The 72,089-nt window shown below is 32.6% G+C and overlaps 1 protein-coding gene across 3 annotated transcripts; it reads right to left on the reverse strand.

Annotated features, from left to right (window-relative positions):
* Positions 1 to 12,133: 12,133 nt before the first annotated feature.
* On the reverse strand, positions 12,134 to 37,061 carry LOC146993927 (uncharacterized). Of its 3 annotated transcripts, none has more exons than XM_085826633.1 (5): positions 36,740 to 37,061; positions 33,503 to 33,681; positions 24,692 to 24,846; positions 16,409 to 17,056; positions 12,134 to 12,629 (listed from the first exon to the last, which is right to left on the reverse strand). In XM_085826633.1, the coding sequence occupies exons 1-3, from the start codon at positions 36,771 to 36,773 to the stop codon at positions 24,736 to 24,738; spliced, it is 324 nt and encodes a 107-aa protein (XP_085682759.1). In that variant the 5' UTR covers positions 36,774 to 37,061; the 3' UTR covers positions 12,134 to 12,629; positions 16,409 to 17,056; positions 24,692 to 24,735. The 3 variants fall into 3 exon arrangements, with proteins under 3 accessions (XP_085682759.1, XP_085682758.1, XP_085682760.1); XM_085826632.1 differs by having other exon boundaries at positions 36,740 to 37,053; XM_085826634.1 differs by lacking the exon at positions 12,134 to 12,629 and adding an exon at positions 15,493 to 16,046.
* Positions 37,062 to 72,089: the final 35,028 nt, after the last annotated feature.

Below are 72,089 nucleotides of genomic sequence, written 5' to 3' on the forward strand. Positions count from 1 at the left end.
CAAGTTGTAAAAGCTGACAGTTATAAATTGTTATATTCATGACGATCTTCAGAAGGCATCAAATTACTTCAAAAGTTCCGCTGCTATAAATTTTCAGACTGCAATTTTGTTCCTTTAAATTTTCGAAAATACCTATTTTTTAAGTATTTTTCGGTACTTATATTAATATTGATACAAATAATATTGATACAATATAGAAAGCAATTAATATTGATACAATATAGAAAGCACCAAACGTAGCTATGATGTATTTTAATTTGTCCTTAGTATTTTCTCACATATAAGTATTCACACTTTGTCTACTTGTTTCTCTTTCCGAATGTATTCAGTTCCTTTTCGCTTTCGTTTTCTGCTTCTTCTTTTTTTAAAAAAAATTTATTTATTTATTTATTTAATGTTACCATATCCTGAGTTTTACTCTAGCTATTAGCTAGAGTAACTACTAGGTAGCATTCATTATAGTACATTCATTATATTCATATAGCTACTAGCTAGCATTCATTATAGTACAAAAACTAATATAGCTTGTCAATATCAACACATTTTTATCTTCAATAAAATCCACTAATTCGATTGATGCTGTAAAAATTACAATTTAATACTTCAGCCAATTATTCTGATTCTAGTGATTTAAATTCGATTTTAGGCAACATATGCATTCTTTCAGAAAACGCGATATATTGGAGCACCGCTGTTACAAGTAAATACTGTACATTCAACCATTTCATAATATGTAAATGTAGCATAACTTCTTTTCGAGTGCTTGCATTGAGAGTCTCCTTCAAGTAAACCTTAATGGAACTTTAATTTTGAAAATTTAGAAATATTATAAAAGCCTCAGAATCATTTCCATTGCAAATATTTATGAATTATGAAGAAAAATATATAAGAAAAACATCAATGAGAAACTATTATCGAATATACATTTCATGACAGTAGTAAAACATTTTTTCAGTACCAACGGTGTTAAAAAGCTCAATATTGTGATAAGTATACTAATCTATAACACTCATTTGATATTTTTGCCATTAGGAACTATAATGTAATTCTAACCGTTAAAGTAACATTGTATTTGTATTAACTACAACTGTAATTGTAATTTCAATTAAATTTATCAGTACTCCTTGTTTCCTGCACCTTGAGGGAGACGCATTATTATTTTTTTTTTCCTATTATATAAAATACTGTCCTCAGAAAAAAATGTCTCTAGACATGATTCTGTCTCCAAAATTAATGGATGAGGTGAACAGAAATAATCTTGGAACAGCCTTTGGGCAAGTGCTGCGAGTATGCGAAATATAAGACTGTAATTAAACTTCGACCATCCTGGAGACTACACTTTCTTAGAATATTGCCATTCGACAAATTATAAGACCTTCCATTTATCTTTAAAGTTTAAGCTATCTGTTATTGACTGAGAAAAGCTGGTAATTCATTGTAGTTACTTTGTAGTTAAAACTACAACTAATGCAGTTATAATTGTAATTGTCCCGCCCAGATGGTATAGTGGTTAGGGAAGCCTGACTGCGATACCGAAGGGCCTGGGTTCGAATCCCGGAGAAGGCATGGCTTTAACTGTTCATCCTTTCATAGGAGGCGATGGTGGCCCACATATTAGATGCCTCCATAATAAAGTGACTGCAACTTCTGGCCTTGTATAGACTAATGGACTGTGTTGCACTGTAACTGTTCCCAATCTGCCATTGGGGGAAAATAATAATAATAATAATAATTGTAATACAATGATTGTTCGAATTACAATATAACTTCAAAAGCAATTAGATTTTTCGCTCAGCAGAGTAATAAGTCGTCTTTTGAATACTACAAGTTCAAATCGGATGCCCATTTTGGCAAACAATCTAAATGTTTAGATAGCTCCGTGGATTTCCTTATGTGTAACATGAATACAAATCATTTTATTTTAGAAAGTTCTCTATGAGTACATCATTCTTCTTAAACGTTTCATTGCATTCAATTAAATAAAGATCTTTTCCTGCTTTTATTAACGGGTGATGTGAACATGAGCCAGTTTCCCTTAGAAAGTCCTCCACAGAAGCATCTTTGCAGTCTTTACCGTAAACCAAATAATATGACAATCACAGGTGCATAAGAAAATTGTACTTTTATTTGTTCTTACGTGAAACAATGATGGAAAATAGTTCATGTAAGTACTTTCACTTGTAACTGAATAATGCATTTTAACTATTTATAGAAAATGTGTGTTATGTTGAATAAAAGACCAATTCGTAATTTTTTTTTTTCCAATGGCAGGGACTAGCCGTTTATAGACATTGATCACTACTAAGGCCGGTCATGTTATTAAGGAGGGAACTAATACATGGGCCAGCGTTGCCACCTATGAAGAGGACAAACAAATTACATTCATGCCCTATCCGGGATTCGAACCCAGGCTCTTCGGTACGGCAACCAGAGTCACGAACCGCTTTACTGTCTGGGCGGTAATTCATAATAAATGGATTTAGTAAAATGCCTAATACACACAGCAATTAAGCATACTGATTACTGATCAGAATCCTTTTTTACCAGCTAAAGCAATAGGCTGGACAAGCGTCCCGTAACAAATCTTTTGCGAAAACATCCCTTTGCACTGGCATAAACTCTTTGCTTGCTTTCCCTTAATCTTGTAATTTAAGTTCACATGTATATCGAAGATCATAAACATACATATTTGCTTACTAACGTTATGTGCATTTCGGTCTATATAAAATATTTCCTTTAAATAGACTCCTATTTATGCTGGTACCGCAAACTACAAGATATGTAAGATGATTCAGAAGACATGACAGAAAATATTAGTATTTTTCTTTTCTTATAGGTGATTATCCCGTTGTATTATTTAAAAACTCATTATCAAAAATGCAGAAACATTTCGAATATAATATTATTGACTGTAATTTTCAAATATTATCACGATTTCCTTAGCATATGTCACTGAAATTATAAGGGGCAGTTGTTTTTCTGATTAAATAGTTACAATCATCTGCTGCGCGATTTTATTTAAGAGGTCATTACAATTGCATTGTAATTTTTATTAGATTATATAATTACAGTTATACCGTTTATTCAATTAATTTCACAATTAAAATGCAATTATAATTAAAATGCATTTGAGTAAATTGTATATATAATTAAAAATTGTTACATTGTAATTACAAGATAATTGCATAATATTATTCCAATTACTATGTGTTTTCAATTGCATTCTGCAATTACATGTGCAATTAAGATCATGATTTTCCTGGGCTACGTAACTGCTTTAATCAGAAACAATTGCTATCTTAATTACATTATTATAATTACTTACTGGAGTTACATTGACAGGGTAATTGTAATTAGATTATATGTTTGCAGTTGCATTGAATATGAAATTGGATTTCACAAATATAGAGTAATTGTAATTTAAATGAAATTACGTCAATTGTAATTAAAAAAACAGCCACTTTTTAACTATAACTACTTAGTAATTGCATAATTTTATTACAATTGCATACTACACTTAGAATTACAATTATGATCATAATTTCACTCTGTTAAGTAATTCTAATTATCAGGGACAATTACTTTCCTAATTACGTAGTTATAATTACCTACTGCAATTGCAGTTAAAATTACGTTGTAATTAGCTAATATTACCGTAGTTGATTAGATGCAATAAAATTTGTAACTGTAATTAGATTATATAATTATAATGTTTGTGATTATCATTGCATTGTAATTGTAAGACTTAAGAATTAAAATGCAATTACATACATTATTGTTGCATTTAAAAAGTACTTACTTTCTAATTGTAATTGCGAAGCTAATTACAATTGCAATATAATTGAAATCACGTATTTCAAAATATTGTTGCAGTTTCTTGCAATTTTAATTTTAATTCCAATTACATTTTGCCAAACTGCATCTAAAATTTGGAGAATAATTAGGCTGGAAAATGAAAATTCTCTTTACAAACATAAACATTTAAGTTTACTATAGCTGGTATAAGCACAGAACAGCTGGAAGTTTTGAACGAGTTATTTATTCCGAGCTGTTATTCAAAACCTAACGATAAATCCCATTTGCCCCTAGCGAATAGATAGTTTCCTCTCCTCAATTACCTCCTGCAGAGAAAAATTATCACCTGTCAGTTTACATTAAGAGCAGAGAGGGGAGGGCACTCTGAGACAGGCCGTATATATGCTGCTTTCCCATTTCGGGCCAAAATTTAAGTTTATGTATATATGCTGCCTTGCCGCCATGAGGACCAAAATATTTGGACGCATATATGCTGCCTTGCCGCTATGAGAGCCATTATTTTCGAACGCATATATACGGCCTTGCCGCCTGGAGGGTTAACTGTATATCATGCGTAACTATTTGAAACCTACCAGGCCGTTCTGAAAACAAGTTTGAAAAAGTACTCACCACTTGCTGGATGGCTTGACTTCCATGGTCATTCAAATGGCTAAGGTCAACTTGCGGTTGTTCCACTGGTTCCACCACCCTCCGATCCATCTCCAGCACGATAGAACTTTCCTGAAAATTCAGTTTGGCCTTTGCGGCTTTTAAAAACTCCATACCTAAAATAAGTGGACTTTGCAAATTTTTTACTACAAAAATTAATACTTTAAGGCTTTCGTTTTGAACTTGAATTTTTAAAGATAGTTTTCCAATACAATGACAAGTTTGTCCTTGCGCTGCTATGATTTCTGTGTTTTTATTTTTAAATAATCGAAACGTATTAAAGTTCTTCTTAAAAAAAATATCACTCATAAAATTACCTTCTGCTCCTGTATCGATGAGGGCTTCTACTGGTACATCGCCAACCAGGACTTGTATAATTGGTAACTGTGAGTTCTTTACGATGACCGTATTTAAGTGTCTTCTTGAGGGTTTTTTCAAAACTTCCGGGGTCTGGACCCTCGCTTTCACAGGCCCCTCTACTCGTTTAAAGCTTTTCTTTCAACTTCTGCCTTCTGGGTACGTGGACGGTTGTTTTCAAATTTCCTTTTTGGGCCTTGACTTTCGAGCTTCAATGAGTTAGCTTGATAGCTCTTTCCCCCATAAGAGCGGTTTGCATTTCTGGTCTGCTCATTTGAAAATTGCCTTCGGATACTTTGAGAATATAATGCCCCTCTAGCTTTTTCCACTATTCTGTGATTTTGGAACTTGACCGCTAATTCGAAGAGCTCCTGCAATGTGCTTGGGCTTCTAATTTCGAAGTAGTCTTGAACAGCAGGTAACAATCTTGGTAAGATTATTTCAATAATCTCCGCGTCGGGTTTCTTCCCATACAGCATATCCGTCAGCTTAATTTTTCGCAGAATAAAGTCCGTCAACTCTTCTATATTCGGTTGATAAAAACTATACAGTTCAGCTTCTAGCCTTGCTCGATTTTTCACTATGGGGAAGGCCTTTAATAACGATTTTTTTAAATTTTCAAATGTATATGTCTAGCCTCCGAATTCCCCTAATAAATATTTGCCTATAATCTTCCACCATAGCACGGCCTGTCCTCTAGTGCAGATGTGGCGATGGCAACTTTTTGTCTTTCAGGCACAGGGTAGAACTGGAAGCGATTGTCGAGGCATTCTAGAAATATCGCCACCGAATTTTTTCCGTCGAAATTGACGTTTGGCTTGATTGACGCTGTCATCGTCTGGACCAGGTATCCAAATCCTTCCAATTGGCTTGCCATTTCTTGTTGTTGTCCAGCAACTTCCATCCAATTTTCGGCCATTTCAGTTCGACAAGTGTTGGGGCGCTAATGTTATGTTGCGCGCTTCCAACCTGCACGCAACAATAGTGGTGATTGCTAAGAACCGGAAAGTAGACAAAGTCTTGAGAAGGGTTTAAATCCCTTTTTATTCAACTTTAGAAATTACAAATGCGTGCTCTTGACGCTCACAAATTAGGCCGACCTGGTGATAAAATAAAAATAAGAAACTAAAAAAAGAATAATAACAAGTGACTAACTACGAGGCTCTCTAAACGTAACTAACCTCACCGCGTTCTAAGATACCGCTGATAATTCAGCAAACATCTTAATATTACGTTGAAAAATTAACAATCTGCCGAGGCCAGCACACAGGCCGAAACGCGTGGTTCTTCAATTTCTAACTAGCCACCTCCACGCTCGTGAAGCAAGAAAGCACACCTTCGAACTCGTTTACCTTCTATTTAACTCAGATTACTTCCGCTGACAATTTGAATCCTTTGCGCGTTTTATTAAAATTTACATATTCTGGCATTGGCAATTCCAGGGAAAAGTAAGGCTTGACAGGAAAGATAGCTTAAACTTGAAATAAATGTTAGTTAAAATAAATATAAACCCTACACCCTTAATGCAAATAATTATTATCCTAATAAAAAATTCACCAACTTTCCGTTGAAGAAAAAAAAATATGCAAAACTTTTCAGTATCTTACAAACAGTGAAACAAGCAAAAATTAACATGAAAACAACTCACAAAACATAAAATTCCGTGCAGAATTTTACTCTACAGAACAACTTAATCAAAAAAATCAATAAAAATGTATTATATATATATATATATATACATGACAATGAAATATGCCAATTTCTTAAAACAGTGACTTGTATTATTTAACGTATAGTTTAGTCACATGAATTGTTTTTCCTATAAATATAATTTTATACATAATTAGTCAGATAATTGTCACATCTCAACACAAGTTAATACCTGAAGCTCGCAGGAAGATTTTGATAAAATAACTATACATATGAAAAAAATGGCTAGATAAAAAGTACTTTTTAAACTAAAAAATTGATTCAGAAATAATTTGGATGCACACAAAATATTCAACATTTTGATACACATGAATAATACATTGATGTTGTACATAATAAAATCCTTTGTTAAATTTTACTATCTTTTCAAAGATTGACTTTTTTTTTTTTTTTTTTTTTTGCTGTGCTTCCTGAATAAAATATAAGAAATGCATGAATCTGAATTCTGATACCTGATAAAAATCAGAATTTGCTAGGCATTAATTTGGTTCATTAAAGCAGAATAACTGTTGCTATATTTTAAAGATAGAAGCATGAAATTTTCCACAGCCCTCAGAAATGAGTTTGGATACTAAAGCCAAGACTTTTCCATAATGTAATAAAGTGAGGCATAACTTAAATATCATTCAAATTTTTTTAGAGTCTTAAGAAGTTGTTAACTCATACTTTTTGACTTGATAACAAAGTTAATAAGTTATTCATACTTTTTGGACTTCAGAAAGCTTTTTGCAGTGTGAAGAGAAAAAAAAAAAAATTGATTTCAAATTACATTTACCATGAACAAGATTAGAAATGTCTTTCATTTATACACATTTAAATAATAATAATAAAAAAAAATGATGATTGTTCAATATTTTAAATTTAAAACACAGCTTAATGCACACATAAAATAAATAAATAATAAGGGATGAAATAAATAGAAAATAAAACAATATTAATGTTTTTAGAAAAAGCCAATAAAAATTAAAATTTGAAAAAAAATCAGACCTAACTTGGTCACACAAATTTTAGTCTGATTGCAAATATATGAAAAATAACAGAACTGAAAATCATACAGTAATTTCTTTGACATATATATGTCACTATATATTTAGTACAAAAAACCATTCTGTATTGTAATTACAGTTTTTACTGATCAGTTAAAACTAAAAATTTGTACAGTACAAAGTCCATAATCCGGACCTCAAAGCCACAAACTTTACGCATGCGCGTAGAGAATGCGCATACATTAAGCTTGCATGCATTGAAAGAGATGTTTAATAAAGTAAACAAATAAATATTAAGCATCTTTTTTTTTTTTTTTTTTTGTTTTTTTTTTGTAAAATTTGATACCCTTTAGATCATAATTGCTCTTTATTTCATAAATTACAGTTTCATATTTTTAATTGTATAATTTCTGCATGCCATCTTACCAGATTTAAATTGATGATCTACAATCCGGAATCTAAGTCCCGACAAGTCCGGATTACTGACTTTGTACTGTACTAACAAATAAATATAAGGGAGGAGGATGGATGTGATGTTTGCTATTAGTAATCAAACTGATTCATTTAATTACAAATCTCATTGATAAATTTAGGTAAGCAGCAATAGCAACAAAAACTCCCAAAATTGATGCCATTCTTAGGAAGTAAAGAACAAAAACGAAAAGATGCTTCTTTTCCTTTTTGTTGTCTTTTTGCTATCTTTTTGTCCTTCTTTGTTGATCAAGCAATGCGATGATCCGAAGTTCCGACGAGTCCGGATTACGGACTTTGTACTGCATTACTTCCCTATCAACACTTTAAAATCTCCACAGAAATCTGTATTTACATTTCTTTTTTCAGTAAGTCATTTCCTTTTAAAAAAATATTTTTGTCATGCATACATGACTTGCTAATATTAAAATATTTAAAGCAATCGAGAATCTGGTGTAACGTCGTCAGCTATTTTCCCACGGACTCCCACGAAGTCTGGGAAAAGGAGACTTCAAATGGGCGCCAGATGACCACCCTGATGACACGAATTCTTGAGGTCGAACGTGACCCCCAACAAAGTGCGGAAAGCATATTGTTTTTACGAAAGGAGAAAACTTTCATACAAGTTCTCACGGGTTGTGGAGTGTCCATTGTGTGTATGCGACAGACTGTAGCCAACTGCCTGTTTCTCGAAATAATTCAGATAGACCTCCCAAAAAGACTTTCTGAATTTTCCCACGGAAAATTTCAGTTTCTCAGGCTGTCAAGACAGTATCTGAGAACAAATCAGCGCCTTTTAACCAATGGAGAGATGCTCCGAAAAAAATGTTTAGCGAACCACTGCAGCAGACGCACAAGACACGCCCAGAAAACCTGGACATAAAAACAGTGAGTGAAAATAATTAGATAGATTAGTCTGAAGAATACGCAGTCGTTGCGTAGAGAAGAGAGAGCCTTTCTCTTGTATTTTACGGCTCGTCCCGAGTCGCTAGTAAGCTTTAGAGAGCCCTTTCTCTCTTGTGTATTTTACGGCTCGTCCGAGTCGCTACTAAGCTCTGTCAAGAGCGGAAAAAGAAACTCTCAAAGAAGCGTAGCCGGACTTTTTCTCCGCTACCTTCGTTTGGACTTTGTTTGAACTCAAGTGATTATCGTTTCCTATGTAAACGGACTATTTTGCTAAGCAAACTACTTTGTTATGATAAGCAGTTGAACTTACCTTAAAATTCAACTTGTGTAATTTAGCACGTATCCTTCAGTTAAATAAATATTTTATTTACGCTACCCAAAATAAAAATCTGACTGTTCTCAAATCGCTACACTGGCTATACACTCTATACACTAGGGTATACACTAGGGTAAGAGCAGATTAGTAGAATTGGAAATAGTTGTGCCTCAGTTTTACTATGCAATTGGAATTTTTGTTATATTACATACCAAAAACTTTTCAATTGGCTAAACAGAGTATTTTCCCCCTTAAATTAAGTTTTGATAATTGCTTATAGCAGTTATCAGTGGTAATGTTTGAGTATACACCAGAAGGTTTAACAAACTGGCCATTCTCTACTTTACCTGATATGCAACAGTTCCTCCCCGTCCTTAGTAAGCCTATAAAAAGTCAGACCTAGATAATCATTTTTGACCAACCTAATATTTAATGCTTTTCCCCCTAATATATAATTTTTTTAATTGTTGACACTGTATTATTACTCTACTTAAATTTTTAGTACACATGCTGTGGTAAATAAACTATGTCAATGTATGGATTTATGAACTAAAAATTTAAAAGCATATACCATATATTCGAGAGTATAATGCAAACCTATAATTTCAAATTACTTTTTTTTTTTTAATGTTTAGGTATATTCTCCATATAAAGTGCACCTTTTCTTATGAAGAAACCTGAAATATTCATATGTGATGCTCTTATTTTTTGAAGTCACTCATTCAAACAATAATATACTGAATTGATACGTGATGTGATAAGGGGAACAATAATATGTGTGTGGAAGAATAATGCTTGAAGGAGTAAATAATTCTGCAAGCAGGATGGCTTGTATTCAGTGTAGGTGAGCACAAGAGTTTTATTCTAATTTTTTTAAAAAAGGGGGCACAAATTGGAGTAAGAAAGCATTTCCAACCAGAACCTGTTCACATAATTAAGAAGTCAGATTTTTTTTTTTTTCTTTCTCCAGTCATTTGAAGCCATGCTTTTGAAATGAACATCAAAGGCTTTAGTAAATCACATTTGCTTCAGTTGAAATAGAGTTGATTTAGTGTTCTCTTTAGCAGTAAATATGGCTCCTGCCAAATGAAAAAAAAAAAAAAAAAAAAAAAAACCAGTGTTCATTTTTCAAATGCAGAGTCATTCAATTTGAGAAGAGAAAATGGAAATTGTGCTGGAGAAAGAATGTTTGGTGTTGGTGAAAGCTTCATATGCAAGTGGAAGAAAAATGAAATCCCAATAATTAAATAATTAATATACCAAAGAATAAATGTGCTTTGAGTAAAGGAATAATGAAATGGACTATCCTTGCAGAAAGTGTTGTGAACTGGGTCCTAGAAAATCAAAAGAATGGATTAATTATAATAAGAAACAGTGTACATTTACTTGCCTTAAAAAGAGGGGGGGAAATATGCAAATGAAAGAAAAAAACTTTAAAGCAACTTATAGTTGGTATAGTAGATTTATGGTGTAGTATGGTTCATGGTATAGTAGATTTATGGTACTTATAGTTGGTATAGTAGACTTATTAGTTGGTATAGTAGATTTATGGCAAGGAATAATTTACTTCTAAGAGAAAAAAACAAAAGCTTTGCAAAGGCTTCCGAAAGATTTGGATAACAAATTGATTAGTTTCCAGAAGTATGTTATTGACCTACGAAGGCAAAAAAAGTATTTACTGTCACATAATTAGAAATATGGATGAAACTCCAGTAATGTTTGATATGATAAGAAATAAAATAATTGATATGAAAGGATTCATATGAAAATATGTGAAAAGAAAATGGAAACTGTTTGGTGTTGGTGAAAGCTCCATACGCGAGTGGAAGAAAAATGAAATTACAATAATTAATATGCCAAAGAATAAATGTGCTTTGCATAAAGAAGTAATGAAATGGCCTATTTTAGAAGTCAGAATATCCATTATTTGGTCACGAAAAATCTTATTTCATTGTAGGGCTTCCGTGCTTAGTGGACTGTACAAAATTAAAACCCATGGTTACTTTTTAAAAATTGGCAATGCTTAAATGTAGGTTAGTTTAGTTTAGGTTAGGTTAAGTGCAAGGGCCACCTATAATTTACCCCAAGTAGGTAGGTACAGGCCGCTTTCATTAGCTGTCCAGATTAGCAACACCTTCCTGGGGCCGATGGTATTGTTCTGGTGCCAAGGTGCCACTGTTACCTGATGCAACTATCATTGCAAGATCTACCATTGCTGGAGGAGTCACCGGTTCTCCCATCTTATGCCCAGACCTACTCTGGCTGGTGGAGAACTTAATTGCATGTTCATTATGCCTAGCCATTCATTGCTTATAGATACAATCCATGTACTTAGTTCTTTTACACACTTTGATTATTATTGAGCACTTTGATTTTTTATAGCAATGTAATTTACACATACTGATTCGTTGACTTGCTGGTGTGCTTAGGTGCCTCATACTATTCATATAGCGATGATTGTGTATGATTTGAAATGCTTTCATTGTTTGCTATGACCACTTTCAGCTAGAAATTCAAACAATAATAATTGGTGGCTTTTCTTTGTATATTGATTTGGTGAGATCACTGTGTGTTGCATAGTTCTAGACTCCTTGATGCCAGAATATCTATTATTTGGGTTATGCACTTCTTAATATGGCTATTATTGACTGCACATCTGAGGTACTGATTCACATCTTGTTCCAATCTTTGTCTTCTCAGGTGCAGATTTATTGTCATTGTGTATCTTTTCAATGTTTATTATTATAGAATTAAAAATTGCTTTTGCATCTTCTTATTAAATTTTATATAAATATGAAATAATGTGTGTTGATAGGGTGCAAGATTTCAGAGTGGTAGGGTGCTAGATTCACTTATAAGTACAACAGTTTATTATTAAATAGTTTTTTTAAAAACCAAATATATTAGTACTAACAAATACTGGTTATTTCTTTCACAAATATTTTGTTTTTTATTATATAAAATTGATACATAATAATGAAAATATAATATATTTAAAACATACCAAATAATAACAGTTTTTGCATTTGATATTATTTTCCAGGATCCAGATAATCCAGTTATAAAATCAGTCAGGACTAGATTACCTAAATATTCTTCTAAATTAATTTGTTTTTGTATTTCTCGTTATTTTGTTCTAATTATTTTGTTTTTGTATTTCTCAATACACCAATCAACTAGGGAACCTCTTTCCATAATCGTAAAGCACAAGAAAGAAGCACTTGAGTCCTCAGGTTATGCTTATTAAATTCAGGTAGCATTACTGGTCTCACTCGAAAATTTAAACGCAAGTTCATAACATAGTCAATCATCATCAGTTCATATATGTAGCGAATATGCATAGCAGTACCTTGCGCCTGCTGTTGGGGGTGAATTTGTTCCAGGAATGTCATTGAAACTATGGAAACTAAAAAATCCACCTGTAAAAAGATAATTATTAATTTTTTTAATTTTGAATGTTACTTTTATATAATAGCAGCTATAGAAAAAGTCACAGCCTTCACAATCAATCACCGAAGCTGACTGCCATTTAAAATCCAATCAGATTTCAACACCTTGTGCAAGCAAATTTAACTATTGCTGTCAACAGTTATTTTAATTTATATTTTTAATTATTTACATTTAATGGATAGGAGTTCTGCCTCAAAATATATACAGCAACACAGAATAGAACAGTTAAAATTAGTAACCAGGAACCACAGAACAAATTTTCATCATAAATAGCTTTATCCCACAATTTTTAACAATGCATCTCCAAATATTTTCATCACTGCTATAAATGAATTTTGTTACCATTTTTGCACACTCTGTTATGAGGTAAAATACATTTTCTTGAACAAATCCTATATATAGCTCAGCATTGCCTTCAGTTGTACCAAAATTCATGTGGTACCAGTACAGAGGAAATTAAACTATTTTGAAGCTACATTCTTCTGTAATATTTTTGCTATTTTTGCCTGACCTTGCCCTCCTTTTTTACACCAGGCACAATTTGTGCTCTGATTTCATTCATAATAAGTTGCTATAATATTAAAGTACCATTTAAATTATTACAAAATCAGAAAATAATGAACACTGTTTAATACTTTCAGGGGCATTAACGTGATGTAGTTATTTCTGTTAACAAATATTCACTTACAAGGAAAGTGCACAACCTTTGCCCTGGTCATTTTACCTGAATTCTGCATAATTAGAGATAGAAAGAGATCTTCTCTCCCCTTAAAAACTGCAAAAGCATATCATTTATCACTTTGCTTCTGATTTATTATTGTCGTGGTTATTAAATATTACCCAGGAATAAGTCTTCTCCCATTCTTTGTCATACTGACAAATTCCTCACATTCAGATGCTGGAGGAATAATATGACAATTGTATCATTTAGGTTTTTTTTTTAAAAACATTCATTTGATATTTATTCATCTTAACAGTTTTATATCTGAAAAAAAAAAAAAAAAAAAAAAAAAAAAAAGGTGAAAAATAGGGTTAGAAACTAACACAATAAATAAAAAATACCCAAAGTGTTGTGATGTCACCTAGAATAATGCCCAACCTTTGTAAATACAGATTAATATTGCCAAAGCAATAATTACTCCTGTTTGAAATTACACAGGGTGTCACTTGGACATCGCACTTTTGAACCTTGCTTTTGACTTAAGTAAAAATTACCTGACAGGACTTTCTAACTTATGTTTGGTGGTTATTACCAGATTTAAAAAAAAATAATAATTTTGGAATTTTTGTTGTGAAAAGCAATTTAAAATGGGGTATTTCTAAAGTTTTACTCAAGTTAGCCATTCATAAACAATAAAAGTATTTTCTATCTATCTATATATATATATATATATAAAGTTTACTCTTTTTATGAAATAAATAGTAAATAGACTGTTAACAAAAATGTAGAATAGAAACATCTGTCAACCCTATGGTTATTGCATTTTTGCATTTTTAGTTACACACTAATTTAAATATTTGGCTCTTTAATTTGCATATGACCCTGACCTTTCTAGAAACATGATCTCAAACTTTAAAACTAAATATCTCTGTTGATTTTCATTACATAGGTGTCAAATATCTTATATTTTACTTTTTAGAATGCATATAAACTTTTACTAATTATAACTGTAGAAATAAGAATGGGACCGTGTAAAAGTTAGATTTCATAACTTTTAAATTTTTTTTAAATGATAAAAAGCATGTATATATGTTTTCTTTAAAACCCTTTTGTAATTGGAAATATATGAACATGACCAACAACTGTGGAAATTAAGGCCATATAAAGACCTTTATGGATATACAGTGGATGGACAAAAATATGGAAACACCTTGTGAAATGCATGTTTGAAAAGAAAGATTGATTTTAATGAAATATGTAGGTGGTGCTGGCGTTTTTGACTACTGATGCCACCTATACAACTTCGTAAATGTGCTAAACAGTTCAGTTGTTGTCGGAGAACTGTTATGTGAAGTTGTCATTGCATTATGTCAGAGTTAACAGACTTCGAACGTGGGCAAATTGTTGGAGCACGTATGGTAGGTGCTTCCGTAAGAAAGGTAGCCGAGGTGTTTAGTGTTTCAAGAAGTACTGTATCGAAGATTTATTCCGCATAATTGAAAAGCGGAAAAACATCATCTGCTAAATCAGAGCGCGGACGAAAGCGTGTCCTGAGTGATCGTGACAGACGATCATTAAGGGCAATTGTGGCGAAAAATAAGAAGACCACAGCTGCAAAAGTTACTGCTGAAATGAATGTTGTGTTACCGAACCCTGTGAGTACCAAAACAATTAGAAGGAAGCTTCATAAACAGGGAATTGCTGGCCGTGCTGCAATTGAGAAGCCACTCATCAGTGATGCTAATGCCCGCAACAGGATAAGGTGGTGTTTAAGTCATAAAGCCTGGACTATAGTGCAGTGGAAGCGAGTAATATGGTCTGATGAGTCTTCTTTCACATTCTTTCCCACTTCTGGCCGAGTTTACGTCTGGAGAACGCCATTTCAAGCCTATAATACAGACTGCTTGTTGCCAAGAGTGAAACATGGCAGGGGTTCTGTTATGGTTTGAGCAGCCATATCGTGGTTCTCTGCTAGCCCCATGATAACTGTGTCAGGGCACATGACTGCCAAGACTTATGTGAACATTTTGGCCGATCAAGTTCATCTCATGGTACAAACTTTGTTCCTCGATGGTGATGGTGTCTTCCAAGACGACAAAGCGCCTGTTCACACAGCTCACATTGTCCAGGACTGGTTTTCTGAGCACGAGGATGAGTTGTCCCATTTCCCCTGGCCACCACAGTCACCAGACCTGAATATTATCGAACCTTTGTGGTCTACATTGGAACGGAAAGTGCGTTCTCGTTATCCACCTCCAACATCGTTATCTGAACTTGCCAACGTTTTGCAGGAAGAATGGTATAATATTCCCTTGGCAAACATACAGGAACCGTATTTATCCATTCTGAGAAGACTGCATGCTGTTTTGGATGCCAACGGGTTTCCTACACCATATTAAGCAAAGAAACATGTTTTTTAAAAGGTGTTTCCATATTTTTGTCCAACCCCTTTATATTATAATGATAGAAAGTCAGCGATAAAATTATAAGCACCAGTAGACGCACTATGCATAAATAATTTAGCATGAAAGTTTTTGAAGATAATAAGCGCCATTTGCTGAAGACTATTTAGCATAAACAACGACAATACATTCTTTATAAAATAACAAGATTATGTTTTAATTTTTAATAAGGAATTTTTAATAACAACATAAATCCAGTCTTAGAGCTATCTATCTTCTACTGAGTACACAGCAGCCATGATTACAGTCATCTATGGAACCATCTGAAAACAATCTAATTAATTACTTTCCATATATATTGCTCAGAAAAATAAATTTAGATAGCAGACAACAGCATATTTACAATATAAAAACCTTCAAAGTAAATAATAAGTTTTAATAAAAAATGCACTTTTTTGTGAAATTATTTATCCTATACATCTATTTAGTAAACCCATTCTCAAAATTTCTTGTCATCTATATTAGCTGTCATTTGTTTCAAATTTCTAAATTAAGTACCCATCATTTACTTAAATTAAAACTCTAAAATAGCAATTAATTAGATACTTTAGCTACTAGAATTCCAGAGAGTGTTTATGACATCCAAATAAATACAAAAATCACTTTACAGAAAGACTTTGCTTACCTCGCGAAATATGGCATTTAAAGTTTCAAATGCATCAATCATTAGCAAGTAGTCAACCTCATATAACAGTCTGACAATTAATCCTTCACCTTGAAGTATATTTGACAGTCTTTGAGCTTCTTTAAAGTCCATTTCAGTATGAAGAATAAAAACAGAAATAGTATCTACTGGAGGTGCAGAAGGACCAGGTGCTCTATCTATTGAAAGGGTTGAAATCTGCTTTTCAAACACAAGACACTGTTTCATTCTCATAATTAATTGAAATGCACGAAGCGTTTTGTTTTTCAGCATTAGAAACAGTTCTATTTTTAGATGTATTTGGAATACATGAAATTTGTTTTTCTAAATGAGAGACGTTATTATCTTTGGAGCTCCCTTGTATACTACTACTTTCATATACAATTTCAGATGCAACAATATTCTTTTTCATACTTTTATGCACATTGCTTTCAGGTGTTTCATCTTTATGCTGCAAATCACACTGCACAGATACACAGAGACCAGTTTTCATCAGTCTTACAGACCAGTTTTCATCAGGATTAATTTCATTATCAATCACTAATTGGCAACAATCAGAAAACACAGCATTTGTTTCTAAATAAGAACTGTCATTTTCAGGAAATCGAAGTGCTATCTTTCTCAGAATACCTATAAAAAACTATTATTTACAAATGCATGTAACAAAGCAAAAAGTTTTTTTAAAAGAAAACTCAGATAAGATAAATTTAATTATTAGTAATACAGTTTTCTTTTATTAATTGAATACCTGAATCATCTTTCTTAACCTGAAATTATGGCAGACAAAATAATACCTGAAGAACAGCGAAAAAAAAAAGAAGGAAGCAATTAATTTTTAGTTAGTGAATTGAGATATAACTCCAGTAACCTGACAGCAAAGGAAACTAGAACAAATGTAGTTTGTTTTATTATGGCACAAAAACGGGTAATTTTATTATCATAAATTAGTTTGACTTTGAGAGGGAAAAAATATGGCAATAGAAGAATAGCATTTGCATTAAGGAAAAATCTAATTCATGATTAAGCACATCAAAACTTTAAAAATTATAAAAAATTTTGGCCTATTTATTCACTAAATTTTCATTGTAGCATTTTGTTTAAAAAATAAATAGCTCAAAAGAATGAAGTATTATTTGGGGTGGGGAATTAAGAGGCAAACAGCAGGCAGTCATTCATTATATTATAATAGTGAAACTACATATCGAAACTCAGACAGGAAACAATGACATAGCAATAACCTGAGTAAACAAAAACAGAGTTTGATTGCTATAGCTTTTATTTTAACATAAATGCTTTCAATAATTCAATATTATCACCTTCTTCAATTGCAACTGAATGAAAGATAAATACTACAAACATAGATATAGGTGGACAAACATAAACATAGGTGGATTTTAGTACCTCAGCTGTCGAACCTCACAGGTGGACTTACTCTGCCCTAATTTTCATGCAGAAATCTTGAGCAATGGATCTGAGGGTCTCCTATCTCTTTTCCCCTCTCAGTAGCCTCTCAAAAGGGCTTTTAGCTCAATAGTATTTTAGTGCTCCTATGCAGAAAAGACACTACAGATGTACAAACATCCATACATTGTAAGGATTCAAATTTGACCTATTATAGTCAACTCATCTTCCGCAAATCAAAATTTCAAGAATTTAATACAGTACAAAGTCTAAAATTTGAACATTCAGTATACAAGATGATCTAATTTTTAGACACTGAGAGGAGGGGATTCTCATTAAAAGTCTTGGATTGGAGAATATAATACTTAATAAAAAGTAATTTTTCCACTGACTAACTGAGATTTGTGGAGGTTATGAGCAGGCTCTTGAGTCACTGTACGGGTCTAGCATTTTTCTACCTGATGTAAACAGTAAATGAAGTCTCAAGACATATTTTTTAAAATGGAATGTTGCTTTTTTGGGGGGGGGGCAACAAAGAAGGTAGGGGGAAAAAAAAGATTCTAAGGAACCTAAGCTGAATTTAACCTACCAAACTATGCTTTCTAATTTGACCCAGCTTATTATTTTTTCCATGCTATTTTTATTGCAGCTATCTTATCAGAATTAAAGTTTGAATAACTGCCATAAAAAGATCCTCAGAGTGAAAACATGCTTCAATGCTAATCAAGCAAAAAGAGGAATTGCTTTAGGAAAAAAAAAAAAAAAGATGGATGAAGGTACATATGTCTCAACATTATGCAAATATTATGGGACTGCAAAGTCAACAGAAGACAATATAAAAACAGAAAAAAGAAACTATTTGAATATCTTGTGGATTTTGATATCGCACTCAAAATGAAAAACAAAAAATTGTTCATTATACTAAAAATTCTCATCATGACAGAATGATGATTGAATGGATGAGAGAGCATCAAAATGAGGACATGTAAATTATGGGTCAATGCTAATGGTTTAACCCTAAATATTTCACGAGAAAACAGGCTAAAAACTGAATGCACGTATTCAACAGGTTGGTTAATCACATTTAAAAACTGCAATGGTACAAGGCAGTTAAAGCAGGTGAAAAATCTTCAGTTGATACTGAAACAGCTGAACAAAACGTCATCTTCAAAACAAATTTCTAACACTGACAAAACTTATCTTTTCTAGCAATATATAGTCCTCCAAATACTGTGGCAACCAAACCTGATGATGATGAAAAAAAAACCTGATGCCAAAGATTTCAAAGCGAGACTAATGATTATGGCATGTGCAAATGTTGCAGGAAAGCAAAATGCATAACCATGGGCATTTAAGGAATCATTTCATTCCCAAGGCTAGGCAAAATTTGAACCTGGATGTTACTGGAGATATAAAAATTGCTTTTCTTACTATTATGTCTGCATTATATTCTCCAATCCAAGACTTTTAATGAGAATCCCCTCCTCTCAGTGTCTAAAAATTACTATGACTATTTGTATCACATTTCACTTAAAATTATAGTAAAAGATAATGTTCCCATCTTGTTCTTTCATCCAAATTCTACATCAATCATTCAGTCATTCAGTTAGATTTTATGCACAGAAAAAAATCAAATTTTATTCCACACACACACACACACACACACAAAAAAAAAAAAAAAAAAAAAAAAAAAAACTGAAATTACTTTCTTGCTAACCGAATATATAAAGATGACATGACAGAAGTTTTCCATTGCGATGCCTCAATCATCAATCAGTTAAAGAATTGCGAATTTTGCAATATGATTTTAAATTTGGAAAATTTCCCTGCTGATAGTGAAGAAAGTAACGAAGAGTTAATTGAAATGAAAAGATACTGAATGACAATTTAGTGAGAATTCTCAACACAGCAATTATAGGACTTCAACAATGAAATTTTCTAATTGAAAAAGAAATCATGAGTCATAAAAAATGAAATAGCTTACATTGAAAGAACTGTTTAATAAAACAAGCAAAACAAGATTGAGCTTTGTTTTTTCTTTTTGTTGTTGTTATTCCTCCCTCCCCCCATTTTTTTGTAAATTTTGATTCTTTTAAGGCCATAAATATTTCATTCTTTAATAAATAACTATTTTACATTTTTAATTTTAGAATTTCTACATATCATCTTACTAGATTTAAAATGATAATCTAAAATCTAGAATTGCCGAATTTCTACAATTCCAGATCTTGGACTTTGTACTGTAGTAGCTACCCATGACACTATCTATAATGGATCTTGACATAGCTAAAGCATCTGACAGGACCTGGCATACATGTATCATAATCAAGCTCATACAAATTGATTTTGCAGCCCAATTTATTCACATAATTAATAGTAGCTGACTAATCATTCTTTCTCCTGAGTTAATTAGATTATTTCAACAACCCATCAAGTTCTTGCTAGTGTCATGCAGGAATCTCTTTTTGAGCTAACATTATTCAACATTTTTATCAATGACATCCCAAGATCATTTAATGTCATTCTAGGACTTTATGCAGATGACACCCAAGCTTGGACTATTCTGATACAAAATATTATCTCCCCTGCCTTAAGCTCTGGCTCGTTACCTGGAAAATTACGATAAACATCATTAAATGTATTACCATGATTTTTTTCCAGATCACCCACCCTGTATTCCTCCATTAAAAGTTTTTGGATGACTATATTCCCTTGTCAAATACTTAAAGCATTTTAGGAGTGATACTTTATTCTAAATTACGTTGGTATCTCCATATTGAGTCCATCCTCAAAAAAGGGAGATTATCAAGTCCCAGTTATATCCATTATTAGCTTGAAAGAGCCACCTGTCTATTAAAAACAAAGTCTTCTTTACACCTCAATCATCAGACCAATTTTTATGTATGCTTATACAATATGGGGTACTGCAGCAAAGATGCATGTCAACATGCTTCAAGCCTTTCAAAGTATGGTCCTTTGTTTAATCCTTAATGCAGCTCAGTACATTTGTAATGATATGATTCATTCAGACCTAAAAATTACATACCTGCATGCATTAATCAATATAGTCAAAATTTCTTTTCCAAAATTGAACAAATTAATAACTGTCTTCAACAACTCCCTGCCTACGACTCCGCGATTCATAGTTCAGTACACTGTGAATTGCAGGATGGGATCTAGATCCATCCAATGACGGATCTAGGTCCATTATGGAATCTTTCTGATTGCTAATAGGCAACACCATGCTCCCTTTATGTCAGTTCCAGTAGCGATGATGCCAATGATGGATGCAACACTCAGAGCTCCTGCTTCAAGAACTTAAAATGCTATGCTTATCATTCTCCAGCTCAAGATATCATCTACTGCCTAAAAAGAGTCCTTTTTTACACTGTTATCAGTCTGTTTGTACTTAGAATCATATCTTACCCACATAATTAATTTCTGCTTATGGATCTTACCTCACATTATAAGCCTATAAACCATTAATTGCTTTTTTCTCTTCCTTAATTTATATTGTTGTACTGTATTTAAAAAAATATTTTTAAAAAAACCCTAAAATATAAAATACAAAAAGAATACACTTTAAATTCTCTCTTCATGAGCTTTCTTGAGCCATGCGGCTAGCTAAAAATTTTCCATTATTAACTACTATGTATATTTCTCTTTCTGCTCACTTTTAAATTTTCTGATGAGGAGGCAGATGTTTACTAATTGTATGTAACAAAAAGAAACAAAGCAGGTAGTGCTATGTAAGAGTAAAAAATGGAATCAGAAATCATCTCTTTGTAAATGGGTGGAACAAACATGCTAGAATTTTAGACATTGTTTAATGTGGGAGATAGTTACGTAATGTAACTATCTCCCACATTAAACAATGTCTATGTTTAATGTCCTACATTAAACAATGTCAATTTATATAGATATGTAAAATCCGAAGCAAATCTAATTTGCCAATTCAGTTTTTCTAGAAGTATTCATTTACAAATTCATGCCACCAATTTTTTAAATAATTATTTCCTTTAACCACTTGCGCTACGACTAAACTTCACAGTTGCGGTGCCGTGCGCTACAATATAACAAGCGGTAAAGTGCCTCATTTGCGCCACACCAGGTCTGCATCTCCAAGTGCATATGTGTGATTATGGCAAAGCCTCGACGGCCATCTGCCTAAGGGGTGGGATGCCTTTGTGGAGGACTTTCTATGGGAAACCGGCTCGTATACACGTTACACATGGGGAAAACCACGAAAACGCCCATGCAGCCACCCCGTTCGTGGGATTCGAACCTCGGACCAAACTACCGGTGTTCAGCAACTTTATCGCTCGGCCGCTGGTGGGCCCGCATCTGCGAGTGCAATCCAGAGCTGTAACTCAAGAATAAACAATCTCGTTGTCAGGCGACGTGTGCACCCCGTTATTTTAATTTTTTAGCGCGGTTTGAGACAAAAGCATCTCGACGTGCGTGGCACGTCTTTTTAGCGCAAGTGGTTAAATAGGGACTATATTTTGTATATAAATTAATCCATATGTCACTACTTGATATGGCCATAATTATTAATACATAGTCAGTCATTCACAAACACTAAAGCTGGCATGCATGGCAAAAGAGTAATATCACTCATAATGGGAAAAACTAAAAAAGATGAGAAGTTAAGACATGCCTACATCATAAAACTAATTGCTGATCCTCTGTGGCACTCTAAATTACCTCTGCTTCTAAACTTCAGATACATAAACTTTATAAGATTTGTTTACTAATAACTGTAAAGCCCATAAAGGCTATCAATATTATAAGGAATTTAATAAAAATGAGATTATGAATAACAGTAATGCATTGCTATGTTTGTCTTTCTGCACAGCACACATGTGGGAAAAAATAAGGCTATACATGCAGAACTACATCCTGCAGTCATCATATAGATATAATTGACAGATAATAAGATATGCAAATATACTAATAATATGCCATATTGTGTTAAGAAGCTAGTAGCTTTTAAAACAACTATGACCTTCAAGTACTCAGAACAATATTAAAATATCAGTTCTTTTCCAACTTTACTATTATTTTTATTTTTATTTTAGCATACTTCCTTAGCATCAAGAACACCACTTTATTTTACCTTCATTTTTGATAACATTTTCCTTGCACAATTATATTTTTCATTTCATAGCTGTTTTTTCATTCAACAATCATAGCTTTTTTTCCTTTACTACAATGGATTTTAATATTTTAAAGATTTGAAATATTTCACAGTGATTATGTTTACCCAGACTTATGACTAAATGGCATACGCATTCTTTTGAGTGCTTGTGAAATAGTGCAATAAATGCTAACCCTGCCAGACTTTTGACTCATTTAATTGAATTCATGTGGCATCATATGCATCCCAAAGAAAAAAATGTCTGCTATGCTAAATGCCATCTTTTACTTTTATGCTTGTTGTTTAAAACTTTATATTATTCTTTTTATTGCAATGTTTATTAATTAACATTAATTTTTTTTTTATTTTAGTTTTGCAGTAAATTTGAGTCCACATTTTGCCTTCCTTTTGAACAGGGAGAGGGATAAGAGATTTTCAGGGATAAAACCAACAGATATCAAAAGGGAGAAATTATCAACAGAAGTCTAGTAACAAGGGTAGGAGACTTAAAATATAAAACAAAAAAGGAAAGATGCTTAGTATCGAGTCAAAGAAGTAAGTGAAAATGTACCTATATGATATTCAAAATGCATTTGGTGGCTTTAACAGAAAGTACTGAAATATTTTTGTCAGACTTAATATTTGTACTACAATACAAACTCAATAAACACTGGGAAAAAATACCCTTGACTTGCCCTTAGAAAGTGGCTGCACTTTTGATCCAACAGCTTAGCAAACAATAGCTCCCAGCTCTGACTGGTAAATTTGGCATTTTGGGCTATACATGATATTACTTGAACAGTTCATGGCACTAGCAGTGCATTACTTATTCAACTGAACATAACCACACATTACAAACTACTACTTTGTATTGCTTTTTCCTTACACAACTCAATGCACTGAGGCCATTCGTACACCTGGAGCTCAGCTTACACATACTTCTCAATACAAAGAGACTCATTTATCATATTGGCACCAGTAAGAGCACATTGGTGGGGGTTTACTAAATACAGAAAACAGATCTCCAACCTGCCACTGGATCATGTCACTTTCAATCTGATGAGTAAAAAGTGGATTAGAAAACAGCTGTTATCAGATTCAATTCTAGCTGGTGAAACTGACATTTTTAACACTATTCTCCTTAACAGGCAGTATTATCAGCAACATGTCACTCAACTTCAGACAGCTTGTCATTACAATAATAATATAAAAATATAGTTTCTTCAAAATCTTAACAATAAATTAGAATTTGCTTTCAAAACAGTTCTATAATAAAACTTTCATTTATTTAGGGCAGCCATCAAATTATTTTCACAGCATACTAAAATACATCTGGATAATAATTAACACTGGCTGCAACATTTTGCTTCTCAGTATTTTATGCAATTTATAAAAACAAATCTTTGAACAAATTCTAATTATTTTCTCTATTACTTAGCTTCAAGTAAAGCAATATTAACACAAACAAATACTATTTCTCACAATTTTTCACCAAAACAAATGCAATTAAATATTGTAATAAAATTTAATTTCTTAAACCTGAACAATATTTTCTTGCAGAACAAGTGAAAATTTCTGGAATATTTTATTTTCTACTTTAGTAAAAAAACTTATTAAAATAATCTACAAATATTTGCTTACATTTATAATGATACATTCTATCAAGAATCTTGCATTCAAATGGAGTTTTAAACAAAACTTTTGGAAAATGCACAAATACTTACTTCGTATAAATGGCTGTATATGAACTAAAATGTCAAATCTTTCTTTAGTCAGAAAAACTAATTATTTGTTCCAGATATACACTTTCACTTAAAGGACGCCGCAAAGCAAAATAAAATGGGAGCAGTCTGCATAATGGTGCATGAGTTTCAATCTCCTGAAATAAAATTTTAAATTTAAAGCAATATATACCTAAAATACAAACTTTCATAAAACAGATTTGCTGAAAAATTTTTAAAATAATAGAAAGGGGGAGAGAAAAATAGCTCCTTTACATAAACATTCCTACACTGCTTCCCCAAAATAAAATATTTCAAATTAAACTGCTTCTGTAGTTATGAAATTTAATTGACAAATAACAAATAGTATGAAAAGTTATTGAATAACATAAATAAAGCCCCATTAACTGGAATTTTATTTTAATGAGCATTCTAATTAATGGAGGGATTTTTAAGTTTCTAGATGCTGGAAGTGCGAGACATACAGTTAGTCAATAAAGTCTGCATACATCAAGAAAAGTAACATCAAATCCAAATTTTAAGGTGCGAAAAGGGTAGTTTATTAAAGTTTTATTTTTTAAATATTTAGTTTCAATAAGGGACTTTGAAATTATTTAACTGTAATATTTTCATATCTAATAATTTATGCACACTAATTTTTAAAAGATAAGTGGCCAGAAATCAAAGCCAATAAAGTTTGCGTACAACGCGATGGAGGCGGGGGATTTTTAATCTAACTTTTAAACTTCAAACTTGAGAATGCAAAGAAGGTTACACTTTCAATGTCATTGACTTCCGAAGCGAATTTCACGTTGATTGGAAGTTGTTATTTCTATTTTCTTTGACGAAAATGACAACCAATAAAGAAATTCCTTTAGTTACGAGACAACTAATTATCAAATTGGGAGATGAAGGTAAAACTCTTCGTTATATTGGTAAAACCATTAGAAAACCATTTTCTAGTGTGCAAAGAGTTATTCGAAACTATCTTGACACTGGTAGTCTTGCTGTAAAACCAAGATGTGGGAGACCGAAGAAGCTAATGCAGAGAGAAGAAAGAAAAACTCTTTTATGAATTAAACAAAATCCTAAATTTTCTGCTGCAAGCATTGCAAAAGAAATTTTTTTAACTAACAACAAGGAAATTTCTCCTGAAACTGTACGAAAAGTGCTGCGAAAAGCCGATTATCATGGACGCAAACCTAGGTCTAAGCCATACATTTCCAAGACAAATAGAAAGAAAAGAATTGCTTTTGCCAAAACACATTTAAACTCTTCGCAGGACTTCTGGAACAATGTAATTTGGTCAGATGAAAGTAAATTTACAATATTTAAAGTTAATGGCCACCCTATTGTATGGAGAAAACCAAGAACAGAACTGAATCTGAGAAATTTAAATCCAACTGTCAAACATGGAGCTGGCGGTGTGATAGTATGGGGGTGTATGTCGTCAAAAGCAGTTGGAAATTTTCACATTATTGATAAAGTCATGGATAAGTATGTTTATCTGGATATTCTGAAGAAAAATCTACGAGACAATGCCCGAAATTTAAACCTTTCTAATACCTTTATTTTCCAACAAGACAACGACCCGAAACATACAGCTATAATTGTGAAGGAATATCTCCTCTATCACACTCCAATACAGTTGTGTACTCCTCCACAGTCACCAGACCTCAATCCAATTGAACATTTGTGGGCAAAATTGAAGAAATGAATTCGAAAACACAATATTACGTCGTGAAATGAGCTAATTAGTAAATTGCAGGAAGAATGGGCGAAATTTACGTCGGATGACACTGAAAAACTAGTTCAGTCAATGCCCAGATGTCTGCAAGCTGTTTTGAAGAATAAAGGATATCCTACAAAGTATTGAAGTAATGTAAAAAACTTATATTTTGCTTTTTTTTCAAAGTGTACGCAGACTTATTGGAAGGAATTTCTGAGTTCTTTTAATAAAATATATTTTTGAAAAAATGTAAAAAGTATTACACTGATATTATTTACTTTTTATTTAAGCTTACAATTTTAGCTAATAGAAGAAAAAAATGCAATGATTAAAATACATTTTCCTATGCTTTAAGTGTCTTTTTAATTTCAAATTTAGTCTGTACGCAGACTTTTGTGACTAACTGTATGTGTTCCCACTCACAGGTAAAAGTCTTAAGTGTCCCTTGAATGTCCACTAAGAGAAGGTTCAGTTTCGTTTTATAATTTGCAAGAATTCATGCTTACTTTACAAATTGTCTATATTTTTCAATTAAAATCATACCACTTGCTTGGTGCTTTTTCATTTTGGTGTATTTCCTTGACACCAGGTGTTACCAGTTCCATTTGGCTTCTTTCCTGGCAATAATTGTCTTTATAATTATTGTATAACTCATGCAACCATATTTTTCATCTAATCAGTTTATTTATTTATTAGCCAAAAAGGAGCATTAGCCCAAATGGGCTATTTGTCTCAAAATGAGATTTTGCATTGAATCGCTGAATACGACATACAACTATTCAAATTGTTGCCACCAAATATTATCGCACTTTTGCCATTTTTAGATATGTATATATCTCATATATATTATTCTGAGGTTGTGGCTCTTGGTTACGCACTGCTTCTTTTTTTTTAGCATCGTTTCTCTCGCCCTCAAAAGAACTCTTAAGTGTTATGCTTCTTGGCCAATGGGATATGAGACCTTAGGTAGAAGGAGTTTTACGTCCGATACAACCAAGTAGGAGCAACCTCCTTTGGCAAGTCTCATCCGACCCTCGCACTGTATTATTTTTAAAGAAATTAAATAATGAAAGTCTGCATGAATGTATGAATGTTTTTCACAATGTACAAAATCTGATGTGTACACTTCCTTGTACGGAACTTCCACATGACTTCCTTGTACGGAATATTAAAGAATACACATTTTTTCTTGCATTTCATTTAAACTTATTGGATTGAATTAAATCTACTTCGCCGACAGCGCATAACCACAACAAAATAAATGCATTCTTTAAAATTCACTCTAGTATTTGTTTACCATAGCGACACTCTGCCGCGAGGTTCACTTAACAGTATTATATTTCGTTCATATTATAACTCATAATGCACAAAATTTATATCATTTAAAGAATAGAATTATCTAATCGTTGCCACATGTTCTATTCAAATACTACAGTCAAAAGTCGTTAATCCGGACTCGTCGGGACTTCGGCGATTCCGGTTTATCGATTTTTCCGGATTGCGCAGTGGTAAAAGGTCTTACGCGCACGCGTAAACGCCTATGCGCATGTGTCAGCGCGGCGCATGCGCAGAAAGTTTTTAGCTTTGAGGTTCGGATTATGGGTGTCCGAATTAACGACTTTTGACTGTATAACAAAGCTAGAATGATGTATAAAAGCAATTAAGCAAACAAAACAAAAAAGAAACAGTTTTTCACAGACAATTTAGTATTTCTCATTTAATTAATTCAGTTCTCACTTCGCGAGAAGGCAAAAATACGTAAAAACTCAAAACATCTATATTAAAAATTACAAAGTAAATCTTAAGCACTTATTTCATCGAAAAAAATTCCAGAAAGGATTAAGCATGACTTAATTGGCAAAAATAAATGAAGGCATTATCTTTGTTGTTGCGAAGCTAAGTTTCTCTAGATTGGCAACAAATCCATTAGTCTGCTGTTTCAAATGTAAACAATCAATGGCCGCCATCAAAAAAAAAAAAAAAAAAAAGGCTTAGCTGCACTTAAACAACTTTAAAATCGTTGATAATTCTAAAAATATTGCATACAGATTTACTAAAGGCATAAAAACCTTAACCCAAAAAATGTACAATTTACAAACATATAAGAGTAAAGAAACTGAGATCGCTGAGCCGGGTAACAGAGTGGATATATATATAAATATATTTATATACGTTTGGTGCGGCCGATTGTAACCAAAATACGAGGTGCACATCTACATGTTATAGCAGTCCTATATATAAAATTTCAACATTCTGAGGCTACTCGTTTTTGAGTTATGAGAGATACGTACGTACGTACATACGTTCGTACAGACGACACAAAAAATTCTGTTCAGAATTAATTTTAAAGCAGTTTTATAATTTTTTGAAGGAAAAGAGTATTTTATTCTGTCCTTACGTACAGATATCACGCAAAAATTTTGTTAAATTGCATTCAATAGCAGTCAAAATGTATATTTTCGTTGAAATATGCTGCCTGAAACTTTTCACAATTACAATACTTCCTTTTTACTTCGTACAAGGAAGTAAAAAACAATGGTACCTAGAGCCATCAAATTTTGAATAATGTAGGAGCAAGTGAGAATGCTTGTCGAAAATTTTAAATATATGTGGTTTTTTAAATATCTGGTGACTTTGCTGTTGAACTGAATTTATGTGGCGTAAGTGCAAAAATTACGATATTTAATAAGCAAAGCTAACACACAAAATGTTAATAATAAAAAGACAAAAAACATGTTTGCAAGCCATCATACTAAGAAAACTGAACACTGATATCATGACCTGAGAAAAGAACGAAAAAATATATAAATGCATGCCAATATAGTCAAAAGTCGTTAATCCAGACACCCATAATCCGGAATGATCTATAATCCGGACTGCAAAGCTACAAACTTTCTGCACATACATCAACGCATAATGCGTTCACGCATGTGCATAATACTTTTACTCATGCACATAATACGTCAAATTTAGTACAAATATCGCTGGTGGTCCACAGGAATAGTGGATCATACTGAATATTGGAAGTCAGGATTTCAGACTTTGTTCTGTACTTGAAATATTGAAAGGACTATTATGAAGAACTTAAAGCTTCATAAAAATACTAGTATGTATCCAGCATCAGAAAGCACACACAGACAATTTACATGATAGAGTGTAGAGACATTAGGTATTTTTTTGGAAGCAAGAGAAGTGAAAAATGAGACACGGCTTCGCCAGGAATCAAACCACAGACCTCTGGAACACACACCTAGCATGCAGACCACCACACCAAGAAGGTGGGAGAAAGAATCTTATATACTCCCCATTTTAAAAGGCAACTGGGGTTTTTAGAGGACCCAATCACCAAATCCTGGGTGTGGAGAATCATCATTCACCACTCTTTTAGTTTGGGTGTCACCGTAGAGTCATTAGGATTTTTTTTTTTTTTTTTTTTTTTAAGCCAGAGAGATGAAAAATGAGCAACATCTTCGCCGGGAATCAAACCACGGGTCTCTGGAATACGTGCCCAGTGTGCAGACTTTCACACCACGAAGGCATGCCAAGAAGGTGGGAGATATACCTTATAAGAGGAGTTTACTACAGTAGACGCTCGTTTTTACGGACTCGTAGGGACTACGAAAACAGTTCGTTAAATCGAGAGTTCGTAATTTAGAAAGGCATCGGAAATTGTTAGTATTTCACATTTTAATGTTTTCGAGACAGGTTAGTGATACTATTCCATGCTTTTATTTATGTATTAGGAATTATTGTTAATAGTATTAATACTTAATAAATTATATCCATTCTATTAAACAAACAAGAAATATAAAACATTTGTAAAACGTACCTTTATTAAGTCATTGAGCAACAAAATAATCACTTATCTTTGTCTGTTTTAAAACAACAGATTGTACAATGCAAGACTCCATCTTCTCTATATTTGTTAGCATTTCACAATTATCACTGGCCTCAAAAAATCGTCTAAGTTCTGACAAGTATTCAGCAGCTTGTTTTAAAGTTGGTCTTGGTGTTACTTCCTTTTCTTCTTCTTCTGGATCTGAAAGTCTCTCATTCTCGTTGATTATGCTGCTAATAATATCGTGATTCGATATTTCCTCCGTGCAGATGACATTAGAATCCATATTTAAAAAATCCTCGAATGAAAGTTCTGGCAACTGTGGACTTCTACAGCGAAGTTCATGCATGAGAACCTCATCTTCACCGTGAGATCTATTGTCATGGATTTCTTCAGTTACGTCTGTTTCTTTAATAAAACCTGCATGTCGAAAGGCTTTAGAAATTGTTTCATCTAAAACATCATTCCATGCACTGATTGATAAATGCATTGCATCAAGAATATCAATCTGATAAGGTTGTTTACTCTTTGCAAGAGCACTGTCTTATATTTTCGCTTGAAACTATTGATTATCCCCTGATCCATTGGCTGTAAAACTGCAGTTGCATTTGGTGGGAGATATTCCACACGGATTGCCTGAAGCCCAGTGACTTCCATGTGTGCAGTACAATTGTCCACGATTAGGAGAACTTTGCGCTTCTCTGCTGAAAAACGGTTATCTAAATCTCTCAACTATTTTTCATAGATGTTGCCAGTCATCCAGGCCTTATTATTAGCATAATATGCAGCAGGAATCTTCTGAACATTTTTTAAACACCTTGGTTTCAGATATTTTCCAATAAAGAGCAGAGGCAATTTTTGTGACCCAGTCATATTGGATGCAATCAAAACTGTAAGTCTCTCTTTAGCTTTATTACCTCCAACACATTTATCTCCTTTGTAAGCTAATGTTCTTTCTGGCAAAATCTTAAAAAACAAAGCCGTTTCGTCCGCATTAAAAACGTCATCTGCAGCGTATTCAGAAAGAAGCAATTTCAACTTTTCTTCTCTCCATTCATTTGCTGATGACGTGTCTACTGCTGCACTTTCACCACACACTTTCCGGAAACTCAAACCATTCCGAAATTTAAATTTCTGTAACCAACCATCCGATGCTTTAAAATCTTTGATGTTTAATTTGGAAGCAAAAAAGTGTGCTTGTTCTTTAAGTACATTTCCATCAATTGGAATGTTTAAGCTTCTCATCTTTCGAAACCAAACAAGCAAAGCCCTTTCCAAATTTGGGCGTTTTGATTCTTGAAAATATTTTCGAGAGGAGGGTCCACATTCATCGTTTCCGTTTTTAGCTCCAAAGATCTTCTCTCTTGCCTTTAAAATCGTCGATAAACTATTTTTAGGAATTCCATATTTCTGAGCAATTTGTGTCTTGCTTAATATTTTTTCGTCAACTTCTTTTAAAATTTTCTTCTTTATTTCAACCGCTAAACAAATTCGTTTCTTCATTTGCGACATAGCTCTAAGAACCTTACTTAACCAAAACTGGCCCAATCTCCCTCTCGACTAACGAGACTTCACTGATTGAGTTGTCCACATCAAATGACTATGACATTACAAAAAGCAACAACTCTCTTTTAGAAGCAACCCAAACCCCTTTAAGACGAATGGTCTCACCCCCACCCAACAACATCAGGCCGATGCTCTTCTGAGAGCCTCCCACAACAAACAACACCATAAATTTGTCCTAATTCCCCCTCTTCTCCGCCCCTCCTTCCTTACTGTACTTCTTTGAATGTTTCGCACTTGCTGCCTCAAAAGAGTTGGAGATTTTATTTGACCTTTACACTTCATCCCAATGAAACATGCAGAAGTATGAAAACTGAGTTCGCAAAAAAGAGATTTTCCTGATTTGTAGTTCGTAAATAAGAGCGCAAAATTACATTACATCTATGGGAGTGTATTCGGGACGATTCGCTAGTTCGTCAAATCGAAAGTGTTCGTAAAAAAGAGGTTCGTAAAAACGAACGTCTACTGTATTTTAAAATGTACAGGTTTAGAATAGGAGTGTGCTATCCTGGACTACATAATAGTTAACAGAAGAGGACTGTTAATCCAAAACTAAAGATAAAGGCAACTCTGGCATAAAAGCTTGGCCGTGTGTGTATGTTATTCACTTCTTCATAGATGTAATATGGTTGGGCCTTGTGGCAAAATGAGAGCAACTTTCCTGTGATGAGATAGTTAAATGATTGAAGGTTCTAGTCATTCCTGATGAATGCTTAACAAGTAAATATAAGGCTATTGGATAGAAACAGTAACAATAGAGATAGACTATCCAGATGCATTGCAAATTTATTTTATTCATTCATTGCATATCAAACTTGCTATTTCTTGATTATGTAGTCCATTCCCAGAATTTTTGAAAGTCACAAATTTCAAGAAATATTTCCCAAAATCTTGACAGAAAAATATTCATATATCAGTGCATACCTATGTTGTATAAAAAGTCAACTGCCCTAGTAATACGCTGTACGTAAACCTTTTTTATTGGCCATCAGAAGTTTTATAGGGTTCAGAGTATACTACAAACGGAAGATTATTTCATGGTTTACCACAACTCTAAAATTAAAGCTCAGAACTCATTTTCTTTTATATATTTTGTCAGACTGAACATAATTACAGCACTTAGTTTTTTCACTACATGTCCTCAAAACTAATGAAATATAAACTATTCTTCTACCCCTTAATATTTTAAAAACTTTTATTAAAGATAGTTTAGGACTATGAATATGGATTATTCATGCATTAAAGATATCAGAAACGTAGCAAAAATTAATGTATCTTAATAAATAAAATTTTAAAAAAGATTAGAGATTTATTAAAACTGCTATTAGTCACATGATCAAAAGAAATAACTTAATGGAAAGAATACAAATTACCTAAAGAAATTATAAATGTATCTGAAATTTAATTTTATTTAGTTATTTCTTCATATTTATACTTAAAAAAGGAATTTAATTACTCTGATCTCATACCAAATTTAATAATTAAGTACATTTCAATCATTATTTAATAAATTATATTTATTAACTTGTTTTTAAAAATTCAAATAATAAAACCAAGCAATCATCATAGCTATTAAATCATTATTTAACAAATTAATTTCATCAACTTGTTTTAAAAATTTCAAATCAGAAATTTGATTGCTGAATCTTCATTAAAAACACTAAACAAACATGAGGAAACTTACTGATATAACTAGATGATTTGAAATACCCATTTCTTCAATATATTCTTTCCAGTAATCTTCTGATGAAGTCCGATGCAGAATTCTAACCATGTGTCTTAACACTCTGGTAGGTATCTCATAAACAGGAAAATTTGTCAAATATCTAAGATTTCTTATGTAGAAATCTTTCAATGAATCTTCTATAAAATGAAACAAATTTATTACCTTTGATTTCTTAAATTAGAATAATAATGGCTTAACACCTTTTAATATTATAATTAGTTGAGTTTGTTTATTATTATTATATCCATAATCGAAATCCTTTGTTTCAAAACATAAAATTGAAAATTAAAGGAATTATAAAGCTATTCAAAAATTTATTATATTCTATTAATTATTTTAAAATTATGTTAACCAAATTTTAAATTATTAGAGAAATATGAAAGAATTGTTTTTTCATCTACCTTAAATGAGGAAAGAAAGCACAGCATTATCACACTGAGTGGGAAAAAAAAACTAATTGTAATATCTAATAATCTTTAAATATTATCATTTTTAAGATGTGTGAATATCAGTGATATAGGAATGTTAGAGAAAGTAGGCACACTTACTAACAATTCATTATTAGCATATTAATAGTGTTTTATAAAAGAGATTGAACACTTAAGATTCTGAAATTAATTTCAAAAAATTAAAATGCATTAAATTGAAATCTTATGTATAGTTACTTAATGGTCTTCTGTAAAGCATGTGTTTATGTTCTTTTTATACTACATTTGTTTTTCGAAAATAAAATAGCAAGCTTGAAATCAAATACCTTTTAAGAAAAATTAACTTGAAAGTTCACTGATGTGACTATAAACAAAATTATATGCAAACTCTCCTTAAGTAGCTATAGAATTTGTATTATTTTATAGTTTTTTGTCCTAGCTGTTTCAAGACAGTATATGACATCAGAAATTTATAATTTAGCTCTTAATTTTCAACTAGAAAAAGAAGATTTATTATAAATGTTTTTGAAATTATTAAAGTATTCATCAGTTCTTTTATGCAATAAAATGATCATAGCATCATATATTCAGAATGAAAGGAAGAAGAGGATGATCAATGCTGGGATCAATACATAATACAATACATTATTAAAGCATAAATTAAATAACTGAAAGCAGTATAAGGTCTAAGAAACAGAATTACTTTTTAATTCCAGTAGCATTATAACAGTAATCCCATTTACTACTCATGATGATAAAGAAAAGGTTATATGTTATGAAAAATTAGAAATATTACTCTCATTCTCAAACTCTGTGAGAAATAATAACATTAAACTATGATAAAAAATTCGGCTTAATCCTAGTATACGGTGCACATGAGAGTTGGCGAAATTCGGGTTTAAGAGACTAATAAGCGCGCCAATTGTGGTAACCAAGCCGATTTTGTGTGCTCTGGAGGAGAGTGCATTTGGGAGCATTTTCGCGCATGCTCATTAAATATTTTAAAATGAGAAGTTTTGATTGATGCAGATGGAAGAGAAGAATTATTTCAAACCATTGTTTGAAGTTCCGTTAATCTGTCTTCGGCTGAACTGAATGAGAAAGGATAACGTATGTTCAGGTAAAATTTATTTATCTTTTATTTTTTGTATTTTTTAAAATAATAGTAGTGGTTCCGCCGAGTTTCTGATTGGTTAATATTTTTTAATTAATCGATTTTTGGTCAGATACTGAATATGATTTTAGTTTGATAACGTCTTTTATTCTACAGTTCGAGTTGCTAACGTATTTTGTTCTACAGTTCTATTTGCTAACGTATTTTGTTCTAGAGTTGGATAACGTTACCTTTCGATTATGATGTGCAGTGCTATGAATTGCGAATATTTAAACACGAAATTTTTTTGGAAGTTAGAACTGGAAGGAAAGCTTGCTGTAATTCAATGGGCAGTAGATGCCGGATTGCTGCCAAATTTTAAAAATCGCACCATGGGCGCACCGTATACTAGGATTTGGAAGGAACATGGAGTGCTGTTAAGCATGGGATGAAGGGGACGAAAAAGGTAAGCGAAGAGTTTGACTCTTATTTCGTGGAATATATGTGGCGGCGCCTAAAAAATAATAAATTGTCATCCGAAAAAATGAAAGACTTTATATTTGCAATAAAAGCAATATATCCGCCAACCGAGTTTGAGGGCCATGGCATTTGAGTTACGATATAGACCCTAAAACATATGTGACACTGAGCCATGGTATTTAATTTATTATATTTGATATGTAAATGTTTTGTATTTGCATGTTGAAAGTTATATTTTTATTTGTTATAAAGTCTGTTAAAAATTTTTTCAATTTCTAAATGCTTGCGTTTTTTCTTGTGTCTCACCGTATGCTTAGGATTTATTATCTTATGATTATCATTTTGTTTACTTTTTTTGCCAACTCAAACTTGTGGTGACGCTTTACTTTGAGGTTGCCAAAAATTTGGCGACAAACGTAAACGCATCATTTTGGTGTTGGCGACAATTTTAAAAATCGCGCCAAGGCCGCACCGTATACTAGGATTTTACCAAAAATTCAATAAATACACAATCAGATGCTCAGATCATTAATTTGTGATACAGCAGACAAAAAGCTTAGCTATAAAATTAAAAATAATGAAGCTGGTGCAATGATATGGAAATAAATGCCATTCAAAATGTAACAGTAAGTTTACTGAATGAAGATAAACATACAGAGTTTTAAATAAAATTTGAAATCAGCAGCAGGGCCAGTGCTAGACTTTTTCCGTTGACCTGTGCAAGCTTTATGGCTCCTAAATTTTGCCACCTAATACTTTCCTAAATTCTTAAAATTCTCTCTTCCCCAACCTCTAAAAAATGCTGATTCCATATCAAAAACATTTTTGCCTGTTTACCCCGTTATAAAATTTTCTACCTGATTATCAAAAAAAAATTTAAAGCACGTTCTTTAATATTCGTTACACAGAACATGAAATACCTAATTATAAGAAACATTTCCTCTTTACTCTAGTATTATACACATATTCTATCATATTATGAAATTTTCAATTTCTTCTCTACTGTTTTCATGAGCTATAAAAAATGTGAAATACTTATAAATGTGCGATAAAAAGACATATTTTCTTCTTCTTTTTTACAATCATTTATTAGATTATCATTTCACTGTCCAAATACTTATATGTTTTTCCCCCTTCCCTCACACAGCCATCAGCATATTAATAACTACAGAATTTACATAATTAAGAAATTACCTTGCCATTCTTCTTCAAATAATATTTCTTCCATTTTCGTTTATGCTTCTTCTTGTAATATAATCAAAAAATATTCATTTTTAAACAAGGCATAAATTTGTAGAGTTCCTTATCTGTAAATGTTAAAAGGGGAACTGCTATGATACGCGCCCTCAAGTCGCCAAATTCCACGCTGCCATATTGCTATCTAATAGAGCTGGAGCAAACCGCATGTATTCGTTACTGAGTAACGGGTATATCGGTTGACTCGAAGTACCGATTCGGTACTCACAAATTCATTTCGTTATTCGCATCTGTTCGTTACTCGCATCTGTCGTACGATGCGGTTTGTTCGAGTACGAATGATGCGGTTTCTATGCGAATACGAATGATGCGGTTGCTGTTCGAATAGGAATGATACGGTTGCGTCACAATGCGCTCATAATTTTCACAGATAATTTTGAATTTTTTTGGGCATCTGGCAAACTCCTGTTTACATTATGTGTTTTAGTTGAAATACTATTTAGTTGTTGATATTTAAGAAAATGAGCAATTTTGATAGCGCGAAGCGTTATTTTGTATTTGCTTTTTACTATTGCTATTTATGTTTGTAATTTGAAAATTTAGATGATTCTTCTTTTTTTTTTCCCTTCAAATTTAATTAATTCTTAAATTAATGATGAATAACTAAGTAATGAAATAAAATACCAGACATTGTCTTGTTTGGGGGCTGTGGCTAAAATTGCAATTTAAGAACTAAGCCGAGCATTAGCTAAATTTAGGCTTTTGATGAGCAAATAATGTACTGTTTACCAGAGTATAGGTAGAAATTTGGTTATGTAGCCCATTCTTCTAAAACGACGTTTCGAAACTGCCTTCCACCACCAATACCCTTTTTTTTTTTTTTTTCAGTTTTGGTTAATTCGGTTACAGCAAAGCACACTAGGGCTATTGCCGACGGGGAGGGAGGCCTTCGTGTAGGATTTGTTAAAGGGAACTGACTCATATGCAAGTTACACACGGGAATAACAATGAAAACGCCCGTGCAGCTAGCCGTTAGCAGGGAATTGAACCCCGGACGCGTATTTCCAAACCCTACCCCACTTTTCGAATTTTTGACGTCATGGACAAATCGACTAGTTTCGCCTGGATGGTAATTCTTGAGCATGCGCTGAAGGGTAAGAAGTAACATAAACAGAACTTTGGCTTGCGCTTGTAAACAGTATTAAGTATATTGTCTGAAAGTGTATTCGTTTATGTAATTGCATAATTTTACTGTTTCTGTAATAAGAAAACTTCATTCAGATAAAATTTATTTTAATATTATTATTATCTGGTTATAGGATTATACGAAATGCTGAATACTCTAGGTACTATCGTAATCTTCGCATAACCTTTCACATTGGATTTTGCCTTATCATTTTAAAATATATTGTATTATAAAGATTAAATCAAAGCAAATTACTTTGTTAGAGATGTGAATGTTCTAACTGAATTTTCTTTTTATCACTTTTTATTTATTTCCTCTTTGAAAACACATTCATATTTGACAAATAATTATCTCCGCTGAAAATGTTTTGGTCGTTTAAAAACTATATTTGTCAATAATGTAATAAAAACTCACTAATCTAGTGCTTCAAAGATCAATATGACAACGAATTCAAAATGCTTTAAAAACAGTTCTTTAATCTTTATTTTGTAGTAGATGCAACTGTTACAGAGAAAAAATATTTCAATAAAAAAAGTTCTCCATGTTAATTCAATAGCAAAATTATTTCTATTTCAGTGAGAAATCCACTTTCAATGCTTATATGACAGAAAAATGTAAGATAAGCATTTTAGAAGTTTTAAATATAAGCTAAAGGTTTACTGTACAATTTTATGTAAGAAGCGTAATAATTTACTTTCATTCCTTTTAAATCCGCATATTAGTTTCCAATCAACTAAAATTTTTGGCAAGTTAGAGACTTAACTTAACACACAGTATTCTGTCACTTAAAATATCAATCAATTGTTCTTTTTCATTTAGAGATACATTGGAATTGAAAATACCAAAGGCAAAATGGGTCACATATCCAACCTAATTCTTTATTTGGAAATTTTTCAAAAAAATTTCTGCCAATTTTATCATATGTCGTTTTAAACAAGAAATCTGTATTATTTTCTTTAGTAAAATGTAAAAAGCATGTTTCTGTTTTATTTTTATTTTATTTATTTATTTATTTTTTTTTGTTCAATTCTCTTTGCCAAAGTATTGGCTTAGTTTTAAAAGCTTACATTAGTACAAACTGTGAGACAGTGTGTTGTATGAGGTTTTAAGTTTTTTGCAATTAATTATGAAACTTTTAAGGATGCCTGTGAATCCTTCTCAGGAACTGTTGTATATTTTTTCAAAAATACATTTTAATTTTTCATGCTCTCAGCTCATTCCTTAAAAAAATTCTTCGGATTTATTTACTTAATCTTTATGTTTAGTTTCTGAGGTACTTTTCAGTTTCACTGGCGCAAATCTCGCCAAGCACACTTTGTTGACAACATACAATATACACATAAAAAATGTTAACAAACATTAGTTCTAAGAATTTTTTATTTTGAAGGCACAAACATTTTAATATCTTTTAAAATTTTGTAAAAAGCCAATACATAAAGATAATAAATCTCAATTCGTACAAATAGCTTACTCAGAAATTATGAAAAACCGCAGTGTTTTACTTCACTACTGCATTCTCATTAGAATTGCTGAATTTAACCCTTCATTTTGCCTTCGGGTGAGTGGTTTGATTGCAGTCTAATTGTCTTAATTACCGCAAATGGTCTTGGGGCATAAATTTTAATTATCTTGTAAAAATTCTATGTAGTTGTATGCCAGTATTGAAAGAAACAATCTGATAAGAAATGGCTGCGGTTTGTTTCGAAAATGAGGCAGAAAACGTTGGCAGCGAAGATATTCCGTTTGGCATCAGTAGTACCGTTGTTGGCGACTTTAATGTTTGCGGCGGCAAAACGGGAAAAGTACCATTTTTAAATGTATTTTTAATTTCGCAGGTTTCATGCTTTCCATTTGCCAAGTTTTCACTGCATTTAACACACAATAGATATTCTTTTTCCATTGATAATGCAACATGTAAAACAGTGTAAAATAAACTCTTGATATTTACTCAATTTTTTTAAGAAGTAGAAAGAGAGCCAATGGTTACATTTTTGTTTACATTTTCATTAATAATTTTTCTCTAAGTTTATTTGACGTTGGTGCATCCATCCCATTTCTCTTGCAAGAGATTTTGGGCCATTTAACCATCATGAACAAAATTGCAACGAAAACAAAATTGTTTTTATTATCCTTTGAGACACTACTGAATTTTCCAATGCTTAGGATATGTTATGTGCTTACTTGACAACAAATTTGATTAGAAATAAGAAACATAGTTTATAAATGATGCGTATTACAATTACAAATTGCATGCAAGACACTACTAAGATAGCCGAAAAAACTAAATCTTAGCTGCGCGTATACAGATGCTTTGAAATTTGATTCGAGCTGTTTGGAAATCATCAAGCATAACACATAAATCAAGTGGAAAGCAATAAAATCAGAATTAAAATATGGAAATGTTTAATTTAAAATTCCTGGCAAATGTTAAAAAACATCCAAAATTCTCTTCAAATTCCATATATCTTTTATTGTGAAATAAATTTCTTTGAATTTGGTGACCCCCCACAAATTCGTTCATTTTGTAAAAAAACAAGTTATCAATTGCATCTAAAAAAAATGATTTCAGGCTTGTCTTCAACAGAACAGCATACAATAGAGTATTTTCAAATTTACGAGACAGTACGACTTATGTGAAAATTGATAAACATTGGCTGTCCAATGTGAAAAGTGAATTACGATTTAATATGTTATGTTCATAGCTTGTGTATTTTGATTATCTAACTAAATACAGAATGATCCGTTCTTGCAAACTTCTGCTGGAATAACTGGTAGAATATCTATCCCATTTGATATCCATTGTTTTGAGATGAACAGAAAGCAAGTGTTGTATTCTTATTCAACAATTACAATACTCTTGCATAATACTTACAAGGAATGAAATTAGTTATTTAACTAAAGTGCAGTCAATTTTATTTCTTATTTACATGAATGATGTTATCGCACACTGCTGTGTAGGCTGGTGACCTAGCGATGATGACTCTAAATGCATCTTTGCATTCTGGCATACACTCCTTATAATATAACCATGCACTGGAGTCCTAGCTTCAGGTACATTTTGTTGTGCTATGCAATCTCTCTTTCTAAATTCTAAAAACTTTTCCACTCCTAAATTCCAAAAATTTTGCTACTTGATATTTCTGTAAATTCCAAAATTTGCACACCTGCCATAACTGCACTGGCTGTGGCCTCAGTTATCCAATGTTCCAACAAAATCAAATATTGTAACGTTATTTTAGACCAGACTTTCTTAAACTGTAGATCGCAACCCTCATCTACAGCAGGGGGTCACAAAAATTTTAGTAGTTTTGGTATTTCTTAAACTTAATATAATAATTTTACAATTACCCAATATTTTTACACAATGTATTTGAAAATAGATAAAGATAAGACAATACAGACAAAGAGAAAAAAATGTTTCAATGCATTCATTTTATAATATAAATGTTTATTTTACTTGCTTTGCACGTGACGCTGTCATTTCGTCTGTTACTTAATTAAAATTTTCACATTGTTCTATGTCTTAAAATGAGAAATTAAAGATAATGACCTAAAACTGCAATACTATCTTACAATACAAGTGGGAAAATTGACAGTTTCATTTGCGCGTGTGTCAGATTTTCGCAATGCTTATGGGGTCGCACAAAATTTTCATAAATATTTTGGGGTCGTGGAAAAAATCTATGATAAAAAAGGGTCACGACTGTAAAAAAGTTTAAGAAGCTCTGTTTTATACCAATCAGTTTCCTGACGCCAACCCATTTTTTTTGCCTGTTTTGTTTCTCAGCCGAATTATGTTTCTGTGGGAATTTTTCTATATTTTTACTGTTTCAGCTAAATGGAAAAACACACTAAAATGTTTCAAATGACTAATTAGACTAAAATTAGGGGAAGAGAATCAAATATCCCCCACATTATTATTATCTCTATTTATCTCCTGTTTTGATTCTGAGTTATGTTTTTTGTTAGAATTTTTCCATATTACATATTTCAGTTCAACAAAAAATCAACTTTTAAAATATTGAGGAAAAGCATGTACTAAAATGTTTCAAAATGAAAATTTGGGATAAATAAATATATAAATTAGATTTTTCTAGGAGTGTAGGAGTTCTTATATATAGTATATAAAGAAATTTAGAAACAACTTTTCACAAAGACTAAAAAATTGAAGTTCAAATGGTCTTCATAAAATCCTATAAATGTGGAACAAGAATAATTTAAAATTTAAAAATTAACACGTTGACTGCCGCATGCATTTTACGTGATTTGCGCATGACGCCAACTTGAAATTTTTATTATGCGATATATATTATGTTGAAATATTATCTACAGAACAAAATGTTATATAATTGTGCTTCATACTGGGGCGCACCAGCGACCTCCAAACATCTGTAGACCATTTTTGTGATTTATAATTTAAATTTTTATGATTTATTATTCTTCAAACCATTATAGTAACAATGGTACTATTTAAAAATTTATCAGTATCAATATTTATTTTAATTATGTATTTTACTATTGGTTACGTTGCCAGTGGCACCCACGGTGCTGTAGCCAAGTCGAGTGCAGGTCACCGGTGACCCCCACAGCAGTCAACATGTTAAAATAAACCATCACACGAAAAACCTAAAAGTAGTATAAAAGAACAAGAAAGGTGAGGAATCCAACGAACTTTAACATAATATCGTCAAGATGAGGTATGTCGAATTTAATTACATTTCCCCTTCTGAAACAAAATCCTTGCTTTTCTGTATCCAGAATCAGCTGATGAAACATTTCAATATATTTTTTATCTTAATAGTTCACGAAAAAATTCTAGTCCTCCTCAAAGTGAAGGAAAATAATTGAAAATATCTTCTGATTTAAAAATATTTTTCTAATCTAAAAAGAATCTTAAAAAAAAAAGAAAAGAAAAAGAAAACATGCCCTTAAAAATGTAGAAAAAATTAAAATCCTGCAGTGGAAAATCTTTGAAAGTTCAATATAATTTTAACACAAAACTTCACTAGAACCTCTTATCAAACAGCAGTAGCAAAGGAAAATGGGGTGTAGGGGGAAGTAAAATCATTAAAAATATCTTCCAATTTAAAAAAGATTTTACTAGTCTAAACATGATTTTATCAAGTTAATTTGAATTTCAATTTTTATTCTTTCTGAACAATTGGTTCTAAATTTCTTTCTTTATATATTTACTGATCAATTTTTAGCAGCATAATGCACAAAAATTTGTGGAAGGATTATAAATTTTTCTTTTAAAAAATTATTTGTATATAAATTATTTTAAAAAATTATTTGTATAGTCCAAACACGTATACAGTGGAATACGTTAACGTGAAAACGCTTAAGGCGAAATATCGATTAACACGAAATAATGCAACGGTCCCGACAAACTACTATGTATTTTCACGCATTTTGTTTCTCTTAACACGAAACAAAAATCCTTTCTGGATAGATATCCTTTCTGGAAATGAACAAAATACAGAAAACACTGCCATCGCTAGTGAGATTTCAGAGGGGGCGTGAAATGAAAGAGAGGTGGTTTCACATGTTTTGTAGAAAAGAGGCTAATTTGGCTTTAAAATACCCTCGAAATAGCCTGTGACACGAGCCAGTTTTGTTTATCTACGGTACTTTCGCCTTCTACGTCTACAAACGCCACACAAACATCTCATCTCTCATCAGTTAGCTTTGGAATTCAGTGATGAGTACATGGCAGTGTGAGTAAAAATTAGTGAGTTTGGCTTATATGTTGCACTGCATAGAATTCAGCGACTCCAAGGATGAATGAAAATTATTTTCATTACACACAATTCTCAAAAGTATCAGATTCTTCGGCGCCGAAAGAAATGGAGAAGTAGGATATTGAAACTGAGCTGACACTTATGAAATGTTTGAGAAAGTTTATTAATGAACTGTCCTACTGTACTATCGGAAGAACAGAAGCATGTAAATAACTACTAATGTATATCTGCCCTTGTTTAGCCATGTACAATGCTATTCTTGAAGATTCAAAATCACTGGACCCGGGCACTTTGAACGGGTGTCTACCCGGTGGCATTTGGTTCGCGGAACTGCCAACCAGATGGTCCAGGCGTTGGGTTTGGGCGCCTTGTGCAAGCCTCCCATGCGGCCTCTCTGGCTTTATTCTGTATAAGGGCGGACGTGGCCCTATATGCTAATTAACTTAATAGTAAAGGGGCGGTGGCCACGTCCTCCGTCACTATCACTATCACTATCACTGTACTATCGGAAGAATTCGTTGCAGTAGTTTATGATAATGTGTGTACAGCCCCAATTATGGCAGACAAAGTTATTTTGGAGTTTGTTCATAGCTAAAAAGATATCATTGATGCAGATTCTGATAACGAAAATAAAATGAATGCAGTTCCTGTTCCCACGTCATTCGAAATGAGGAATATCATAAAAAGTATGGACAGTTACTTCGAAGCACTTTCCAATGGTGAAATGAATAACAAAATGTTTGACATTGAACAATTTGATGCTAAAAAAGACAATGCAAAGAAAAATATCAGATTATTTTCCCAAAACTCAATAAATGTTTTGTTTTTCAAAAACTTGAAAATTTTGTATTAAATTCCATTAAGTTCTTGTGGATGTTTTTTGTTTCATTGGTTTTTATTAAATACATGCATATATACATATCTATGTAAATAAAATGTACTCTAATAAGCTTAATTTTGTTGAATATATGCTTTTTTTTTTCTTTTCAATATTCTTTAACACGAAAAAATATTTCAGTCCCCTCAGTTTTGTGTTAAATGATTTTCACTGTATATCTGTTGCACATAAATCCGTTTCTTACATAAAATATAAATGTATGTATAGAATAACTAAATAAATTGTAAAGGAAGTTTAATTAGCAACTATGAAATCTTAAAAAAGTACATAGTATGAAATTTATAATGGCAAACATTAAAAATAGATGAAAGTAAATAAAATTTAAATTATAGAATGTACTTTATAAAATTAATAATAAGTGGTTACAAAATATTTTTTAATTACTTCAAACATGGAAGTTATTTGGCAGAGATTGTTGGATATAAAATTACTACTTCAAATTTTCAGATTACTATTGTTCATATTTAAAATCTCAACTTGCAGTCTTAATCCACATAACAACCATTGTAAAAATCACTCGTTATCATATTCCAAAGATCAGCAGCATACATATTTTTTTCAAAATCGTGCAAAATATTAAATATTGGCTTTTGATAGTCAAGTTGATACAAATAAGATGAACTGTTTTTATGATTTTAGACTAGTAGTTATTCTTCCATTCACTTATTACAATATTTCATTTTTTATATGCTCGGCTATCCAAAATTTCAAGAGCTTTCCGAATATTTTTTTTGTTGAGTTTTTACTATACATACATTTCAGTATTTACATCGTCACAATTGCACAGACACATACTTGAAGTGAATTTACTTTTACAGCTAAACACAGGAACTGGAAAACAAAAAAGTACTTATTCGGAGATTGTATTTCTTTTTCGTTCATGAAAATCAATGTTCATTACACCAACATGCATTCACACTGCACAAGCATGTATGGAAATTCTTAATACATTTAGTAATCCTGATAATTGATTACGCATTTAGTAAATAAATCAGAAAATATTTTAATGTATAACAAATGAATAAAGTAGTTAAGCTTTTATAAAACAGCATAATACTACAGTTGTGAAGATATTTAATATTATAAAGTTAGGTAATTTAGTAAATTTCAGTTGTTCACCAAAGCAATGAATTATGAAGTTCCTTGTATATCTTTATAAATAAACTTTACTGCTGTTTTAAGCAATTAAACAACTGTTCAAGTTATTTTAATAACTTTGAAATATATACACTAAAAGAAACAATAAAATGTATTAATCTATTTGTCAACCTTGATTTTGGCACGAAAGTCTGCAGAATGCTTCGTAGTTTTCAAGCACATAGAGGCACTGCAATTCTTTTTTGTTCCTTGATCTGAAGTTTTCTGCAATTTTTTTTTTTTTTTTTATTTTTTTTAAATTTAAATTGCTGTATTGTCACACATACAATTTTTGTATAGTGGTTCAGATGTGGATAAGTTTTTCGAACACTTTCGTTTGTTTTACTGGCGTCGCTGAATTTTGTGATGAAATGCAGCACATTTATTGCCGAGTGTCACCTTCCAAATTTTTCATACTGTTAATGTATACATCAGCAGTGAATTATTCTCCTCTTTCCTCAAATACACTACGGCGATAAACAATAACCATTCACTAAAGATTTTGCGTAAATTCCACCTCATAATAATTTAAATTGCGAAAGTCTCACAATTAGCACCTAAACACACTATTCAGCAGCACAATTCTTTCGAAAGCGCGCCGTAGTAGTCAAAAGTGGGGTAGGCGTCTTGCCAGGTGAAAGTAGTCGATATTTCCCTGACGTCAAAAATTCGAAAAGTGGGGTAGGGTTTGGAAATACGCACCCCGGACCGAACTATTAGTGCTCAGCGACTTTACCGCTCGAGCTCTGGTGGGCTCTTTTTTTCTTTTCATTCGCTGTTTGAAAAACGGGTGTTCACTTTACGATAAAGTAAGCACCTGTTTACTTCAATTAAAATGGGTTAGACTATATGACTCTTCCTACTTTAATCTCACTTAGCTTTTGATTTCTAATATTGATTCAATGTTTTCTGTAGACAAAGTATTCTGATTAGAGTAATAGATTTCAAACATGTTCAAAAGGTGTGTATCTGAATATAATTAGGTTTTTATAACAGAGGGCACATTTTATTAGTTTCACATAGTTCTAAAGCAATTGAACCACAGCATCGCTGTTTTGAAAGAAAGTAAAAATGTGAGAAATGTATAATGAACATTAACATATACAGGCTTTATTAAAAGTAGTCAGCCTTTTAAAACGTGACCGTCTATGCTTTTAGAGGATTTTTGGAGCTCTGTGCATTTGCTCTGGCATCTTAAAAAAGTGATGTTCAATATCAACGTATGTTTATGTTCTCAAAAATACAGGTCTCTTTCAGAAAGCGACCTCTTAGAAGTCGTCAATAAATGATTCAGTATAGTTATTTTCTAATAGACCATAGAATAAATTTATTTTAACGTCAATTTAAAAATGGCTGCTTGTACTAAGAGTTAAGAGCAATAAGACTCTAATTTTTCTTTCGCGATTAGCTATCATGCCAGCTGAATTGTTTTCTGCATAACCTTTATTGTGTATAATTGAAATATTTAGCTATGCATTCAACAAATATACAACAAATGTAAGACAAATCATTAAAAAATTAAAATTTGGAACATTAATGATAATTTTTTGTTATACATAAAATATTATTAATGAATAATGAATTTATATCATATTATATATAAATCAAAATTTAAACTCCTACTCCTTTATAATAAATTGAAGAAAAGCTATAAAGAGAATTAATTTTTAAAAACAAAAATTTAAAAAAAAATTTTTTTTCGTACACCTAGAATCTGAAAATGACGAATACTGAATTTTACGACTCATGTGTGTATGGGTGTATTTAATTATGGCAAGGCACACTATGGCTATCTGCCTAAGGGGGGATGTCTTCGTGGAGGACTTTCTAAGGGAAACTGGCTCGTATACACGTTACACATGAGGAAAACCACGAAAACACCCATGTAGCCGGACCGTTCGCGGGATTCGAACCTCGGACCGAACTACCAGTGTTCAGCGACTTTACCGCTCGGCCGCTGGTGGGCCGTTGTACGACTCATATAATAATAAATGCATATTCATATTGTGACAGAAATTTTGTTAGAAGTCTAGCATATGTATAGTTATTTGTGATCTTTTAAAATTGTCGTAACATGATGCACATTTATCATTATCGTGAACCAAAACAGTATGCTTTACATCCTTACAAATATACGTGATAGATTTTAATATTTATTTCTGCATATACTTGCGTTTCCCAAAGACACGAAAGCAAGTCAAACAGATTTTTGTTGTATTAAGCAGACTTAAGTTCTCTGTTAGCTAGTGTAACATAATTTCGGATGTTAGTGTAACATAATTTCGGATTCTATGAGCCTTCCAGAACTATTAGCAAAATAGTGGAAACGTCTTTAAATTATGTTTTTATAAGCAAACAAAAAATTATGTTTTTATAAGCAAACAGCAGATGTACACTGAGCAGTGATCAACTGATATATTTCTTAAATGATTTGGTTTAGTTGATTATGACAAAACACACTGGGGCTATGTGCCTAAAAGGAAAAATGTCTTCGTAGAGCACTTTCTTAGGAAAGCTGGCTCGTATGGTACGTGGTAAGCTGGCTTGTAAGCTGGTACGGGAAAAAAAACCACGAAACGCTTATGAAGCCAACTCGTTTGCCTGAGATCGAACTCAGGTCGGAACTACCAACGTTCAGCGATTTTACCGCTCGACCGCTGGTGGGCGATTTCTTAAATGAATAAAGGTATACTCATAGCATTATGAAATAACACTGATTGAAATATTTAGTGCTTCACTATTATCTGTAATAAAGTAACATAAAACTTTCTTACCTTTTATAGATTTCTAAATTTCTTTCAAGTTCTTTTTCGTACTTAACCTATACATTTGCGAATGTTTTTATCGATTTTATTGTTAAGTGTAAAAAGCAAGTTGACATTTATAATATAGCATTCCTTGTCTCAACAAATAACAGTCTCAACAAGGAGTTTTTGGAGAGGGGATGAATCGGGGAAATTTCACCCTTTCGTCATTAGCGGTTCTGATGAAGGGAATGGGGAAGCAGCAAACGAAATAACGAATAACGGACAAATAACGAAAGCTAATCTTTAATGCGGTCTCCCAGTTTCTGTATTTGTATTTGGGAAAGTTTTATGGTCATTATGAAAAAGTGAAAATTTGATATGGATTCCGCATGACTTCCTTCTCTGACTATTTAAATTATGCTTATTTTTTCTGCACTTCATTTAAACTTATTTCCTCGAATTATTCTAACTCAATTAAGCGATACCCAAAGGCAAGTTACAAATGGCATCAAACATTGCAAATTTTGAAACTAAATTTCCCGGTCAATCTTTGTCCTACGGGACTCAAACTTCTTGTATTTTTATTTTTTCATAACAAGTATAAAACTTTGCCAGATATAAATATAGAAACCAGAAGACGACATTAAAAGTTAGATTTCATAATTTGTCCAAAATTAATTCTTTTTTAAATTTGACATTGACAAAATATGAATATTTTCGTCATTTAAAATACTTCTGTATTTTTATTGCACCGTATTTAAACTTGCTTCCTCGAGTTATTGACATTAAATTACATTAATTCCATTATCTATCGGAAAATAATTATAGCAAATCATCTATTTACGACATCTCTAAGAGGTCACCTTTTAAGAGATCTCTATTTTTGGGAACATAAACAAACATTGGTAGTGAACATCATCTTTTTAAGACCACCACATGTAAAATCCTCTAAAAGCATGAATGGTTGCATTTAATGAGGACCCATTACTTTTAATAAGGAATGTAACATTAATCTTAATTATACATGTTTTTGATGTGTGTGCCAAAATAGTGATAACGTACTTCTGTTGCTTTAGAAATGTGTGAAATTTAAAAAATGGATACTATACAACAAAAATGTTATTATATTCAGATACACACCTTTTGAACACGTCTGAAATTCATTATTCTGCTCAACATAATTTGTCTGCATAAAATATTAAATAATATTAAAAAATCAAAAGCTAAGTCGAAGTAGAAACAGTCATCTCTTCTAAACCATTTTAATTGAAGTAAACAGACGTTCGCCTTATCGTAAAGTAAACACCTATTTTTCAAACAGCGGATGAAACGGGAAAGAGGGAATTGGTGGGGGAAGGCAGCGAACGAAATAACACTTTTTCGAGCTGGGGATAAAATGAGATAGGACGAAACGATACTAAGCCAATAAGACAAGATCTGGTATTTTACTTTATTATTTAATTAGTCATCATAAATTAAAAAATTATTTTAATTTTTATTTGTTTTTACATTTTTATTAAATTGTACTTATATGTATTTTATATTTCAGTTGCTAATTATTATGTTACTTTAATTATTCATTATTTTAATCACTATTTTTTATTATTTTAATTATTAAGTTTTTAATAAGTAATTTTTTGTTATTTTAATTACTAATTAATGTTATTATTGTAATATTTATTTCCTTTCTTTCTTTATTTTTTATTTTATTTTTTCCTGTTTTCCTGACGGCCTTCTGACTTTAGAAACTAAGCCCTGACAGCAATAGAAAAATTAATAATGAATCCAGTGCACCAAAAAATAATAGCCAAAATAAAGTGAATTATTTCTACCCAAAAATGCGACGCAAAACTCCCTATCGCAGCACTACCCAGTTCCCGCGGGGTAGAATAGCTCACGTGATTCAATGCAATGCGACTTTTCAAAGCCCTTTTTAGGGCCGTAGACCGATAAAATAGGCTCAAGATACGGGTACCGATCGATTTTACCGAAAGTAACGAGTAACGATACGATAGTAACGAGTACTGGTTCACCGAGTAACGAATACATAGGGGTACACAATTTCTCGTTACTTCTACAGCACTACTATCTAAATTTTTTGTTTACATTTCTAGCTGACAGACAGACAATGTAGACCAAGGAGGGAAGGTTCAACTCAAACGGTGAAGCTTGGCGGCCATGTTCCTGTTATCGCTGTGACTTGTGCAAAAAGTCTGTAATTGCAATATTTTTTTTCCTTTTCTTTTTGAAGCATGTCAACTTGTGTTGCATATGGATGCACAAACAGATTTTCGAAAAAGATTCCTAAGATTACTTTTCATTCGTAAGTATTGATTTTCTTTTTCTATGTAATTTGATAAATATGTTAAAAAATATCACAATGTCATGTTGGTTTCTTTCCAGATGTGGAAAAAAAAATACTTAGTAATAATCAAAATACCTTAAATACATTTTTAATGTTTCTGTTTATAGCTGGTATCTTCGTTCTTTAACATGGAATGATATACGCTAGGATTTAAACTCTATAATTTGAACATTTTAGGTAAATTGTTTTATAATTTTCTTTAAAAATAAGAAATCAATTGTTACGGTTTTTATGAATTGTAAAGGTGTTAAATAAAGTAATGCCTTTCTTTATGTATTAATCTTTAAGTTTTGTGAACTGTTAGGAATATAATTTGTACATTCGATCAAGATAAACTAACTGTTCTCTTGTTAAATATTTTTTGCATAAACTTACAAATTTGTGGGCAGTATAGCGATAAAAGTAAGTAAAATATTTACACAACTGAACATGTGGAAAGATGTATCCAAAAATTTATATAGGTATATTTCTGTAATTAAGCTTAATTCAAGGCAATTTCTTTGAGATTCATAAATATGAAACGCGCATAAACTGAAATCATTGAATTCACATAAATCTGTTTTATTTTATTAATATTTATTTTCTTGTTGTTATAAGGTTGTTGGTTGTGAAAAGAATCTCTTTAGAACTTTCATTTAAAAAAAAAATGCAACCTGTGACTATTTATTTAGATAATTCTCTGCTATTAATTTCAGGTTAAAATGATTTTAAATGATTCTTTAATAAATTATAATATTGTGAATAAATCATAAATTCTTCTTCTTAAAGGAAAAATTGGAAAGTACATCCAACAAGTTTCTAATAAAACCTAAACAAATTCTTGAAACATCATTTTTAAAGGCTTTAATGTTATGCACATGCATTTAGATTTCGAACTATTTCTTAATGATTTTCTGTACGTAGTAAATTACGGATATCATCTTTATAACTTTAAAACAAAAAATTAACAATAGCGAAGCATTTCATTATAAATTTGACCTATTTTTACTGGAAAATGCATGCACGGAACAGCTTAAAAACACGTACATTTCCACAGCCGTAATGCAATGTTTTGAAGTTACAAACATGGACGCCGCTTGTTGGGTGGAGTTTCATTCCCCGATAGTGGAGGAAACTGCGAATCCTCCCTCCTTTTATTCTAACCTTCTTGAAGTAGACAGATGTCTTTTGTTGCACCCGCTAAGTCTTTCTGCACCGATGGGCGAAAAATCAAGCAAGGAGGTTAGAATAGGCAAGGAGGTAAGAATTGTAACGGAGGACGCCTTTATGCCTATATATTATAGAAACAAATATTTTATTTTTGTATTGAAAAATGATTACAATTTCTGATTCGTCAGGAAAAAATTTAAAATGTTGCAACCAGCTTTCTTGTTTGCCTTCGTATTTCAAATGCGCGTTATTATATATTCTTCTTTTTACATTCTTAAATGTTAAAACTGTGCTTTCAGCATGCCTGTGTTTTGTACTCGTATGTGTGGCTCTATGCTCCGTAGAAATGGCGAACTGACATATAAAAATTATATGAATGTTGAAAGGAAGATATTCTTGAGAATGAGAGTAATGTTTCTATTTTTCGAAACTTCAATTAAATGCTATAAATGAATAAGCCGAAGGAATTTCTAGAAATATTTGTTTTAAAAATTTTCTTATTAAGATTTTAAATCCAAAATGTTTTGAAATCTAAAGAAAAATATATGTAATCCTTGAAACATTTTTCGAAAGAAATCTATCGATATAAAATCTCTTAAAATTAATGGAGTGTAAATGAATTAAAACAGTTAGTGTACGGAAGGGTTCGATATACTCCGCACAAAAAATTACAGTCAGAAGATCAATTATTTAAAGATATAAATTAATTACATTAAAAGAATTTAAAATAAATTAACATCTGTCCAAATGTCATTGCTAACAGCAATAGCACGGATGAAAGTTATTCTTTAAATTCCGAACTTAATTCATCCGTCGGTACGCAATGATTGTGTCTTTGCGATTACTTTTCTTATAGATACTACAAAAGGCCGCCAACGAAGTAGCGGTAAAATCGTTGAATACTAATAGTTTGAAGGGGGTTCAAATCCTGACGAATGGATTGCCTGCATAGCAGATTTAGCGAATTTTTGCTGCCCATGTTTAATGTGAATATGTGCCAATTTTAGTTAGCTTTTCATTATGACGTGCCTTGAATACGAGTCCTCGCTCGGGTTGTGTTTGGTTTGGCTTGTTAGAATATTAAGCACGTGAAGGCGATCTGTCTAAGGGGAGGTATGCTTTCGTGACAGATTTTCTAAGGGAAACAATCTCGCATTACAAAAAGTTAAAACCGTAATAACGCCCATGCAATCAGCTTGTTCACGGGGGTTTGAATGCAGGTCAAACTACCAGTATGTTAAGAGAAGCGATTTCAAGAATGTTTAATTATTTTATTTAGTTTGTCATAAGCTAAATAAAATAATAAAATATTCTTGAAATCTCTTCACATTACTGAAATGGCAATAACTTCAAATTATACTATGCTACCACTTTTCCTCTAATATGAAATTTTGAACTTTTCCGTTATCGGGCAGCCCACCAGCGACTGAGCGGAGTCTAACGGAACAACTGGTGGTTCTGTCCGGGGTTCGAATCCCGGCAAACGAGCTGGTTGCCAGGATGATATTCTTAGTTTTCCATATGTGTAACATGTATGCAAGCCAATTTCCGTTAGGCAGTCCTCGAACGAAGGCATCCTTCACCTTAGGCAAATAACCATCGAGTACTTTGCCATAATCAAAACCTTTATCCATAACATGCTTCAAATATTTTTATGTTGAAAAGTTCATGCGCGAAAGTTGGCCCCCGTTGAATGAAATATGTTGCATATTTTTTCTTTGTTTTTTATAACAACAATGTTCTTGTTTTCAGAATCTGAATTATCAATAAAATTCTTTTAATAATATGCGATTCTATTTTGTTTCTTTTTGTTTAGTGAAAAATTAATTTAAGCGACAAATCTCTTACAGTTAGAAAAATTTTCGATTTTCGAAACGAGTTGCTGTCAAAAGCGCATCTTCTCGTTGCTGCATATATTTATTTAAAGCAAACTGCTTGGCGCGTGTGCTTTTATATTTGAAAAGATTCAGAGAATTTTCAACAGGGAAATAAAGTTATTAATTTTACTGAATTTTGTGGATTCTTTGTGTTTTGAGGTAAAAGTCAAACCATCAGATATGTGATAACCTTAAAATAAGGGTATATATAATCAGGATTTTGCTGCCAGACATTCCCAGCGAAATACATTACAAAAAATTATCTATGTAGAATTAATGTATATTCCGTTTAGTATTTTAATTTATCAGTGTTATTACACATCAATTTATCAGTGTAAGTTATATCGAGTTTTAGTTGTGTTTGATATAAGAATTTTATTTGGTTTATATAAATCCGATTCGTTTAATAATATTATATTTATTAAATACTAGTTATTAGGTTTCCAAATCTGTCAAACCGAGTCAATGGCCTCCTGGCTAAGATACCTGATTATCGCTATTTCGACTCATATTCGAACCCAAACAAACGAACTGGTTGAATTTTGTGATTTTCCCTATGTGTAACATGAATATGAGTACGTTTTACTTAGAAAGTCGTCCATGGAGACATTCATTGCCTTCGGCTGATAGATCTCGTTTCCTTTGCCATACTCAAAAAATCTAAAATTTTTTCAAAAAGACTAACAGGTGCATATGACAAAATAAAATTAAGTAAATGCACATAAAAAATAAAATTAAGTAAATGCATATAAAAAAACTGAAGTAAATGTATATAACGCGAAAAAAAATGAGGTAAAAACAAATTTTCAATAATTTTTCAATACAGTAGTTTTTAAATTGCTTGTTTTCAAATTTTATTTCATTTTTAGTCCAAAGGGGCTTTGTCCCTGAAGGACTATTGTTTTCGTTTTGCGATTTTGCGTCGGACTCATAAACGTCGGTTCACTTTTCAAACTGTTGCCACAAAATGTTAGAGTCCTGCATTATATTTGAAGAAATTAAATAATGAAAAATCTGCATAAATGATTTTCTATTTCTCGCATTGTGATAAAACAATGCTACATAGAGCCATCGAATTTTGAATGACGAAATCCTACTGCGAATATGGACATCTGAAATCCCAAATTTGGAATTTGTTTTATTATAGATTTTATATTTTGTAAAACTTTAACGAATTTTTGATTTACAAACTCAATGCTTTAAAAGCGAGAGATGGCAACGTTATATAGAAAAAAAATACTTTTATCTCCAGCTCGCGAGACTGTGTATATCGGAAATTCTAAAGATATGCTTAATTTAACATTATTTTGCGATATTGCTCTTGAACTGAATTTTATGGTTTAAGTGCAAAGAACATGATATTTAATAAATAAAGGTAACACTCAAAACGTTAAAAAAACGCCCCTTTGGACGTAATTTAAAATCTGAAACATTTCAGTTTTTTTTTTTTTTTTTTTTTTTGTTTATTATGTATGTACTAATATACAGTGCATGTGTGCGAAAGTGTGCTTGTTCGGCATATCCATATATATTAATTAAATAAATCTGATTTGAAAATGCATGCACTAACGCGCTATTCTCGTAATTTGAAAAACACTAAAGTATTGTCTGAGAAAAATATTTATAAAGAAAATTAAATTTCGTCTCCTAAATCGGTGCTGTGTAAAAAATTTAAATAAGCTTATTAATTTTTTTCTTCTTTATTAAAAACAAATTAGTTTCTTTTCATCTATATATGAAAAATAACAAAATCTTGCGGTCAGAATGGAAATTCTTAATAATATAAAACTCGTTTTTTTATAACAAAAGTTTCTGAGAAATTTCTCTAAGTCAGCAGGTACTAACAGGACCACTGACTGCTTTGTTTGAAAAACAAGATGAAGTGGATGATTTTACCCCCAAAGGTTTTCTTTAACAAAGCAGATGCGGTCCAAATGGCTTTGCTGAGAAGAGTTCGTACTTGAATAGCTTGAAGATTGAAAGCTTGAGTTGAAGACTTATTGTTCCCGAAGCAATCAATCAGACAGCAATAAAATTTGTTATACATATTTCTCTCTCTCTCTCTGTGTGTGAGTTCTTGAAATCTTGGAATGGGTGAAAGTTTATTTTGTTTCACATATATAAGGAAACTGAATGTAAAGCAAAATAATTCAAGGCACCCATCGTATGTTAATTATTGTACGTCCCCTCAGCTCTTCGGTTGGGTATTAAGAAAAGAATTTCCTATACTGCTTTTGTATTACTTGTATAGTGAAAGATTTGAAAAAAAAAAAAAAAAGTAGCTTCATATGAAAAGTTTTTCTCCGATGAACGAATACAGCTGAAACATGTTTCTGTCTTCAAGTATATCCACAAAACATGAAATAGTATTGTGCTCTTTTGTATTCTATTGTATTTTTATATTACTTCGTGGTAAATTTTTTGATTCTTAAATTTCTCTCTCTCTTTTCTTATAATACACAAGTAATCTTTCAAATATGGCTGACCTATGAACCTAAATTTTTATACTATAAAATTTTATATAAATATTAGCCGTAATCATTAGACACAGCTTTGTGTATGTTATATTTTTGAATACATGCCTGCAATTAATACTAAGAATACTATTGATAAAATTCGTGATATAATTAATAATGAAAATACTGTTTAAGCTAAAAACGATTTGAATCTTTTTTTCATTACAGAGTAACATGAGCCAAACAATTTTCGTTAGCAATATACAATTATGCTAACTTGACACATCAGATAGAAAATATTTTATCGTCATCATCGGCTATGATAAAAGATTTTTACGCTTAAGATTTTGGATTATGATAAAGCACACAGGACCTATTTGTCTAAGGAAAAGGAAGTCTTCAGGGTAGATTTTTTTTTTTTGTGGGAAACAAACTGTTAATTCACAATTAATTGTACTTATGAAAAACCCTAAACCTCCCATGCAGCCGCTAGAATTTACCGGTGCTCAGCTATCTTACCGCTTGGAGACTAGTTGGTTTTCTGAACTTACGCAATATCTATCTGAATTTGAATATTTGCATAAAAAACGAGCAAAATAAAATGACACATTGAAAATAGTACATTTTACTGAAATCAAACTTTCTTTGAAAGAGGAAAATAAATTGTAAGGAATAAGATGGATGCATTTAATTAAACGGCGGACAATAACAGCGCTGATCATATGTTTCGTATAGGAAATCATTTTCTTCGTGTTATCGTATAACGAAAAATATCCACAGATTATATTTTACAGTTTTTAAGAAGTCATGGGTTATCTTCTTTAAGAAAACACCTTCGTGGGCAATTTTCTAAATAAAATTCCCTTGAATTCCCGTTACGCATCGGAAAAATCATAAAGACCACAAGCAGCTAAACTGTTCGGTTGCCAACAACAAACTACCAACATCCAGCAATCTTATTCACTCAACTAAAGTGAACTTAAACTAATGTTTGTATATTATTAGTAGTATTAAAATAACGAAAATATTTATTCTAATAAAAATTTTTGTTTGAATTTCCTCCCTAGTAAGGTATTTCCTTTGGTTGGAGATTTGTCAACAATAAATGCTATGTTTAAACAAGACATTTATTTACAGCATAATGCTTCAAAAATGTATGCTGGGATCCCTAGAAAAAAAATATCCCTGGAAAATATATCTCCGAAAACTATTTAATTATTCATATTCTTATGATTAATTATTAAATAATTAATAACTTTTATAATTATTAAATGAAATGCTTATTTATACTTTACCAAATGTACAGCAACACTCTTTATTTACAAAAATACCATATTGAATAAATTATATTGTAAGCTAATAAGTAACAACATTGCTTTGTTTAATTAAGATACAATAACAAGCCGAACAAACATTAAATTGAAAGTCAAACAACAAAAAATCAGCGTTATATTTTCAAATTTTCACAATCTAATTTTCATTATATCTTATCTCGTTCATTTGCACTTTTGAAGCTGAAGATGATGGTTCGGTAAAACCATCGAAACTAGTCCTGTGAAAATTTGAAAATATAACGCTGATTTTTGTTTTTTTGACTTCCAAATTAATTGCGTTGTTCGTTATTAATATGTCTCATCTTTCCTATTTGAGATAAAATTTAATAGTGTTTCTTGGACAGGAAAGCAAGAATTTTTAATTTGAATCAATAAATTTATGATACACTGAAAACGGTTTCAAGTTATAATTCCCTTTCTGAATATCTTGAATGTATATGAAAAAGTAAAATGCAAATTGAATATTAATATTATCACCCTTAAAAAACACCCAAATGTTTCGTTTATTACTCTCTTAAAACTACGTAATAATTAAGGAAAAAAGAAATTATTTAAAATAATTATTAGTTGCCTGCAGTTGAAGAATATAGGAAAATGCTGAAGGTTTTAAAGATTTTTAATTAATGACAAAAATACAGAAAATCGGAAATAATACGAAATGTTTCAGCAATATCTCAGAAGGAATGAAAGTTGCACCAGACATTTGTCAGAATATAATTTTAGTGATAGCAGTTTAATCAGTCTGCATTGAAATTCCGGGGATAATCAGTGACATACAGATTTAGGTTACTTAGGTTAAAAATGCGTAATAATTTAAAATTTAACTGGGTAAATTTTAAAACCAATTTATTTGAAAACTAGCAGCTTCGCTGCGAGCCTTCGTCTGGCTTTTAAATGTACCGAGAAAATGGCTGAAGGGAACTCCAAACGTTAAATTTAAAAACTGCGTAGGATTTTACTCTGCAGAACAACTTCATAAAAAAAATTATTACGTATAACAAAATTACAATGAAATAAGCAATATCCCTTAATACAAATATTAATTATCCTAATAAATAAATTAACCAAATTCCCTTTGCAAAATCTTAAGAACTCAAATGGTATAAAGGAGGTTAAGAACTTTGTTTCCTAAAAAAATCAGTCAAAACTTTTCAATATCTTAAAAACAGTGAAATGAGCAATAAATAAAATAAAGGAATGCAAAAAACAAAAAACTTCTGAAAAGCAAAGTATAATTAATGATATTTTATCTTATGTTTTCAAGGGAAAAAATTACAATGAAATAAGCTAAGTCTCTTACAAATATTAATTATCCTAATTAAAAAATTAACCAACTTTCCGTAAAAGAACAAAAATCATGCAAAACTTTTCAATATCTTATAAGCAGTGAAATAAGAAAAAAATAACATGAAAGCAACTCAAAAAACATAAAATTCCGCGCAGAATTTTACTCCACAGAACAACTTTATCAAAAAAAAATCAATAAAAATATATTATATTTATATAAAAATGACAATGAAATATACCAATCTCTTAAAACCAGTTACATAAGAAATACGATGAAAAATTGTTTCCAAACCCATATTTCTAAAAGAATGAAACTATTCAAAATGATGCGATTTCATCAAAAATCTATCAACAACAATAAGACAGGAAAATTGTAGCCAAAATCACATTTTTAAAGATGTGAGATGTGAGAAGTGTAATCGGTAGCTTCATTTAAAAAATCTTTTAAAAATACAAAATATTATTATTTTTCCAAAATTCTTTTTGTAAAAGCATTCGCAAGGATAAAAGTTTAACGTGCCCAAAAATCAAACAAAAATAAACTGTACTTTTTAAAAAATAAACTTTTTTAGAAAAAATCCGATTGAAAAAGTGTTAAGCTCCCTTTGTTAAATAAATTCGTATTTAATCGATTTACTGAAACACGAAATTTATTTTAAGTTCGTAAAATAGTTCGTAAAAGTGCCTACGTTTCATGACGATGTGAAAATGGAGTGTGTAGAGGATTACTTAGAGTACGGATTTCTTTCGATCTATTGTGAACGAAAACGGCCCAGTTTTCATTCTTTTTTTATCCAAAATTATGCATCCATAGAATCACTCCAATAATAAATAGGCAAGCTTTCTAGTCTCAAATCTTCCTTAACACGTTGTGCCAGTCTAGCACCAATCGTACAAGCTAAGAGCTCTAGTCGTGGTATGGAAGTAAGCTTGATAGGTGCCACTCTGGTTCGAGCTGAGATGAGCTGACATGTAACGGAATTTTCATTACAGCTTCGCATAAATATGCATGTGGCATAAGCAGATTTACTGACGTCACAAAACACGTGTAAAGATATATAACGTTGCGCGCCTCCAACTTGCACGCAACCAAGAGGTGACTGTGAAAACTTGTATAAAAGATAGAGCTTTTTGAAGGGTTTAAGTCCCTTTTTATTCAACGTAATAAATTACAATTGCGTTCTCTTGACGCTTACAGACGGTGCCAACTTGGCAGTCAAATAAAAATAATAACCTGAAAAGAAAATAAAGACAAGATTCTAACTACGAGGCTCTCTAAAATAACTAACTCACCGCGTTTTACAATACCGCTGCTAATTCAGCAGACTTGAAGCTCACTGGAACAATTTCCACTACTTCCCGCCAAGCACATAGGCCGCAACGCGGGGTTCTTCAATTCTCGCTAACTACCTCCGCGCTCGCTAAGTAAGAATAAGAATATCTCACAGCGAACTCGTTTCCTTCTATTTAAATCATAATACTTCCGCTGATAATTTGAATGCTTGCGCGTTCTACTCAAATTTACATATTCTGGCATTGGCAGTTCCAGGGGAAAGTAAGGCTTGACAGGAAAGATAGTTTAAACTTAAAATAAATGTTAGTTAAAATAAATATAAACCCTACATTTGCCGCTACCAGAATTTGGAAAACTTGGAAGCAGGTCCTACAAACGACCTGTTGTAAGTTTATCTAATTCTGAACTAACTGGCGAGAACCTCGTTTACACAAAAAAAAATCTTATGTAACAATTATATATTAAAATTCTGTTACTCATTACAAAGCTTTCTTCTTACAGCAACTTTTCCTGGACTTCATCAATCAATCTTGGTCTTTCCTTCCAGCATCTGGAAGGAATAAGTATCAGTATCTTTCTACATACATTATAATTTACACTTTCTTGACACAATAAATTTTTGTTTTTAACGATTCGTTTTTCTTAGTTATTGCTTACTTCACATTCATTCAATTTTTCAAGCATTAATTTAACTTTACCCTGGCTCTCCACCGTGTGTGGTGTCAAACGGGAATATTCGTGTTACAACACTTCCCCTAACCACCATGATTTGTTAGAATTCAACAACCAAATAGACACACCTTACTCGACATTCTACACTCAATGAGCTACTTTAATATTCTTAAAAATTCAAATGTAGGTGGAGAACCCTACAAACACATTCATTCTAACTTCCCCCTCATTCATCTTTAAACATGCAGGCTTTCGCTCTAAAGCATGACTTTATCTACAATTTACTACTTAAATTTTGACTTCATTGCTTTTAAGCATTCACTTTTAGCATCTACAATTTTATGCTTCTAGACTAAATTCTACTTTTACATAACCTTCAAGAATTTACATACATTTACAAAATTTTAATACATATGCTTTTTTACAATTCACCATAAAATGAATAAGAGAAAATAAATTTTTACTTTACTCATTCTTCGCCAAGCTGGCGGCACTGAAAGTAAAATTCTTATTAATACAAGAATACGAAGTTATTTTTATCTCCGGCCAAATTTTGGCTTTAACATAACAGAATTAGTCTTTCGACCAACAGAAAATGCTTGTTTTTAGCTTTTACACTTAAAGAAAATAATACGTTTGCCTTAGCTAAATAAAGTAAAACAAAACTAAGTCTCAACCGAGACATATTGACTTTCGTCAAAACATAGAACTTCGTACTTATGCATAACATTTCGGAACAAAAGAGAAAAAAATTATAGAAGGTTTTAACTTATCTTTGAGTTTTCGATGCTTGAAATTCCGTCATCCGTTTTTGGCAAAATTGATCCCAAGTTAGAGGTTTCATGGATGTCAATCTTCTCCTTATTGATCTCCGAGTGTCGTCCCCGTTGCTTTTTCTTTTGCGACCTCTACATGCTGGCCTCTTGACGGAGTAATCGTCTGGTTGTTGGCCTTTGCGTTTCTGCCTGGGACGGCTGGTCTTGACGTCCTCCGGTCTGGAGTCCTTCTTGAATTTCTTCTGTTCCTCGTATTTTTGTGCCTCCTGCTGGCGTTTCAGTTTCCGGAACGGCGGCCTTGCTGGCACCTGACTCTGTGGCCGTGTGCGCGTTCTCCTTGATGTGTAATTTCTCCTGCCATCCTTTGTAGGTGGTGTTTTCCTCTTTACCACGGTTTCTTTACCCGGTTCATTTGTATTTTTGTTTTTCTTAAACGCCGGAGTTTGAAAATCATTTTTTCTTTTTGATACCGACGTCCGGGTTGTAGAAGTGCTAGGTCTCTCTTCAGTTCTCTGTTTCTTGGGTGGTGGAATAGTTGTTGTAGTCTCTGATTCTTCTACTTCGTTTAGACTTGAGTCCTGCAAGAAACTTTTAAGGATTTCAAAATCATTTGGATTATAGTATTTTTTCACCTGGTCGGGACTTGCTTTACAGATTTCCCCTATGTCGTTCTTAAGATATAATACTACCCCTTTGATTTCCTGAATTACATAGGGGCCTTCAAACTTTGGAGCTAGCTTTGCCATAAAATTGTCTGGGGCACTTGATAAAGAAAATGTCCGCTTCAATACTTTATCCCCAACTTTAAAATCTGCTTCACGGCGTTTTCTATGATAATAAATTTTCTGTCTATTTCTTGCCGTATCCGAGGTTTTAAGCGCCTGATCAATGAGCTTTTGCACATCTTGTTGTTTAAACTCCTGCTCTCTTTGTTGCACAAAGAATAATTTATCTAAAGGCGTAATTAACTTTCTGCCTAAAAATAATTCTGCTGGAGTTTTTCCCGTAGTATCATGATGTGCCGTTCTTAAAGCATAAGCTAATTCATTTATGTAGCCATCCCAGCGCTTGTGATGTGTGCTAACGTAACTGCGAATTATTTTTACAATGTTTTTATTAACTCTTTCTGCTATGTTAGCCTGTGGTCTATACGGAACCATTTTGATATGGCGTATGCCAAGTCCATTGCATATGTTTTCAAATATTTGACTAATGAATTGTTTTCCGTTATCGCTAATGACTTTTATCGGTGCACCGTATTTTAAAATGTATCTGTGTAAGAATGCATCTGCGACTGTTTTGGCTGACGCGCGTTTAAGTGGAACAATTTCTATCCATTTTGAAAAATGATCTACTATTACTAAAAGAAAACGATTTTTATTTAACTCGCTCTGGGGGAAGGGACCAAGGAGATCTATGCCTAAAATTTCATTCGGAAATGTAGCGCGAATGCTATTTAAGTACCCGGCCGGGCTGTAATTAATATCATTTATTAACTGACATTGATTGCAGGACCTGACATACGCCGTTACTATTTTGTATAATTGCGGGAAATATACCGCCTCGCGTACCCTTTTTAAAGTCTTTCTGACCCCGAGGTGGACCGCTGTTTTTTTTTCGTGCAACTCCTTCAAAATGCTTAATCGAAGCGAGGCTGGGATGACTGGCTTATACTCAAGATTTTCGTTTGTTGTTTTCGTATAGAATAATAAATTATCTATTATTTCATAGTCTTTTGCTCTATTTCTTATCGCATCGATATCTGTGTGCTCGAAGCTTTCGGGATCTTTCAAATAAGCATAGATATTTCCAAATTCAGGATCAGCTTTCAATTCAGTAATAACCGTATCTCTAGAATCTAAAATTTTTGAAGTCAACACAGCGCATTTAAGTTCATTTCCTTCGTCGTCCAGTTTTATACGAGAAAGTGAGTCAGCTACATTGTTTTCCTTACCCGGTTTATATTTTATTGTGATATTATATTCTTGGAGTTTTAAAGCCCATCTTATTAACCTGGGCGTTAGGTTTTTTTCCCGAGTAAAGTCTACCAACAGCCGCATGATCCGAAAAGACTGTTACTGGCGATTTGCCGAAATAAACTCGAAATTTGTGTACAGCCATTAATACGGCTAATGTTTCTCTTTCTGTAGCCGTATAATTCCTTTGTGTCTGATTCAACGTTTTACTAAAAAATGCCAGCGGATGGTTATTTTGCATAAGAATCGCACCCACCGCATAGTCTGACGCATCTGCCGCAATTTCCAGGTTTTCGTCCCCCTCAGGAAATTTTAAAACAGGGGCATTAATAAGGGCTTCTTTTAATCTTTCAAAAGCTGTGTTAGCTTCCGCTGTCCACGTAAATTTACTCTTTTTTCTTTTGATTACTAAGAGTGGTTCAACAATATTAGCGAAATCTTTTATGAAAGATCGATAGTAAGAACATAATCCAAGGAAAGATGAAAGTTTCTTGGCGGTGTTGGGCGGTGGGAAATTCTTAATAGCTTTTATTTTTGAATCTTGCGTTTCTATAGCCTTTGGGAAATTTTATAACCGAGATATTTACGTTCTTTAGTTGCGAACTTGCATTTTGAGGCGTTAATTGTAAGACCGGCCTCTTTTAATAATTTAAAAACTTGTTCGAGGTCATTAATGTGTTGTTCCAACGTATTACTCGTTATAATTATATCATCTAGATAAATTAAAGTTGATTTTCCTAGGACAGGCTTTAGAACAATGTCCATAGCTCTCTGGAATGTTGATGGGACCCCACACAACCCAAAGGGCATGCGTAAAAATGCATAAGTGCCCGATTTTGTTATAAACGCGGTTTTGTGTATATCTTCGGGTCTCATAGCTATTTGATAGTAGCCAGACGTTAAGTCCAAAGTAGACATATATCTTGTCGATTTGATCTGTCTAATGATCTCGTCTATAACCGGCAAAGGGTAAACTGGAAATTTAGTTATACTATTTAGTTTTCTGTAATCAATAGCAAACCTCCAAGCCCTTTTATCCGAAGGAGGAAACTCGTTCTTTTTCCTACATAGTACGACTGGACTCGCGTACTCACTATTTATGGGCGTTATTATTTTATTCTTTAACATCTCCTGAATATGTTCTTCGATGATTAAGTCTTTTTGTTTATCATAGCGATACGGTTTAGTCCTACAAGGTTTTTCGGCATTTAATTGAATCTTGTGAGTCACGATTTGACAGTTTCCTGGTTTTTCTGAAAACAAATGAGAAAAATTACTCACCACTTGCTGTATTGCTTTACTTTCCTGGTCATTCAAATGGCTAAGGTCCAATTCAGGTGTCTCCACAGGTTCCACCATCCTCTGGTCCATCTCCAACACCACGGAACTATCTTGAAAATTTAATTTGGCCCTCGCGGCCCTTAAAAAGTCCATACCTAAAATAAGAGAGTGTTGCAGGTGTTTCACCACAAAAATTAATACTTTGAGATTTTCCTCTTTTACCTGTAAGTTTAATGATAATTTCCCGATGCAGTGACATGTTTTTCCTTGCGCCGCTATAATTTCCGTATTTTTTGTTTTAAATAGTCGTATCCTATAAAAATTCTTTTTGAAGAACTTTTCACTCATGAAATTTCCTTCTGCTCCTGTATCGATGAGGGCTTCTACTGGTACATCGCCAACCAGGACTTGTATAATTGGTAGCTGTGCGTTTTTTACGATGACCGTGTTTAAATGTCTATTTGAGGGTTTTTTTTTTAAACTTCCGGGGTCTGGGCCCTCCCTTTCACAGGCCCCTCTAGTCGTTTAAAGCTTTCCTTTCAATCTGTGTCTTCTGGGTACGCGGATGCTTATTTTCAAATTTTCTTTTTGGGCCTTGACCTTCGAGTTTCGATGCGTTAGCTTGATAGTTCTTTCCCCCATATGAGCGATTTCCATTTCTGGTTTCCTCCTTCCTTCGGGTATGTTGAGAATATGTTTCCCCTCTCGCTTTTTCCGCTATTCTGCGATTTTGAAACTTCACCGCCAATTCGAAAAGTTCCTGCAATGTGCTTGGGTTTCTAATTTCAAAGTAGTCTTGGACAGCGGGTAACAATCTTGGTAATATTATTTCAATTATCTCCGCATCGGGTTTTTTTTTTCCATACAGCATATCCGTTAGCTTGATTTTTCGTAAAATAAAGTCCGTCAATTCTGCTGTATCCCGTTGGTAGAAACTATACAGTTCGGCTTCCAGCCGTGCGCGATCTTTCACTATGGGGAAGGCCTTTACTAACGATTTTTTGAAATTTTCAAATGTATACGTCGGGCTTCCAAATTCACCTAGTAGAAATTTTCCTATGTTTTTCCACCATAGCGCGGCCTGTCCTCTTAGTGCTGATGTGGCGATGGCAACTTTTTGTCTTTCAGGCACAGGGTAGAGCTGAAAGTGGTTTTCTATACCTTCTAAAAATACGGACACCGAATTTTTTCCGTCGAAATAGACGTTTGGCTTGATTGATGCTCTCAAAGTCTGGACGAGGTATCCAAATCCTTCTAACTGAGTTGTCATTTCTTGGTGTTGTCCAGCGGCTTCCATCCAGTTTTCGGCCATTTCAGTTCGATAAGTGTTCGGGCGCCAATATAACGTTGCGCGCCTCCAACTTGCACGCAACCAAGAGGTGACTGTGAAAACTTGTATAAAAGATAGAGCCTTTTGAAGGGTTTAAGTCCCTTTTTATTCAACGTAATAAATTACAATTGCGTTCTCTTGACGCTTACAGACGGTGCCAACTTGGCAGTCAAATAAAAATAATAACCTGAGAAGAAAATAAAGACAAGATTCTAACTACGAGGTTCTCTAAAATAACTAACTCACCGCGTTTTACAATACCGCTGCTAATTCAGCAGACTTGAAGCTCACTGGAACAATTTCCACTACTTCCCGCCAAGCACATAGGCCGCAACGCGGGGTTCTTCAATTCTCGCTAACTACCTCCGCGCTCGCTAAGTAAGAATAAGAATATCTCACACCGAACTCGTTTCCTTCTATTTAAATCATAATACTTCCGCTGATAATTTGAATGCTTGCGCGTTCTACTCAAATTTACATATTCTGGCATTGGCAGTTCCAGGGGAAAGTAAGGCTTGACAGGAAAGATAGTTTAAACTTAAAATAAATGTTAGTTAAAATAAATATAAACCCTACAGATAAATCGGAAATTCTCTCGAAGTCAGCAAAAATTCTTCTGGGTATAGCTATTTTTTCAAATTGTGCAATTTATTTTTCCAACTTTCGAATTTGTCAGAAATGCTTTTAGGTAAATTGTTATCCCATGAAATCTTCTGTTTCCAGCATTGTTGAAGCATTAGCTTAGGAATCAGAGTAACACGAGCTGTAAACCCAATCGAGTCAAAAATCCTGTGTACAATATATTCCTTTTGCTGACATGCTGTTTCACAGAACTATCTTTAAAGTCACAGGACAAAGTGTCATTTGATAAATTCCATTTCAACCCCAGAACTGATACGGTTTTATCGGAGTCTTTATTGCAAGGATTTCCTTTTAAAGTTTCACCTGTAGGTTCATTGTAACACCATCCCCTTAAATCAAATTTAGCAGTCGACATAATTTCCTTCGACACATTAATGAAAGTGTTTAGTTCTTCAATAGTATCAATGCTGGCCACACAATTGTCGACGTACATTGATTCCCTTAATTTCTTAGCTACCTCTTGTTGATGTTCAGGAACATTCTCGATATGATAATTCAGTGTGGCTGCGAGAAAAAAAAGACTGGCATTAACGCCAAACACAACGCGCTTATGTCGATATATTTTCAATTTTTCGGAATCTCCTTCTTCCCACCAGAGAAATCTAAGAAAGGCTCTATCTCGAGGACAGAAATCTATTTGCAAAAAGGCCTTACGTATATCCGAGATAACCCCGTATTTACCTAGGCGAAATCTGTTTAAAATACTCGGTATTAATTCCAAATAATTTGGGCCCTTTTCTAAACAGTCATTTAAGGACACACCATTCCTTTCCTTCGCTGAGACATCGAACACAGGTCTAATCTTTGTGGTTGAACTTTCCTTAGTTACAGCCCTATATGGTAGGTAATGACAATTTTCGGTTTTCTTATCTTCAGCAGATTCTACATTACTTTTGTGATAAGGTTACATAAAAGAAGAAGACACTGAAGATTTATATGGACAAGGATGTCTCGTGAGTATAAGCTGAAAATTATTATTTTTTTTAACTTACAAATACATTTTCAATAGTTATTAAAATAGTCTTTATTAAAATAATTAAATCGTTGGCAATGTTAAAAACGCAAGCTCAAGAGCCACGAATTGCTCTCACACGTAAGATGTATAGAATTTGATTTTTGAAAATAGTAAGTTTCTCTCTTGTAGAATTGTATGTCGCTGTTTTTTTGCATTCAATAAAATTTTTATGCTGTGTTTTGTTTTTAACCTGATGTCACAACCCAGGGTATGCATAGCAGTTTCGACCATTACACCACAGCAGTAAATATTAAAAGTTGGTGGCAGCTTTTAGGGATTGTTCCTGAGAGTAAATTTAGGAACGGACTTTTTCCCCCTGTGAACTTGAGTTTTATGTGAACAGTAAAGACTTTCTTCTCTTCAAGAACGATCTAATTTTGAGTGCAAGGACAATTCGCGTGGTGAAGCCTCTTCAGTGACAAGTGACAGTGTGTCATAAGGGAACGCCGGAGGAAGCGTGATCTAGTGCCGCAAAATAGTGGAATTTCCCGGAAGAATATCCAAGTAGTGCCAGGAGAGTCAATCGAAGGCGTCTTCAAAACTGGTGAGTACCATTTTTGTGATTTTGGAGAAGTTATGCCAGTTATTCGAGACTAGGCTTATTTTGGATATAGAGCAGGAAAAGGTTGCCTCTTGATTAGCATTTTTTTATATACGCTTTGTTTGAAGGCATTGGTATTATTAAGTGTTGTAAGGCAATTTGTGTTCAGAATTGTTAGGGAATTATTCAGTTTTGGAGAGACCTGTTGTTGTTTTTGTGTTATTGTTTTTCGGGGTAGGTTATTTTTCTTTAATTTTCCATAGTGGGTGAGTTTATGAGGAAATTTACTAAAACTCTGCTATTGGAGTTAGCGGAAGAGTTTGAAACGAATGTGTCTCAGGCAAATAGTGTTTAGAAATCTAAAAGAGAAATTAGGCAGGCTATTCTAAATGCCGAGGACTGTGAAGGAGAAGCTGCGAAAGAATACGCGGCAAGAATTTGGGCTGTGGTTGAGCAGAGAAAAGCAGAAGAAATAGCCGAACAAGAAAGAGCAGAACGGGAAAAAGAGAGAGCAGAGCGGGAACGTGAACAAGAGAGAGCGGAACGGGAGCGGGAGCGAATTTTTGAATTGGAAAGGTTAAAACTGATGAATGAGGTTCAGACTAATAGCCTAGTTTCCACGGTTTCCAAAGTTGAACAATCTAGAGAAAAAAAGGTTAATTTGAAAGATCTAGTACCGCGTTTTGAACCGAGTAATATAGATATTTCATTATTCTTTATGCTATTTGAGAAACAAGCTCAAAAAGAGAACGTTAATGAGATTGATTGGATCTCGCAATTAATTCCTTTATTACCTCAGGATGTAGCCCAGTTAATAGTGAAAGAACCAGCGGATAAAGGGGATGATTATCAGCATGTTAAGAAATTACTCATGCAGAGATTCAAGCTTAGTTAGTTCTTGGGCACTAAAAACAAAATTTGTAGAACATTCTAGAAAAAACGGAATGTTATGCGTGGATTTAGTGTATGAATTGAGAGTGTATTTAGAGAATTGGTTGGATTCAGTAGAAGTTCAAGATTTTGAAAGTCTTAAGGAGTTTATGCTCAGTGAGCAAATTAGGCGGCGAGTCACTCTAAAAATAAGAGAGCACTATTTAGACAATTGGGAAGAATTTAAAACAGCTTCCATTTTAGCAGAGAAATGCGACAAGTATGAGGCTTCGCGAAGAGATACGAGGAAGTTAGAACAGAGAGCGGGGTTAAAGAAACCATTTGAGAAAGATAGAGAGCGTTATATAAATTCTAACTGTAGTTATAATCAGAAAAGTAGTGGTCATCAAAGAATTAAATCAGAGGAGCATAGAAAAGTGGAGGCTCCTATAAAAAAGCAAGTTTTCAATGAAGCAGGTTTCGAGAAACAGCGGAAAATAAGGTGTTACCAATGTGGAAAGGACGGACATATCCGACCTAACTGTCCATCGCTGGAAAAGAATAAGGTTAATCTGGTGAATAATCTAGGAACGGAGAGTTTAGGAAAATGTTTTGAGCCGTATTTCAAGAAAGCAGTAATTAATGGGATAGAGAGAGAATATCTGAGAGATACTGGAGCTGGTATAGATCTGTGTAATAGTACTTGGATTAATACTAGTGACATATTAAGGGAAACTGTATGGGTGAAACAGCCTTTGGACACAGAATATAAATGTTTACCTTTAGCGAAAGTCACCATTGAAGGTAATTTTGGTGTGGTTACCACAAAGGCAGCGGTTACTCCGGTAGAGTTAGATAAAGAGTACTATTTGTTAGGGAATAAAACTGCACAGTTGATTGAGGATATTAGGGAACGACCGGTTCTATTGAATGCTGTGGAGACTCGTAGTCAGGCGCATGCGCGCAGGAGTTTAAGGAGAGCGAGTGCAAAAGACTTTGATTCCAGATCGGAAGAAAACAAAGAGATAGAAAGTGAAAGGGCCGTCAATAATAAGCATTCGGAAGAAAGGAAGTTAACCAGTAATACGGAGGAGAACATTAAAATTCCAGACATCAGTTTAGAGGAAAGGGCTATCCTTACGGATGTTTCGCCAGCAGAATTCTCGGAAGCACAAGCAACAGAAACTCATGATAATGTTCAACACCAAACAAAATGTATTATATCGCATACTGAAGGAACACAAGATCTGCAGAATTCGATATTCGAAAAACCCACTTCTATCAAGACATTTTCTTCTGAGAAATTGCTTCCAAATAACCTTGCTGTAAAAATGATGTTCAATTATAAAGCTGAATCAAATGCATATGCGTGCAATGTATAAGGAGACATTATCAGCCATTGGCGAGTATATGGCGTGCAATGTATAAGGAGACATTATCAGCCATTGGCGAGTATATGGCGTGCAATGTATAAGGAGACATTACCAGGCATTGGTGAGTTTTCTTTGGATGAGCTGACAAATCATAAAGTCAGGAAAAAGAAATTGGGACCTCATCCAAATATAGTTGTAAATGTTTGAAGAGTGTCCTATCTCAGTGATGGATTATTCGAGATCAGATCTACGGACAGCAGGAACTTTAGCATATGAAGTATATGGAGGAGCCAATCCTTTTTGTTCTGTAAACTGTTGTTTGAAAATTGATTTTTGTAGCGTTTTGGAATTATATTTTTGTAGATTTAAATTTGTTTGCATAGTGTGTTTCATTTTCAAAATGGTTAGAATCAAATGTTTAAGTATTAGCATTTTGTAATATGAAAAGGTACTTTGTGTAGATTCAAAATTTAAATCTTTTTTTTTTGTATTTTTGCATTTATGTTATCTAGAAATAAGTGCAGAGTTAATGTAACTGGCTTCTCTATTATCACTTAAATGGTTACTACTTGTGTTTTGAAAGCAGTGAAAAGTATTTAGAATTTTTCCTTCCATAGTCAAGAAAAATTCCTTTATGAGGGGAGTTGTGATAAGGTCGCATAAATGTACGACGAATGATTTCAAATTGCAAATTCAGAGTGCAATATACGGGATGAAATCACGGGATTAAACATAATTATTTAATTGTTATTAAAATAATATTAAGTTGTAAAAAATAGTTGTTATTAAAATAATATTAAATTGCTGGCAATGTTAAAAACGCAGGCTCGAGAGCCACGTATGGCTCTCGCACGATTGATGTATAGAATTTGATTTTTGAAAAAAGATAAATTTGTCTCTAGTTGTGAATTGCATGTAGCCATTTTTTTTAGCATTCAATAAATTTCTTATGCTGTGTTTTGTTTTCAACCTGATGTCACAACCCAGGGTTTGGATAGCGGTTCCGGGCACTACACCGCACTCCCTTTAGGCAGATAGCCCTCGTGTGCTTTGTCATTATTTAAATTATCCAATCCTTTTAGACAATATTTAAAGGTTAAATTTTTTTGGAACAGCAACCCCACTAAATCTAGCCACGAACCGCCACTGAAACGGACAACGCAGTAGATGTACTCACGAAAGGGAAAAAAAAAAGTTTCAAAATTAATGAAAGATGTTAAGTAGTTGCAAAGCATTCCACGGCTAAATTTACAGACTAATGATGGCCTCAAAGTACTTTCCAGAAGTTAGTTCAGAAGACTTAAAAAGTGAAAAGAAAACTGACGTGCAATTTTTTTCGAAATAGCACTTCAGTAGTAGAACCATTTTTCGAACTTGAAATATACGGAAAATTGTCAAGA

The sequence above is a fragment of the Stegodyphus dumicola genome, chromosome 11 (assembly GCF_044657685.1).
Source record: "Stegodyphus dumicola isolate Sdum_Otavi_A_Nest chromosome 11, ASM4465768v1".
NCBI classification, from domain to species: Eukaryota; Metazoa; Arthropoda; class Arachnida; order Araneae; family Eresidae; genus Stegodyphus; species Stegodyphus dumicola.

Bases quoted from the DNA above. Each gene is read 5' to 3' on its own strand.
- LOC146993927 (XM_085826632.1), bottom strand. From the start codon at position 16,699: ATGCTGAAAAACAAAACGCTTCGTGCATTTCAATTAATTATGAGAATG. The intron at 12,630-16,408 runs GTAAGCAAAGTC...ATCTTTTTACAG, and splicing joins TAAATGCCATATTTCGCGAG to GTGGATTTTTTAGTTTCCAT.